The following is a 72089-nucleotide window of genomic DNA, read 5'->3' as shown; positions in this document are numbered from 1 at the left end:
TTGAATTGTTTGGGCACAGACCTGGATAGTATGACAGAACTCTGCAGGCTAACTCCGCCCCCTTTGGCAGTTCTTTCTTGTTGGAAAATGTTAAATAAAGGTTAAAAAAAAGGCAACTTGCCCCAAGCCCCACCAGAGAATGTGTAAGAGCTGAAGAGAGTTATGGTTAACTAGGGAAGTATATCCCCATCCTTTCCATAGTAGGTCAACCACTGCATGAGCTCCTGAGGTCAAAGACAGCTTGGACTTGGGATCACGCACAACAGGCATCCATCCAGCGCCTCAAAGAACTGATGTTCTGACGTTCTATGAAAGCAACAGAGCCACCGAAGTCTCGGCAGATGCAAGCATCTTTGGGCTTGGTGTTGTACTACTTCAGCTCCATTGAGAGGAGTGGAACCCAGTGCGTACTGCCACAAGCAGCTCACGGGGGCAGAAACCAGATACACGCAGATTGAAAAAGAGTGCTTGGTGAGTGCTTGGGCCTGTGTGAAGTTCGAGAAACGTCTGTACGGCCTGGATGACTTCAAGCTTGTGTCAGACCACATGCCCTTGGTCCCACTAATGAACAGCAAGAATTGGATAATGGACCTTTATGGTGCCAGAGACTACTCTTGCAGCTAATGAGGTTCCAACCCACAGCGGAGTACGTCAGGCAACATTTTGGCGGACACTGTAACGAAGTCTGTTGACACTCAGAGAAAGTAAAACAGACACACATACGGAAGTGGAGGGTTACGTCGTAGCCATAATCAACATACCTGCTACACAGACACACACACGGAGAGCGTCAGAGTTGCCACCGCAAGCAGATGATAGAGATCAAGTACATCAGGTCAGGCTGTCCTGAACATGTGAGTAAAACCCCAGACAGTCAGTTTTTCCCAATGAAAAGTGAACTGTCAGAGTACAATGGTATGGTCACAATGGTGAACCACATACTAGTACCACACACAGTAAACATTCTTGATAGAATACACGTTGGACATCAAGGTTGTGACTAAATGCAAAGAGAGGGCCAACGCCTCAGTAAGGGGGCCAGGGATCTCAGGGATAAAGAAAAAGCTCCTGTCTTGTTGTGAGCTTAGAAAGGCACGGCAAAAGGAGCCACTAATCTCAACGTCACTCCGTGACAGGTAAGGAAATTAATTGCTCTGGATCTATGTGAGCATAGCAAACAAAACTATCCGATAATCTCAGACTACTACGATACTACACACACCTACAACGACAGCACACAGGTCGCCCTGAAGCTGAAAGGAACCTTTGAAAGGTATGACATTGCAGAGGAGGTACTTTGTGATAATGGGCCCCAATTCTGTAGTTCTGAGTTCCAAGAAATGGCAAAGCAGCTTGACTTTAAGCACATTACTTCTAGCCCACACAACCCTCAGGGTGACGGTCACGCAGAAATGGCAGTGCAGACCGCAAATAGGATTCTCTTGCAGAAAGATCCACTGGTTCCTCATGTGCTACAGGTCAACCCCATGCACAACAACGGGAGCGAGCCCAGCATAGCTTCTCATCGGTAGGAAAATCAGAATGACACTCCCAACCTTGGAGAGAAACCTGCAACTTAAGTGGCCCCCCAAAAAAACACATCAGGCTAAGGGTGCAGCAGAAAAGAGGGAACAAGCCCTCTACTACAACCAGCGTCACAGGGCGAGACCATTACAGTTGCTACTGCCGGGAGAAACCACGCTTACTAAGCTCGATCATCAAAAAGAGTGGACTACACCTACAAAGGTAACAGGTGAAAGCACCAAACCCAGGTCTTACGTCGTCGAGATGCAGAAAGGAGGAACACTTACGTAACAATTGCCACCTCCAGGCAGTGCCTAGCCCAACTAAAGGCATTACACCTGCCTCTCCTGAAAGAACAGGTAATAGTGTACTTTCAGACAATGGTCAACAAGAGACCTTGAGTGACAGCAAAGACTAGTGGTCAAGAACAGTTACTTACCCGGTCTGGTAGGGTTAACAAACCAGTTGCCAGACTGTACCTGTAAAGAACAACTATAGACACCAAAGGACATTGAAAAGAGAAACTACAGGTCAATAGACTGTCGGGGGGTTGTAGTGGTGATAAAAAGAAAACGTACATGTGAAATATTGCGTTGCTTTAGTGTTCTTTCAAAACCTTTACTGTAACATTGTTTCTGTTTATCGCTATTCTGAAGTATGGTTGTTTTCATTATGGTTACACTAACTTGTAGAAGGTGCTGAAAGTAAAAAAAAGTGTGTTAAAGTTAAAGGGGGAATTGTCAGTATTGCGCAACAGTGTTTTGGGATTTCGTAGAGCAGCTTTGTTGAGGCATTCTGGTGAGGCGTGCATTAAAATAACTTAATTTCAAAAGTACTGACTGTACATTCACATTATATTACAGGCAACACAACACAGAACCACCCAAAACATTTACAAGACAAAGGCCAACAGATAATACAATCAAAACAGTCTATTTGTCCTGGTAGGCGGCATTGTAGTCGTGGCTCGGTACAGGTCCGTTTGGGCATTGCCACTGCTGCCCGACTGCCACACCAATGCTGAATTCGGCAGCCCGCCACTTCAATGGATACTAAACATACAGATGAGTGGAAGAGAGCAAGGGTAAGGAGTAGGCCATTCTCGCCTTATCATTCAGTCTCACTCATACGGGTAATCGTTAGTCCCCATCTGGAAGGTGACATACTTCGCAGCAGCAACTCCGCATAGTAGCACATTCTTCGGTCCAGCTCTGTGCTCTCCCTCTGGGTCCAGGCGGCCATAATGGTGGGAGAAGAACGCAGTGGCAGCAGCTGCAGCTCTGAGGCAGTTGTGTTTCCACAGTAGTAGCTCCTTTGGAACTGAGCTCTCTGCTCCCCTTTCAGCAGTCTATTGCTTGTTAAAGTGATTGCACACAGGTGCGCCAGGCCAGGGTTAAATCAGTCTCCAAGGAGACCAGACAAAAAGGAGAAGTAAATAAATAAATTAGGGAAACACAAAGAAAGAGAAAAGGAAACCAAAGCGATCACACAAAGCACAATAGTTACTGCAATTGAAACTAAGAATATCACACAAAAATGTTGATTAAAATTCACAAATTAAATCAAATCAAATTTATGTATATAGCCCTTCGTACATCAGCTGATATCTCAAAGTGCTGTACAGAAACGCAGCCTAAAACCTCAAACAGCAAGCACTGCAGGTGTAGAAGCACGGTGGCTAGGAAAAACTCCCTAGTAAGGCCAAAACCTAGGAAGAAACCTAGAAAGGAACCAGGCTATGTGGGGTGGCCAGTCCTCTTCTGGCTGTGCCGGGTGGAGATTGTAACAGAACATGGCCAACATGTTCAAATGTTCATAAATGACCAGCATGGTCAAATAATAATAATCACAGGCAGAACAGTTGAAACTGGAGCAGCAGCACGGCCAGGTGGACTGGGGACAGCAAGGAGTCATCATGTCAGGTAGTCCTGAGGCATGGTCCTAGGGCTCAGGTTCTCCGAGAGAGAGAAAGAAAGAGCTAAGTAAAAAAAAAAGTCACTGTAAACTCTCAAATACAAATTAAATACACACAGAAAGGGCTGGTATCCAATTTGGGGAAGATTTTAAGGGTGAGCAACATCTGACATATGCATGTGTGATAGAGAGAGACAGAGAGAGCATCTGTGTGTGTGTGTGTGTGTGTGTGTGTGTGTGTGTGTGTGTGTGTGTGTGTGTGTGTGTGTGTGTGTGTGTGTGTGTGTGTGTGTGTGTGTGTGTGTGTGTGAGCCACAGTATAGTCAGCCACTTACTGTAGAGCCCCACCCCAGAGCTGCAGCAGGCAAATGAGGCAGCAACCTGGCAGATTGGGAGATGACACCACTGAGCAGCAGTAGACAGATGGGGGCCACTGTTTGTGCTGCTACTACCTCTGCTGTTGGATCTTCTGAAGCTGCTTTTGTCTGTGGTGAGCACTGCTTCTGTGAAAAAGTGCGAGTTAATTTATGTTTTATTCACGCTGCTTTAGAGCCTCTCTATACGGCCAGATGGAGTGCGAAAGCGAGAGCCCTGCCGCCACATGTTAAATACTTTTATTGTTTGAGCTTTAATGAGCAGTGTTGTTCTTTTTATTATCACCAATGTACGCATCTATCAAATTACAATTGGACCTCTCGTAGCAACTCGTAGCTCCAGCTCTAAGATGGAAGAGACTGAAATCCTGTAGAAACAATTTCAGTTCACTGCAGTCTAGCAATTAGCTACTGTATGTTAGTGCCTCACTAGGTGTAGCTGGCTAAAGAACTGGAAAATATGTGGTGTTTCTGCAAACAATGTCTACCTAATATGTAGAAGAAGAGCTGTAGTTTCTGCAAGTGCTGATTTGTATATAATTCTATTCTAAAATGTAATGCAGTGCATTTGTCAGCTGCTGCTCATTACTTTATGATTAGAGAGATCCATGCTAAATGTATGCATAATTCCCTCCATTTGAAATGCCAAAGCAATTCTCCTGAGTTCCATTTGATCCAGAGGGGGAGGTTTAAAACAAAATGGGCTAGCTAGATACCTCTTCACTAATTCTTTATGCAGTGGGGATTTCAATGTGCCAGACTCACGTCAATCCCTCCCTTGAGTCATTCTCTGGCCACCGCTAATCCTATAATCAGTAATGAGCAATCATTCTCACCATCATCTCCTGAGCCTTACTAAAACACCACAAGGGGTGGTCTTTCCTCCTTTACTCTACCGGAAGCAAAGTCACGTGAGATTCTTTGTGGAGAGCAAAAACCACCTGCTAGGTTTTGCAGATTTCAAACACTGGGAGTTGAGTCTTATGAAAAACATGTCTGAGCTAATCCCATTTGACAATTATGTGGGGAACTCATGGTGGTCCCATAATGGTTTACTCTCACTGTAACCTGCTACACTACATGACCAAAAGTATGTGGATACCTGTTTTTCAAACATCTCATTCCAAAAACATGGCCATTAATATAGAGTTAGTCCCCCCCTTTGCTGCTATAACAGCCTCCACTCTTCTGGAAGGCTTTCCACTAGATGTTGGAACATTGCTGTGGGGACTTGCTTCCATTCAGCCACAAGAGCATTAGTGAGGTCGGGCACTGATGTTAAACAATTAGGCCTGGCTCGCAGTCTGCGTTACAATCCATCCCAAATGTGTTCGATGGGGTTGAGGTCAAGGCTCTGTCCACACCGATCTCGACAAACCATTTTTGTATGTACAGTACTTCACTTTGTGCATTGGGGCATTGTCATGCTGAAACAGAAAATGGCCTTCTCCAAACTGTTGCCACAAAGCTGTAAGCACAGAATCATCTAGAATGGCATTGTACGCTGTAGCGTTAAGATTTCCCTTCACTGGAACTAAGAGGCTTAGCCCGAACCACGAAAAACAGCCCCAGACCATTATTTCTTATCCACCAAACTTTACCGTTGGAACTATGCATTGGGGCAAGTAGCGTTCTCCTGCCATCAGCCAAACCCAGATTCGTCCATCGGACTGCCAGAAGGTAAAGCGGTATTCATCAATCCAGAGAACGAGTTTCCACTGCTCCACAGGCCAATGGCGGCGAGCTTTTATAGCAATCTAGCCGACGCTTGGCATTGTGCATGGTGATCTTAGACTTGTGTTTGTCTGCTCGGCTATGGAAATCTATTTCATGAAGCTCCTGACGAACAGTTCTTGCGCTGATGTTGCTTCCAGAGGCAGTTTGGAATTCGGTAGTGAGTGTTGCAAAAATCTATGGGATTTTTAGGTGCTTCAGCACCCGGTAGTCCCGTTCTGTGAGCATGTGTGGCCTACCACTTTACGGCTGAGCCGTTGCCGGTCCTAGACGCTTCCAATTCACAATAACAGCACTTACAGTTGACTGGGGCAGCTCTAGCAGGGCAGAAATTTGACAAACTGGCTTGTTGGAAAGGTGGCATCCTATGACGGTGTCATGTTGAAAGTCAGTGAGCTCTTCTGTGAGACCATTCTTCTGCCAAAGTTTGTCTATGGAGATTACATGGCTGTGGGCTCGATTTTATACACCTGGCAGCAACCAGTGTGGCTGAAATAGCCGAATCCACTCATTTGAAGGGGTGTCCACATGTAAACGTGAATAAAGCTGCACTGACAGCAGGCGTGGGCAAACTTTTTGGCTCGAGGGCCTCATTAGGATTATGAAATTCAACGGAGGGCTGGAACCGCCAAAACTTATCGCCACTCAATTCCATTGAGATGTGATGTATATGTTGTGGATTTGAGAAGTCTCAGCTAGCCTACTCCTGGACTTCCAGCAATGCAAGGGTCCAAGCTTGGTAGCATAGAAGTAGCACGTTGAGTTTATGTATGTGAGGTTTAAGCCTAGCTATCTGGTGTATCCCCCAGTAGCCTATTGTTGAGGGACATGCCCAAAGCTGTGTTAGCTAGTGACCTGATAGTGAAGTGTAAGGCCAGCCTTCTCAAAATACATAGATACTGTAGTGCAGTGACCAGTAATTGAATTTCTCTAGCATAAATCTAACTGTATTGTGCTGGTTTGGCATACTGTAAATTCCAGGGTAAGATTACGTTGCATGCTAAAAGCACCATTTTCACAGGTTTCAAGCTAAAAGCTCATTTAGCCGGCAAGCAAGCTTGCTAGAGCCAGGCTACAGCTTGGCTAAACTGTACAGCATGAGAAATTATGTCAAATAAGTTTTACCAACATGACTCCTAAACTTAGTGTAGTATGCACGGGTCTAAGCTACGGCCTCAGATGTTTTTCTCTCCAATTAGCGTTATAATTAGCAACGTGAAATACTTGTCAATTGTTAATTTGTTGAGTGGCCCTCAACTACCCAGAAAAATAGTTGTAACACCCTTAACTTGTATTTCATACAGGGACAATCAATTTACCTTGGAAACATTGGATATTTGATTTATACGCTGATAGCCTGGAAGCATGTTTAGCTATACCGTACAACACAGATGTGGGTGTTGTCATGGTATAAGTTATATATTTCCTTTGAAATGTACTATAGAGAGAAAACCTGCAGAGCAATATCCACTATATCTCACTGACTGTTATTTATAGCTACATGCATTTCTGCTGTCATTCTTAATAAATAAAACCATGTTGAGGGATGTAGCGACAGAGTGAATATCCTACGTGAACCTACTGCTTATAGCAATAATTTTCCATGGCTATAAACTCACAGAGCAAATGCTACCTTGATTTCAGAAGATCTATGATTGTGGATGTTGACGAACGTAAATAACCACATAAGAAGAGATCGTGGAGCAATTCAGGTGATACTGTGCCCATAATGAGCCCTTGAAACAACGCTGACTCTTGACGCATGAAGCCGCACACATAGAGAATTATTGATTGATATGTACATCAACCTAATGGTGTGCCAAGTTGAAATGAAAAGTTTTGTGTAGTTAATGATTAGAACATTAAAAGCTGTATCTACAAAATGTATGAATGCAGTATTTGCAATACACAGATACTGTGATTTCCGTGCTTGGTATAGTATAACCAAGTAACATGGAAATCAGTGGCTGTCGGTGCCATTTAAGACACGGGAGGATGATCATTTTTCTAATGAGCATGGCCTCATTTCTATTAAAGCATACTGGGAGACTATCATTTATATTCCATTCAACCAGCTCAATGCAACACAGATAGATTCAGGCTATTACATGACACTCTAATTTTCCCTATACCCATTATGAGGTTGCTACAACCTAACCTATGAATGAAGTTTACAACGTAGGTGCACAGGCCGAGAGGAAAAATGTGGGTAATCAAGGTGACAGACAGTGACACATTCAATACCGCCGTGCCCACTCTTGCCTGCATCTAGCTGATCTAAGGGTGTAATCATTAGTCCAACAGTTGCAAACAAATGTTTCTGTTGTACAAATTCAGGTATGTTTATCCCCGTTTCATTCCCGTTTGCTTCGGTTTAAGAAAAACGCTTTTCAACACAATCTACTCATAACCGTTCTTATCCGTAGGGTTTTCAGAGGTTCGGTTCGCCCATGTCTGGCTGCGTTGAATTACAAACTTGACGCTGTTTTTAGTTTAAAAACAGCAATAATCATCGCTTGCTAAACGGTTTTCGAAACATATGCTGATATACCTCTTATATTTCATATCAGTGAGAAATAATCTTCCAAATGAAAAAGGGACACTTACTATAAGTCCCCTGTTAGCTTACACACAGGTGTTTGGAGCACGTTACATAACTAATTATCTAAGGTGGCCACTTATTTATTCCTTCTGTCTTCTGTAAACAAGCAGTGTAACATGGAGATATGGCCATGTGGGAATACTAACCCTAACCCTATAAAAGGTGTGTAGTCATTTAACCTTTTGAAAATGATTTCTCACTGATATGAAAGATACGTTCATTATGTTTTCAAAAACATTCCGCAAGTGATGCGCTTTAACATTCCGAATGAGCGTCGGGACTCAACATAACTCCCCTGTCCAGAAGATACTATCGTCAATAGGTGCTAAAGGTCTAGTTAGTATTTTCAAAACACAATATCCAAATACTTGCTAAGCCATAAATCATCTCAAAGGATGGTCACACAGTTAACTTTGCTTCTCAATCTGTTTTTATTTATCTTTCACATCTCAGAGTTCATTTGGCTTGTTGCAATGCAGACAGAGAAACAAGGAAGACATGACAATAGCATCCTCAGACAAGCCTCTATGACACCTCACATGAAACATTTATCACTTGCAAATTGTTTATTGTTGGATGGCTGGTACTCTGCTGACAGGTGGACTGATTTATTTGGAAGGTTTTTGGAAATGCTTCAGAAAATAGCAAAGTTGAGTTACTGTTTTATATTACCTTTACTGTTTTGTATCATTATATCATCTTAGTATTAACAGACTGAAAGTAGTATTAGGTTTAAGCTCTTTGTGTATGGACTGTAGTGGACTAATAATGTTTATTTCAAATAACTCAGTGTCTCCTGACTGATAAGAAGTCCTGAGATATGAAAAGAGGAGCACGGGGAAATCCTGAGTGATGGAAAAGTACTGAAGTACATCTTTGTGGAAGGGAGGGGTGAGAGCTAAGGGTATAAGTGGACACTGTGCTGTATTGAAGGTATGCATTCAGCTGGTACATCTTCGCTGAGTAAACATTTGCAACTTCACTCTGAGTTTTGGCTCTTTTGAATGATAAATATGTTTTTTGCGTATTGAGGTATTGGTCTTATCAATCGGCGTCCCGAACCGGAATTCACACTTAAGGAACAGATTTTGGAGAATAATCGGTACTAGAAGAGGCTGGGCAAAAAAATAAAGGTAAGCTTGTTTGTTACCAATTCTGTTTCTTACCAATTCTTACCAACTGTATGCTCGGCCCTAATTTATGTGCTCTCTGTCACCTGGAGCTTCATGGCAAATGGTCCAGGAACACAAGGAAAGCACAAAAGACAATGCCCAAGGTCTAGTCTGCCCTTCCCCCTCTGAGGGGCCAAAATGTATCTCTTTTTTACAGTATTCAGAGGACTGACTATTGAGTGATAGAATAATGTTATAGTATCCATGTTTGGTATCTACCTGAATCTTGCTCAATGAGGATAACTCCGATGCTATCTATATGGATGTCTGATCTCTGACCTCTGTGTTAATGTGTATCTGTACACGTTGAACTCTAAATAACTCTACGCAAAGAGTTTTTATGGTCCTCTCAGAAATTCTGTCTAATTTACATTGGTCTCATCCCCACACAAGCTCTTAGATGCTGTGGCACCCTGTGGAGATTGGGCCTTGACGGTCAGATTATGGTGGTTGGTTTTGGGTTGAAAGGTTACACCCTCAGATGCTATAAATGGAATTAAATGCCATTGTTATTTCTCTTATCCTGTTTCCAGTCCATGGTGGATGGTTGTATGATCAATTCTCATCTCCTAGGTTTCTAGGCCTTTGGCCTAGTAGGCATTTCTTTGTTCATTCTTTGTCTTGTAAGTTAATATTGTACTGCAGTGGGCTAAATTAGGGTCACACAGAGTGTTTTTTTGGTGGTCTTAAACATATCTACTTTGAAACAAAATTATACACTTCACACACATTTTTATGGGCTTAAAAACATAAGATACCTGTACCATGTCAGAATTTATTGGAATGTATTACATTTTGAGTTTGCATCCCAATATTATACTTTATTTGTACTGAAGAAAAATATCAACGCAACATGCAATCATTTCTAAGATTTCACTGAGTTACAGTTCTTAAGGAAATCAGCCAATTGAAATGAATGAATTAGGCCATAATCTATGAATTTCATTTGCCTCATGCTGTGCAACATCTTGTCACGGGTCCCTACGGAACTTTCATTGCGCACACCTGGTCCCTATTCCCACTGATTGTGTTTGTATATATGTGCCCTTTGTTCACCATGGTCTTGTCGATTATTGTTACAATGTCCGTTGGTTCATGTGAGTACCTGTGCTGTGTGTTTTGGGCTTTCATGCCCTTGTGGATTGCGCAGATGATTAGGGGTCTTGTCCCGTGTGTTAATCATTGTGCCCGTGTGTATTTATTCGACGTACTCCTCATTCAACCTGTGTTTTGTAAACGTGTTTGTTTGGTGTTCGTCACCGTGCCTTTACATGGCACGCCGTAATTTGTGGCTTAATTAAAAAAACTATTAATAAGCATTATGTCTTCCGGAACTCTTCATGCCAACGTGACACATCTCCTCGCTTAGAGTTGATCAGGATGTTGATTGTGGAATATTGTCCGATCCTCTTCAATGGCTGTGGGAAGGTGCTGGATATCGGCGGGAACTGGAACACGCTGTCGTACGCTTTGATCCAGAGCATCCCAAACATGCTCAATGGGTGACATGTCTGGTGAGTATGCAGGCCATGCAGAGTATGCAGGTATGCAGAAGAACTGGGACATTTTCAACTTCCAGGAGTTGTGAACAGATTCTTGTTACATGGGGCCATGCATTATCATGTTGAAACATGAGGTGATGGCGGCAGATGAATGGCACGACAATGGGCCTCAGGATATCGTCATAGTATCTCTGTGCATTCAAATTGCCATCGATAAAATGCTATTGTTTTCATTGTTCATAGCTTATACCTGCCCATACCATAACCCCACTGCCACCATTGGGCACTCTGTTCACAACATTGACGTCAGCATGCCGCTCACCCACACGACACCATACGCGTGGTATGCAGTTGTGAAGTCGGTTGGATGTACTGCCAAAATCTACAAATCTGAAAATCAAACAAAATGTTCTTTCTCACATGCGCTGAATAGGTAGACCTTACTGTGACATGCTTACTTACAAGCCCTTAACAAACAATGCAGTTGTAAGTAAAATAGCACTAAAAAAGAGCAGCAGTAAAATAACAATGAGGCTATATACAGGGGGCACCAGTATAGAGTCAATGTGCGGGGGCACCGGTTAGTCGAGGTAGTTGAGGTAATATGTACATGTAGGTAGAGTTAGTGACTATGCATAGATAATAACAGAGAGTAGCAGCAGCGTAAAAGGGGGGGTGGGGGGTAATGCAAATAGTCTGGGTAGCCATTTGATTACATGTTCAGAAGTCTTATGGCTTGTGGGTAGAAGCTGTTTAGAAGCCTACTTGGACCAACTGTAGACTTGGCGCTCCGGTACCGCTTGCTGTGCGGTAGCAGAGAGAAAAGTCTATGACTAGCATAGCTGAATTTTTAGGGCCTTCTTCTGACACCGCCTGGTATAGAGGACCTTGAAGACAGGAAGCTTAGACCCAGTGATGTACTGAGCCTTACGCACTACCCTCTGTAGTGCCTTGCGGTCAAAGGCCGCAAGGCTCTCTCTGAGAATGGGGGCGTGCTCAGTCCTCCTTTTCCTGTAGTCCACAATCATCTCCTTTGTCTTGATCATGTTGAGGGAGAGGTTGTTGCCCTTCCTCCTATAGGCTGTCTCATCGTTGTCAGTGATCAGGCCTACCACTGTGTCATCTGCAAACTTAATGATGGTGTTGGTCATGCCTGGCCGTGCATTCATGAGTGAACAGGGAGTGCAGGAGGGGACTGAGCACACACCCCTGAGGGGCCCTCGTATTGAGGATCAGCGTGGCAGATGTGTTGTTGCATACCCTTACCACTCTTGGGCAGCCCATCCGGAAGTCCAGGATCCAGTTGCAGAGGGAGGTGTTTAGTACCAGGGTTCTTAGCTTAGTGATAAGCTTTAAGGGCACTATGGTGTTGAATGCTAAGCTGTAGTCAATGAAGCATTCTCACATAGGTGTTCCTTTTGTCCCGGTATAAAAAAAAAGGGCAGTGTGAAGTACAATAGAGATGCATCATCTGTGGATCTGTTGGGGCGGTATGCAAATTGGAGTTGGTTTAGGGTTTCTGGGATAATGGTGTTGATGTGACCCATGACCAGCCTTTCAAAGCACTTCATAGCTACAGACGTGAGTGCTACGGGTCGGTAGTCAGTTAGGCAGGTTATCTTAGTGTTCTTGGGCACAGGGACTATGGTGGTCTGCTTGAAACATGTTGGCATTACAGACTCAGACAGGGAGAGGTTGAAAATGTCCGTGAAGACACTTGCTAGTTGGTCAGCGAATGCTCGGGGTACACATCTTGGTAATCCGTCTGGCCCTGCGGCCTTGTGAATGTGGACCTGTTTAAAGGTCTTACGTTGGAGACAGGTTATTGTTGAGAAAGGAACACTAAATTCTCAGGCAACAGCTCTTGTGGACATTCCTGCAGTCAGCCTGCCAATTGCACACTACCTCAAAACTTGAGACATCTGTTGTAGCGTTGTGTGACAACTGCACATTTTAGTGGCCTTTTATTGTCCCCGGCACAAGGTGCACCTGTGTAATGATCATGCCGTTTAATTAGCTCCTTGATATGCCACACCTGTCAGGTGGATGGATTATATTGGCAAAAAAGAAATGATCACTAACAGGGATGTAAACAAATGTGTGCACAAAATTTGAGAGAAATACATTTTTATGCATATGGAACATATGTTATTTCAGCTTATGAAACATTGGACCAACACTTTATATGTTGCATTTATATTTTTGCTCAGTGTACATCACAGAAGATTTTCAGCGTTTTTGTTTTTTATAATGTTGATTAATTTGGAATTATGAAAAATATTTATATTATTCCACCCATGAGGCCACTAGGTCATTTGACTGCTGGGAAGGGTGACCCTGCTATATGCCGAGAATAATTATTTGTTAATGGCCTTGTAACTAACTAATACACTTGAATTCCGTTCTCATGACCATCCTTTAATCTTAGTCAGCTAAACACATAATACTTGAGGTACATGTGAGGTACATACACAATGTAATATGCACATATCAAATACAACTCCACTATAAACCCGTTGTGAGCCTTGAGACTGCTGAATCAAAGTATCTGCTCAGAGTTAAGTTTAAAATGTTTAAGCGAATTCCGTATGGCCATTTAGGAAAATCACAAGTGTGTGTGACCGGTGGAGGCATCATAAATATTCAGTCTTGCCCATTCTCCCTCTGAATGGCACACACCCAATCCATGTCTCAAGTGTCTCATGGCTTAAAAATCCTTCTTTAACCTGTCTCCTCCCCTTCATCTATACTGATTTGAAGTGGATTTAACAGGTGACATCAATAAGGGATCATAGCTTTTACCTAGAATCACCTGTTCAGTCTATGTCATGGAAAGAGAAAGTGTTCCTGGTATTTTGTTCACTCAGTGTAGATCCCTACATAAAAATGTAGGAGGTGGTTTTGGCATGTGCCGTTGTGGACAGGTGGGTGAAGTAGCCTGTTTGTTTAGTACTTAACAGCGTATGGTTCTGGAGTGGGAATTGTATCTAACCGGAGGAGAAAATATTGTGCATATACAAAATATTCCTAAATTAATTAATGAATCAAGAAACACCATTAGTGAGCGACAATCAAAGTATTATCAAAGGATACACTATAAAACCAGCACAATATAACCCACAATTTGAAATTAAAGTATAATAGTGTTAGAAAAAGGAGTAAAGAATGTGGGTTCCAATTTATGAATATGATGGGAATGAGAGACATAGTGTAGATGTGGTGACTATTCAGTTCATTGAACCTATGCATTAAACCTTTGAGAAGTAGATTTTTTAGATTTGTTGTTGTTAGACAACAGTCCTCAATTAAAATAACACACCACTTCACCCAAGAGTTAAAAGAGACTAAAACAAAATAGGAAACGATGCAGAAAGCTGCAAAGAGTAGGTCAATCGATACAATACATTTTAATTTGGTTAGCATTGGTATCTGGCTGATGTATTTTATAATTTGGGTACATAACATATTAATCTCAAAATAATAGACATTTATGAGTGAGACGCAAATGATGAATATCCAATGGAGATTGGTAATAAATATATACAGTAAACTTTAGGGTTGACTAAAATACAAATGATGCTTTCCATTAAGGAGAAAATAAAGGGGGGACAGTTGCCTCCCTGTGAATAGAAGTTATCATGTTTTGTCTGTAATTAAAACATCTTTGTTCACATAGTTAAACAAGTGTTAGAGTGGAAGAGAAATGTACTGGGTGATAGTGATTGAGAGATTGAGAGCTTTCATTTTGGGAAGAGTGGAAGAGTCCGAGTTGAAGGAACCAGACATGTAGACTAGTGAAAGTAACATGAAGAAAGTGTATTCTGAGTAGAAAGGATGGACATGGAAAGTAAAATGGAAAGATTCATGGTATTGTAATGAGTATTGCCAGTATAGTTCATAATAGTATGTAGCTTTCAGCCAGCACTCTAATGATACAATATTTTAGCAATTTGAAGCTAAGGTTCTCAATACAAGGTCACGTGATAAATACGAGTGTTGACATCATCTGCGTTATATTGTTTAATATGCTCCTCGGTGAACAGAGGGATTGAATTTAGGGACTGATATTAAATCCAAGCTCACCATTATTCCTCCACCCCGGCACATCTTGTGTTTGTGTTAAAGATAAAATGTGCCCTTTGTGTTGTGAACATAAACAGGCTTTTAAGAGACAGTAGATCATTTGGAACAGAGGCACGAATAATTGAATTCTAATTATTATTTCTCAAATTAGATAAGAGTTGGAGTAACACCAGTGATTTAAATAAGATGGTCATTTCATATAAAATAATATGTTCCTATTACATGAAACTTTATCCAAAATTGAAATGAAGAAGATCCAAATAAAAGGGCTGTGAAACAAAAAAGAGTGGGTTTAATAAAGGCTTCCTGCCAAGATGCAATAAGCTCGATTGGAAAATAGAGGAATGTACTGTACATAGGCCGAGTAGTACCTAATACTGCATTTGTAGGACTGATTTTACATTTTTAGGACTTATTTAAGATTTAGCATAGGGAAAACTAACAAAATGTTTTGTTTCTTTTCCAAGAGAGGATGGGGTGTCCCCTATCAAGAGTTTAACAATGATTCTGTATCTCTCCCTTTGAAATACTTCCTGAAGCCTGCTGCCTTGTGAGAGCAGTTATTGAAATTCTACAAGTGTAAAGGTAACCGAATCCGTCCGGGAGCTCCCAAATTAAGAAATGCCATTTGTTTGTTTTTTGCCCCTACGTTTTATCCCTCCCACCCACAACTGCATCCACACAACACACCAATCTACACATAGGAATATTTGTTAGTAGTGTTAATACCATGTCTGATTTATTGTGTGTGGTCTTTTTATTTGGTTTTAGTAGGTTATTTACGGGTGAGAAAGGATGCACCTTAAAGGACACACAAATACAATGTTCTAGTATATTGTGACTGAATTTTGGTTGCACATACGGTACCAAGTCAAAGGTTTGGACACACCTATACATTCCAGGGTTTTTCTTTATTTTTACTATTTTCTACATTGTAGAATAATAGTGAAGACATCAAAACTATGAAATAACACATGGAATATGTGGTAACCAAAAAAGTGTTACACAAATCAAAATAGATTTGATATTTTAGATTATTCAAAGTAGGCACCCTTTGCCATGATGACAGCTTTGCACACTCTTAGCATTCTCTCAACCAGCATAACCTGGAAAGCTTTTTCAACAGTCTTGAAGGAGTTCCCACATATGCTGAGCCATTTTTGACTGCTTTTCCTTCACTCTGCGGTCCAAATAATCCCAAATCATCTCAATTGGGTTGAGGTCGGTTGATTGTGGAGGCCAGGTCATCTGATGCAGCACCATCACTCTTCTTCTTGGTCAAATAGCCCTTACTCAACCTGGAGGTGTGTTGGGTCATTGTCCTGTTGAAAAACAAATGATGGTCCCACTAAGAGCAAACCAGGTGGGATGGCGTCTCGCTGCAGAATGCTGTGGTAACCATGCTGGTTAAGTGTGCCTTGAATTCTTAATAAATCCCTGACAGCGTCACCAGAAAAGCACCCCCCACCCCATCACACCACCTCCTCTGCTTCATGGTGGGAACCATACATGCAGAGATCATCCGTTCACCTACTTATCAGACCAAAGGACAGATTTCCACCGGTCTAATGTCCATTGCTCGTGTTTCTTGGCCCAAGCAAGTCTCTTGTTTGTGGTGGTTTCTTTGTAGCAATTCGACCATGAAGGCATGATTCACGCAGTCTCATCTGAACAGTTGATGTTGAGATGTGTCTGTTACTTGAACTCTGTGAAGAATTTATTTGGGTTGCAATTTCTGAGGCTGGTAACTGGAATGAACTTATCCTCTGCAGCAGAGGTAACTCTGGGTCTTCCTTTCCTGTGGCGGTCCTCATGAGAGCCAGTTTCAACAGAGCGCTGGATGTTTCTTTGCAACTGCACTTGAAGAAATGTTCAAAGATCTTGACATTTTCCGGATTGACTGAGCTTCATGGACTGTCATTTCTCTTCGCTTATTTGAGATGTTCTTGCCATAATGTGGACTTGATCTTTTACCAAATAGGGCTATCTTCTGTATACCACCCCTATCTCTTCACTAAAACAGTGATTGGCTCAAACGCATTAAGAAGGAAAGATATTCCACAACAACTTTAACAATGCACACCTGTTAATTGAAATGCATTCCAGGTGACTACTCCATGAAGCTGGTTGAGAGAATGCCAATAGTGTGCAAATGACAGTCATCAAGGCAAATATAAAATAGATTTTGATTTGTTTAACCTCTTACCTCTACCTGGGACGCTTGCGTCCCAACTAGAGCTCTGGAAATGCAAATGTGCTACGCTAAATGCTAATAGTATTAGTTAAAACTCAAAAGTTCATTAAAATACACATGCAGGGTATCAAATTAAAGCTACACTCGTTGTGAATCCAGGCAACAAGTCAGATTTTTAAAATGCTTTTCGGCGACAGCATGAGAAGCTATTATCTGATAGCATGCACCAATACACTACAACAGAAAAGCACAGCAGGGGACGTAAACAAAATAATTAGCATTTCGGCGTTACACAAACCGCACAATAAAATAGAAAACAGTCATTACCTTTCACCATCTTCTTTGTTGGCACTCCTAGATGTCCCATAAACACTATTGGGTCTTTATTTCGATTAAATCGGGCCATATAAAGCCAAGATATCGTTATATGTAGACTGTGTGATAAACGAAAAAAACAGCGATTTCACAACGTAACGTCATTTTTAAATTCAAAAAGTAGACGATAAACTTTCACAAAACACTTCGAAATACATTTGTAATGCTACTTTAGGTATTAGTAAACGTTAATAAGCGATAAAATTCATCCGTAGGCGATGTACATATCATTAGCTGTCGTCTTGGAAAAAATTTCAGGAGAGAGCTCTTCCGGAATGATCTGGGCGGAGACCGGAGGTACGTCGTGCCCCTCTTTCGGTTCAACCAAGAATCAAAGAGGATTAAATTCACAAGATACTCGACTACATGGGGATGCTGTGGGAGTTGAATGCTCGGTCTTATCTAATTCGGCTCACTGTTAACAATTGCTGGAAGTGGCGCAAGGATATTTATTTCCATTTTCTGTGATCAGGTTTTCCTGCGCTTTCCGATGTAACGCACGTTATGTAATAGCCACAGTCGTGATTTAACCAGTTTTAAAAACGTCCGAGGGTTTCCTATACACACATTCTAACCATATGAACGTACTATATTCCTGGCATGAGTAGCAGGGCGCTGAAATGTTGCGCGATTTTTAACAAAATGTTCAAAAAAGTAGAGGGTAGGAGCAACTAGTTAACACTTTTTTGGTTACTAGATGATTCCATATGTGTTCTTTCATAGTTTTGATGTCTTCACTATTATTCTACAATGTAGAAAATAATACCTGGTACAGAGTATGTTTGTAACAATGAGTCTGAAGTACAGGGAAAGAACAAACTCATTTAATGTTGTGGGCCTCTGTTCTGACATTCTGGGGAGTCCTGATCACACCTCACTAAAAAGATTATAAACACTGGGTGAAATTTAAATATAATATGTACATGCTGATAATTATGAAGAAGTATATTGCTGTTGTTTTGTTTGTTTTTTGTTTACTGTATTTGCTTCAATACAAAACTCACCAGATTGGGTCTGGGGTACTGTTGAGATTTCTCCCCAAGGGTGAGCCCTCTAAATCCCTGACCCTGTAACTCCCCGGTGAGATCGCCAAATATGAAGAAAGGGAAGTATAAGCCAACCTGCAAAATAGTTTCAAAAGTGTTTTAGTATTCTCTTTTGTATTAATAATGTTGGAAAATGTAATAATTAGTCATACAGTGAATAGCCTGTCATGAATTCTTGAATCAGAAATGCCCTTAACTGTTGTTCTGGTCTTTCTTCTCTCGGGGTTATGGCGATTGTGACTCTGGATGGTATCTTGATGCATGGAAGGGATAATTTGACTGAAATCAGTGTGAGCCCCACCCCTTATAACCAGCTGAAGTAATGGTGGCATTGGCGTCCACTGCAGCCCTGTCCCTCAGCACTTCTACCTGAGACCGAGCCAGCAACCTGTGTGCAGCATTCAGTCATATATCAACTGCCTTTTCTAGCAGGAGTGCGGCATGAGTCCTGAGACCGAGCACATGGAGAGAGATCACTTCTGAAATTCTCTCATGCTGCTGGGGCACTAATAAAAAAAATGGGCGAGACAGAATTGACATTAAAGGATGGTTGTGACGGCTAAGGTGAGCGATTCATCTGGTTGGAAAAATCTGACTATCCCCCAGATACTGGTTGGGACATCATCAAGGGCCACCCACTTCGACAGGCATGAGTTACATTGTGAGTATGAACTTTAAAGCTATCAGAAGAAGAAAAGTTAGAGATACTAGAAGAATGAGTGTTGGGGGAGGGGCTCAACCTTGCCCTTAATTGATTTGGGATTGCCAAAATAGTTTATCTGGGGTATTGGGTTGATTGTGGGGGTCCTCACACTGGAAAATGTATAGTAATCTAGACTTTAAAAAATGCATTGAGATACTGATACCACTCACAACAGTATAAGACAAGAACAAATGGGGACCATACTGAGAAAAAAGAATGCTAGAAATGTAAAATAAATAACGTTTATTTTAACGTTAGCAGGATAAATGCTTCCCTTTCTGTAAATGTATGTTCTGCCAGTGTCTGTTAGGGCTAAATCAAATGATAAACTCAATGTGAAGCACCCTTTCATGGGGTTCATCAATTTCGGCTGTGTGACAGTTAAATTAAGAACTGGGTCTACAGTATTTGGCTACATCCGTAGTTTCATTCAGTCATTCTCGTCAATGGCTACGAGGTTGAATGTTTTGACAGAAGGGGGGAAGCAGGGACGTGACCCAGTAGACTGGAGACCAGAGTGTCAATTTAAAACAAGCGCTGTGCGAAGCCCCCGCTCTGGGAACACCAGATGTATATAAGGAGATTGAGATGTTGTGCACGAGGATAAGGGACTGTCATTCTAAATTTGGGCTGGATAATTTAGCAATAGTTTTAATTCCTCTTTGGACAGGCAAGACGGAGAGACAGAGCGCTGCCCCTGAACGATTAAGAAATCGCAAAGGGAGGGGCGGGTGCATTACTCACAACAGCATGTGAGAGGTGTGAGAGAAACTTCTGTCTAGTCTATTTGATTATTCCTTGAATTCCTTTATGGATGAAAAATGATTTCCTTGTGAATTTATCAAGGGTTGTAATTCTAATTCGACATGGGTAATTAATTATATTTGTTCAGATTTTTTTCATAATTCAGAGGTAATATTAAGTTTTACTGCCAAGGGTGGTGTTATCATAGAATATGGGGTCATCTTGCAGGTTGTTTCTGAAATGAATTCAATCTTGGTAAGAATCCATTGAGTCTAAGTTAGGGAGGGATTCCTCCAAGGTCGAGAGAGAAGGACCTGTTGTATTCTCCAGCCTCTAACAAGCTAATTGTATCTGTGGTCTCATGTCAACAACACTGATGTAATGGTTAAGTTCGTCACCTGGAAGCTTAGCCAAGTATGGTCTACCGGTTTATTGAAACTCTACACTCAAGCTGTTGTCATATGTTGAATTTGATTACTGTAACCAATTATCTCCAAGTCTTTTTTTTTTTTTTGCACGTGACTCAGTTTTGTGCTCGACACTCAACGCCACTACTCTCTCCACCTTTTTTTGTGAACAGATAACATTTGACATACCTCCCGGAAGTCTGGGACCTTTGTGGAAGGGAGAGGGCGAGAGCTAAGGGTGAAAGTAGACACCTCACTGTATAGAATGGATGTATTCAGCTGGTACATCTTTGCTGAATAAACATTTGAAACAACACTCAGAGTTTCGGCTCTTTTGTATGACAAATATGTTTACTGTATATTGAGATATTGGTCTTGTCAAAAGGAAAGGAAAGCACTAAATGCTTTGCTGCAGTGGAGGCTGGTGGGAGGATTTATAGGAGGCTGTAATGGCTGTAATGGAATTAATGGAACGGTATCAAAAACATTAAACATATGAAACCACATGTTTGATTCCATTACATTTATTCCATTCCAGCCATTACAATGAGCCTGTCCTCCTATAGATCCTACCACCAGCCTCCACTGATTTGCTGAGTAGCAGATGGATAACACGTCTTCTCACATGCCATGACAATATCCTTTTTAAAAACAGTGATTGAAGGTTTTTTATTGTTTTCTCATAGAATATCCAAACAACGGAATTATTCAAAAGTGTTTCAAGTACAATATTGACAGAAACTGGAAGATAGCTATGCTTGTGTGAGGGTGTTTACCAAGTGACACACGTTCTGTAACAGTGTAATAGACTGTGAGAATCACATGATCAAAAGCAGCTTATCATTGTGATAGACTCTGACAAAGAACGCACAAAAGAATGTCCCCAAAATGCTATTCTGGCCTATGGAGATACAGTTATGGCTCTCCTGCTTTCATAAAACCATGTTAAATTGAATGTCTTTCAGTTGTGAGGTATGTCAGAGACGGCTTAGCCTTTTGAGCTCAGACTCCGCAATGTAGTTTTGAATACTCTGGTTTGCATCCGAAGCGGACGGAAATACTCAATTCATGCACCCAGCGGAAATTGCCTCTCAGAAATCAAGTCAAAATGACAGTTTTCATCAGGAAAGAACATTGTGCTTTTAAAAATGAGTCAACGTGTAATTTCAGAGTACCCGTTCCATCAAATTGCATCGGGGGATTTCACAGAAAGAAAAACATGACTCATTATCTGTGTGTCCTTAATGTTCTTTCTTCTTATCTTTCAAGGGGAAACAGCATGGCAACCTGCTCAGACAAGACCACTGGTGAAATCTTCTGAGGATCCTCTTAGCAAATTAACAACCGGCCTCTCCCCTCCGCCTCCATCCGACATGGAAACGGACCTTGGTTCTACTCCCTAATGGACAGACTGAAACAAACCATGGAATTTAAGAGAAACCTCTGGACTGGTCTTATCTACACCTAGTACTGTCTTACTATTGATATGTCTTTGTGGCCTCTGGGTACACTGTGTGCCTAAGGTACAGTGGAGGACATAGAGAAGCATACGTTCTCTACCATGAGAATTCCTGCTACCACAGCCTGCCTCTGCCCTTTGCTGATCTGCCTGTGCTTTATCCAGAAGAGCTATGGGACGTCCCAGCTCAGGCCCAACGTCAGAGCACAAAGTAACCAAACCAAACACCCAGACGGAGAGAGAGACGTGCACCACCGGCCCAAGAGGGGCTGGATATGGAACCAGTTCTTCGTTTTAGAGGAACATATTGGACCGGAAGCACAGCATGTTGGAAAGGTATGCTATTCATGTTCACTTTTAATGGCGTTCTTTTGATGTGAGGTATTTGCATGCTGAGAAGAAAACAGTAGGCCTACATATTGCAGTCTGTAGGTGTTTTTGCATGATACAAAGTTGATGATTGTCACTGCGCCTGGGAGTGCACAGTGACAGTCATTTGAGAGCAATTTTGTACCAGGTTATTAGAGCCGTACGTTTACGAAGGTTTAGAGCACTTTTCTTTCTGTTGGAAAAGTTTTTCAGCTTAGTTTCAGAAAAAAAATCATATTTCTACTTTATATGATAAATAACCCAAATTGGTAAACCTATTACACGACAATACAACCCGAAGAAGGTATCTAAAATTAATCATTTTATGTACGAATTTGAATGAAGAATACATTTTGGGGGGATACATTTGATCAATTGTTTGTATGGTCATGGTCAGGATAATTCATTCTTATTGAATATCTAAACATGGCAACATTATGAGCTGAAAGCAGTGTTAGCTAACTGCCTTATGATACAGCTTACCACAGGAACCAGATCTTTTGATATTGTGTAGCAGAGGCTTCTTGAAATGCACAAGTTGTAGTGGGTGAACTAATCCACTGTGAAACTGACATTGTATGACATTGACACTACAGTATGTACCAAAGGTGAGGGTTAAAATGGGGCTTGTGAGAGATGTGGGAAGTGAAAGGCTGGTAAGAGATGGCTCACACACACACACACACATCCCCTGAGGGAGGGAGGGGGGGGGGGGGGGGTTGAGTGCGTGATTCACTCTCCTCAAAGATGCTGTGATTGTTGAATTGTGTGTTCTTCTTCCACTAAGATGGCACCTCTCTTGGTATTGATTTGGCCATGAGGAAAACAGCAGGTAATAGAGTATCAAGTAGCCATTTTCAACAGCACATAAGCCTACATTTATGAGCTTGATTCTTGTCGGCACGCTAAGTATACAAAACATGAAGGACACCTGTCCTTTCCATGACATAGACTGACCAGGTGAATCCAGGTTAAAGCTATTATCCCTTATTGAGGCCACTTGTTAAATTCACTTCAATCAGTATAGATGAAGGGAAAGAGACAGGTTACCGAAGGATTTTTAAGCCTTGAGACAATTGACACATGGCCATTCAGAGGGTAAATATGCAAGACAAAAGATTGAAGTGCATTTTTCTTTTTTTTATTTCACCTTTATTTAACCAGGTAGGCCAGTTGAGAACAAGTTCTCATTTACAACTGCGACCTGGCCAAGATAAAGCAAAGCAGTGCGACAAAAACAACACAGTTACACATGGAATAAACAAACGTACAGTCAATAACACAATAGAAAAAATCTATATACAGTGTGTGCAAATGAGCTAATATTAGGGAGGTAAGGCAATAAATAGTCTGTAGTGGCGAAGTAATTACAATTTAGCAATTAAACACTGGAGTGATAGATGTGCAGAAAATGAATGTGCAAGTAGGTGCGAAGGACCAAAAAAAAAAACTATGGGGATGAGGTAGTTGTATGGGCAATTTACAGATGGGCAATGTACAGGTGTAATGATCTGTGAGCTGCTCTGACAGCTGATGCTTAAAGTTAGTGAGAGAGATATGAGTCTCCAGCTTCAATGATTTTTGCAATTCGTGCCAGTCATTGGCAGCAGAGAACTGGAAGGAAAGGCAGCCAAAGGAGGAATTGGCTTTGGGGCTGACCAGTGAAATATACCTGCTGTAGCGCGTGCTACCAGTGGATGCTGCTATCGTGACCAGTGAGCTGAGATAAGGCAGGGCTTTACCTAGCAAAGACTTATAGATGACCTGGAGCCAGTGGGTTTGGTGATGAATATGAAGTGAGGGCCAGCCAACGAGAGCATACAGGTCGCAGTGGTGGGGCTTTGGAGACAAAACGGATGGCACTGTGATAGACTGCATCCAATTTGCTGAGTAGAGTGTTGGAAGCTATTTTGTAAATGACATCGCCGAGGTCAAGGATCGTTAGGATAGTCAGTTTATGAGGGCATGTTTGGCAGCATGAGTGAAGGATGCTTTGTTGCGAAATAGGAAGCCGATTCTAGATTACATTTTTTATTGGAGATGCTTAATATGAGTCTGGAAGGAGAGTTTACAGTCTAACCAGACACCTAAGTATTTGTAGTTGTCCACATAAGTCAGAACCGTCCAGAGTAGTGATGCTGGACAGGCGGGCAGGTGCAGGCAGCGATCGGTTGAAGTGCATGCATTTAAGAGCAGTTGAAGGCCACGAAAGGAGAGTTGTATGGCATTGAAGTTAGTTAGTTAACACAGTGTCCAAAAAAGGGCACGAAGTATACAGAATGGTGTCGCCTGGGTAAAGGTGGATCAGATAATCAGCAGCAGCAAGAGCGACATCATTGATGTATACAGAGAAAAGAGTCGGCCAGAGAATTGAACCCTGTGGCACCCCCATAGAGACTGCCAGAGGTCCGGACAACAAGGCCTTCGGTTTGACACACTGAACTCCGTCTGAGAAGTAGTTGGTGTACCAGGCAAGGCAGTCATTTGAGAAACCAAGGCTGTTGAGTCTGCCAATAATAATGTGGTGATTGACAGAGTCGAAAGCCTTGGCCAGGTCGATGAATACGGCTGCACAGTATTGTCTTTTATCGATGGCTGTTATATCATTTAGGACCTTGAGCATGGCTGAGGTGCACCAATGACTAGCTTGGAAACCAGATTGCATAGTGGAGATGGTACGCTGGGATTCGAAATAGTCGGTGATCTGTTTATTAACTTGGCTTTTGAAGATTTTTTAAAGATTTTAGAAAGGCAGGGCAGGATGGATATACGTCTATAACAGTTTGGGTCTAAGGTGTCACTACAGCTTTCCAATCTTTGGGATCTCCGCCGATACGAAAGAGAGGTTGAACAGTCTAGTAATAGGGGTTGCAACAATTGCGGCGGATAATTGTCTAGCCCAGCTGATTTGTAGGGGTCCAGATTTTGCAACTCTTTCAGAACATCAGCTATCTGGATTTGGGTGAAGGAGAAATGGGGGAGGCATGGGCAAGTTGCTGTGGGGGGTGCATGGCTGTTGACCGGGGTAGCGGTAGCCAGGTGGAAAGCATGGCCAGCCGTAGAAAAATGCTTATTGAAATTCTCAATTATCGTGGATTTATCGGTGGTGATAGTGTTTCCTAGCCTCAGTGCAGTGAGCAGCTGGGAGGAGGTGCTCTTATTCTCCATGGACTTTACAGTGTCCCAGAACTTTTTGGAGTTTGTGCTACACGATGCAAAGCCTTTGCTTTCCTAACTGCCTGTGTATATTGGTTCCAATCTTCCCTGAAAAGTTGCATATCGCGGGGGCTATTCGATGCTAATGCAGAACGCCACAGGATGTTTTTGTGCTGGTAAAGGGCAGTCAGGTCTGAAGTGAACCAAGGGCTATATCTGTTTCTGGTTCTACACTTTTTGAACGGAGCATGCTTATTTAAGATGGTGAGGAAAGCAATTTTAAAGAATAACCAGGCATCCCCTACTGATTAAATGAGGTCAATATCCTTCCAGGATACCCGGGCCAGGTCGATTAGAAAGGCCTGCTTGCTGAAGTGTTTTAGGGAGCGTTTGACAGTGATGAAGGGTGGTCATTTGACCGCAGACCCATTACGGACGCAGGTAATGAGGCAGAGATCTCTGAGATCCTTGTTGAAGACAGCAGAGGTGTATTTAGAGGGCAGGTTGGTCAGGATGATATCTATGAGGATGCCCGTGTTTACGGATTTGGGGTTGTACCTGGTAGGTTCATTGATATTTTGTGTGAGATTGAGGGCATTAAGCTTAGATTGTAGGACGGCCGGGGTGTTAAGCATGTCCCAGTTTAGGTCACCTAAAAGTACGAGCTCTGAAGATAGATTGGGGGCAATCAATTCACATATGGTATCCAGGGCACAGCTGGGGGCAGAAGGTGATCTATAACAAGTGGCAATGGTGAGAGACCTGTTTTTGGAAAGGTGGATTTTTAGAATTAGAAGCTTGAATTGTTTGGGCACAGACCTGGATAGTATGACTCCGCCCCCTTTGGCAGTTCTATCTTGATGAAAAATGTTGTAGTTGGATATGGAAATCTCAGGATTTTTGGTGGCCTCCCTAAGCCATGATTCAGACATGGCTAGGACATTCGGGTTAGCAGGGTGTGCTATAGAACTTAGGGAGGAGGCTTCTGATGTTAACATGCATGAAACCAAGGCTTTTACAGTTACAGAAGTCAACACATGAGAGAGCCTGGAGAATGGGAGTGGAGCTAGGCACTGCAAGGCCTGGATTAGCCTCTACATCCCCAGAGGAGGAGGAGGATAAGGGTACGACTAAAGGCTATAAGAACTGGTCGTCTAGTGCATTCAGAACAGAGAGTAAAAGGAGCAGGTTTCTGGGCATGAAAGAATAGATTCAAGGCATATTGTACAGACAATGGTATGTTAGGATGTGAGTACAGTGGAGAAAAACCTAGGCATTGAGTGGTGATGAGAGAGGTTTAGTCTCTAGAGATCATTTAATCTAGGTGAGGTCACCACATGTCTGGGAGGTGGAACAAAAGGGCTAGCTAAGGCATATTAACCAGGGCTGGAGGCTCTACAGTGAAATAAGACAATCACAAACCAAAACAGCAATAGACAAGGCATATTGACATTAGGGAGAGGCATGCGTAGCCGAGTGATCATAGGGACCAGTGGGAAGCTAGGCGAGCTGGAGACACGGCGATTCAGACAGCTGGCGGGCCGGGGCTAGCAGAAGGGCCTTAGGGGGATTTCGCGACGGAAGAGTTTGTTGTAGCACCCTTGGACGATTACGTCAGCAGAGAAGTCGTGATGGATCGGCGGGGCTCCGTGTGGGCAGTCAAAGGGGTCCAGGCCAATTTGGTAATATAGGTTTTGTAGCCCAAGGAGTGGCTGATGGACCTCTTCAGCTAGCCGGGAGATGGGCCTAGCACGAGGCTAGTTCCAGGTTAACTGGTGCTTGCTTCGGGACAGAGACGTTAGCCAGGGGTAGCCACTCGGACAACAGCTATCAAGCTGCGATGGTTCAGGTGAAAGGGTTCAGAGCTTGCGGTAGGAATCCGGAGATGTGGAGAAAAAGCAGTCCGGTATGCTCTGGGTTGAATCACGCTGTGCAAACTGGCAGGAGTTGACCGGGTTATGGTTAGCTGATGACCGCTAGCACTTCTAGCAAGTAGTTCGTTAGCTGTCTAGCTTCTGTTGGGGGTTCTAAAGTATTGAAAATAGCAGATCCATATCACATTGGATGAGGCGGGTTGCAGGAGAGTATGTTGAAATTGAGGTTAAAAATCTAAAAAATATATCTGAAATATATACAAAGAAAAAAAATATATATACATGGGACACGACAAGACAAAGACATCTGAAGTGCTATGCCATCTTGGAAAATAATGACCGGGGTATGGTAGTAGGTGTCAGGCGCCCCGATTTGGGCCTGACCTAGAAAACTGTCAGCGTGATGAAAGGATGAAAAATGGCCACATGTATCTGAATTTTCTCAACTCTGCTCTGCTGTGACTAATTAGCTATACAACCTTCTCCTACATCACAGAGACTATATATACCTAGCTGTTCTCTGTATAGGCTAGACATGTACTGCACACTGAGTGTTGAAACTACACTTTCCTCTGATTTAGATAACAAGATTACAGCCCCAGTCCACATACATCCCAACCTCTTATCAATCAATGGGATTGACGTGTAGAGGTGGTGTTGGTGCAGCGGAGGCCAGAGATGGTTGATATAGTTGCACACCGTTAATACTACCAAGTCTCTCAGGCAGCAGTGCCATCACCTCTCACTACAATCTTAATAATAAATAGTTCCAAAAGGGTTCGTCGGCTGTCCCCATAGGCAAACACTTTTTGGTTCCAGGTAAAACCCTTAAAAGGGTTCGACCTGGAACCCAAAAGTGTTCTTCAAAGGGTTATCCTATGGGGACAGCCGAAGATCCCTTATTGGTTCTAGATTGCACCTTTTTTCTAAGAGTGTAGAGTTAGATAATATGATTAAATATCCCTTATCAGACCTCAGAGACAAATATTACATAAAATCTTTCACCCCGGCTCACTAATACCAAGACTGGGTATAAAACAATTATTGTCAGTGAGCTCTTGCTGCAGCATAAAAATTGACCTTTCCATCAGCATGCCTCATGTAATTTGTGGTTAGCAGAGGGAGTAGATTCCTGATTTAATCAGTCGGCGGGTTCTTGGAGCGTAGTCAGTTTATCAGCCTCTGTACAAGCCTATACCAGTGAACTTGGCTCCATGGGAATTTAGTGAGTGGATAGCTGCCAGTGTATGGGAAGACAGTTTTGTGTCATTATTTAAGAGCATTCTAAATGGCATCATTGTGTAATTCAATGAAATCCTACAAAAGAAATGTGTAGGCTATGCAAACTTTGCAAACTAGGCTATTGCCTCCCTGTGCATACACACTTCTTATTCCAAAGACTGCTTCTAAAACTGGAAGTATCTACAGTATGCCTGTGAAAGTCTATAACTGGATGTAGTAGTGGAGGGATTTTACAGTGAAATCTTGCAGTATAGCAACTGAGCCTATTTATCCTCCCTGTAGATATAAACTCAGCAAAACAAGAAACATCCTCTCAGCAAACCTTTTTTAATAAAAAAATATATATTTGTATGAACATAACAAGATTCAACAACTGAGCCATGAACTGAACAAGTTCCACAGACATGTGTTAACAGAAATGGAATAATGTGTCCCTGAACAAGGGGGGGGGGGGTCAAAATCAAAAGCAACTGTCAGTAACTGGTGTGGCCACCAGCTGCATTAAGTACTGCAGTGCATCTCCTCCTCATGGACTACACCGGATTTGCCCGTTTTTGCTGTGAGATGTTACCCCACTCTTCCACCAAGGCACCTGCAAGTTCACAGACATTTATGTGGGGAATGGCCCTAGACCTCACCCTCCAATCCAACAGGTCCCAGATGTGCTCAATGGGATTGAGATCCGGGCTTTTTGCTGGCCATGGCAGAACACTGACATTCCTGTCTTGCAGGAAATCACACACAGAACAAGCAGCATGGCTGGTGGCATTGTCATGCTGGAGGATCATGTCAGGATGAGCCTGCAGGAAGGTTACCACATGAGGGAGGAGGATGTCTTCCCTGTAAAGCACAGCATTCAGATTGCCTGAAATGACAACAAGCTCAGTCCGATGATGCTGTGACACACTGCCCCAGACCATGACAGATCCTCCACCTCCAAATCGATCCCGCTCCAGAGTACAGACCTCGGTGTGACGCTCATTCCTTCGACGATAAACACGAATCCAACCATCACCCCTGGTGAGACAAAACCGCGACTCGCCTGTGAAGAGCACTTTTTGCCAGTCCTGTCTGGTCCAGCGACGGTGGGGTTATGCCCATAGGCGACATTGTTGCTGGTGATGTCTGGTGAGAACCTGCCTTACAACAGGCCTACAAGCCCTCAGTCCAGCCTCTCTCGGCCTATTGGGGACAGTCTGAGCACTGATGGAGGTATTGTGCATTCCTGGTGTATCTCATTCAGTTGTTGTTGCCATCCTGTACCTGTCCAGCAGGTGTGATTTTCCGATGTACCGATCCTGTGCAGGTGTTGTTACACGTGGTCTGCCACAGCGAGGACAATCAGCTTTCCGTCCTGTCTCCCTGTAGCGCTGTCTAAGGCGTCTAACAGTACGGATATTACAATTTATTGCCCTGGCCACATCTGCAGTCCTCATGCCCCCTTGCAGCATGCCTAAGGCACATTCACGCAGATGAGCAGGGACCCTGGGCATCTTGATTTTGGTGTTTTTCAGAGTCAGTATAAAGGCCTCTTTAGTGTCCTAAGTTTTCATACCTGTGACCTTAATTGCCTACAGTCTGTAAGGTGTTAGTGTATTAATGACCGTTCCACAGGTGCATGTTCATTAATTGTTTATGGTTCATTGAACAAGCAAGGAAACAGTGTTAAAACCCTTTACAATGAAGATCTATGAGGTTATTTGTATTTTTACGAATTGTCTTTGGAAGACAGGGTCCTGAAAAAGGGACGTTTCTGTTTTTGCTGAGTTTAGCATTTTCCCTTATGTGAAATTCTATGAAGTAAAGGCGTGCCAAGCACAATAACTCATTCTTACACCAAGAGTGACAAAAAACTCACCATATGGAAAAAGTGGACAGCAGACACACAGGCTACTTGCACATCGTGAAATCAGATCATGCTCTGCATCCATTCTGCAACCAGGCCCCTGGTGATATATTACCAAAGTGGATAGTTCCATATATTTATTTATCTATTTATCTGTTTGGGGTTTTTCCCCCATGGCTCTTTTTATCCTTTCATCTCTTTGATAATGCAGGGCCTAGGGTAAGCATCAGTCATGAGCTGTACTCCCATTACCCTGCTAGTGAATAAAGGCACCATAGCGAAAGATAAATGAATGCTACTCTCTCACTGCAGGCAGCGTGTTCTGTGAGTGAGAGCAGTATTCTGAGCCAGTGTAAATGCTTGCGCCAGCCCAACCTTCCTGAGAAAGCCAAGGTTATCATCACAGTAGTTCCACCAACTTCCACTGAATGATATCGGCCTTGGATTCTTATGTACTGTATATTACACCTACTGCGTACTACGCAATAAAATTTATTCTTGTGTCGTAGCCTATTACACTGTGTTTTGGAGTGTCCTAAGAGGACAATAAAGTCCACTACTTAACTCACATGTTGTAAATTTGGTGCTTTATGAGTCTTGGACACCCTCTATATGATTCTGTAGCAAACAGGGTTGCTGCTTGTACCCTCTTCAGGCATGGGAGGCGGCGTGGAGGTGAACACTGTCTTTGCTAATTGCTCTCTGCTAAGGGATTACACTCACTGCCAAGAATTAAGAGCAGCGTGTGTGTGTGTGTGTGTGTGTTTAACTATACTTGTGGGGACCAGAGGGTTAGTTTTAGGGTTAGGGTTAGGAGCTTGGGTTAGGGTTAAGGTTAGATTTTCGGTTTACAGTAAGGGTACGGGTTAGAGTTAGCTTTAGGGTTAGGGGTTAGCTAAAATAGGATTTTGAACGTGACTGAATTGTGTGTCCACACAAGGTTCGGTGTGTGTGTGTGTGTGTGTGTGCACGTCTGAAGGGTTGAAGGTGGAGGCAATAAAAACCATACACTGAGGAATGTATAAAATACAGCTTTATGATTGTAACTGCCAACAGTTGCTGGCTTTATTCTTCATTCAGGACATTTCCCCTCAGTGTCTGTAGAGAAAATAGCATTCTGCCAAAGAGCAAACACTTGAATCCATAATAGGATAACTGACTTGGCTGGCCAGTTGTGGTGTTATACAGATGATGCAAGCCAGCTCCAACAGCGTTGGTGCTGTCAAGGGATTCACAGCTTTTCTTTAATGGTTTGTTATCCATCATTCACTTTCATCCTTACAGAACCACCCTCAGCATCAGCACCACAGCTGTCTGGAAACATGGAGGCTTAGGTGCATCCCAATAATCTCTCCTTCCTCCTGATGTGTTCACTACTCCCCCAAAATTTAAAAGCATTGGATTGATGAAGGCATGGGCTAGAGGTAGTTTCCATAGACCAGCATTTTTTTTTAATGCATGAGGGCAAGTGAATAACAAGCGATTATTGCGATTCAACCCATGTTCTTAAGAAGTGGTGTATTGATATGAATGGAGAAGTCATACTCTGGTTGCTATATTTATGAGATTCTATCAGATCCATTTTAAAGCTAATGGGGGGGGGGGGGGGGTTTTACACCTTTCTCAAACGACGCCACTTGACTTGTTTAAGACTTTGTAAAAAGCCATGTGCCAGGCACGCAGGCACAACCCCGAAATATTCAGACGACACGTCAACAAGGAACAACAGATTTAATTTGCAATGATGCAACTCGGTGTAGCACAACTAATCTGGATAGAGCTGGATTAACCCGTTTGTGTGTTCACACATTGCATTGGCTTTGTTCTGCTAGGCTACGAAGGGGGATACATCACTATCAAAATGTCAAGGCAGTTAGAAACACTGTTCTTCTTGTTCTCAACGTTTTACATCAGAGTTGACACAGCATTTTTATATAGATCAGTATCATATGATACCCCAATGATTTAGCCTAGCTAAAAGAATGTGGATTTTCTTTGCATCAAAAATGATGCATGATTTGTTTTTAGATAACGACGTACGCTGCGAGTCGGGAAGCAAGTTCAGAGAGTGAATACATTTAATAAAGAAAGAAACATGTAACACAAACAGCGCACTGACATGGAACAGGAACAGAAACAGAAACGACGACTACTTGGGAAGAAACCAAAAGGAGTGACACATAACGGGCAGGTAATCAAGGAGGTGATGGAGTCCAGGTGAATGTCATGATCTGCCTAACGCTGGTGACAGGTGTGCGCCGTAACGAGCAGCCTGGTGACCTAGAGGCCGGAGAGGGAGCACACATGACAGTACCCCCTCCCTGAAACCCGGCTCTGGGTGGAGGACACCGACCAAGATGACGATCCCGGGGGATCAGGAGCGGACTGGTCACCTCTGCTAAGGCGCGGGAACCTGTCGATCCGACTGAGGCACGAGAGTATGACGACCTAGAGCGCCGGAGAGAGAGCATACATGACAGTACCCCCTCCCCAGCGCGTTCAGCCCCAGCCGCAGGACACGAACCACAGGGACGATCCCGCGGATCCGGAGCGGACCGGTCGCCTCCGCTGAGGCACAGAAACCTGATGAACCAGCTGAGGAGAGAACCTGATGAGCCGGCTGAGACCTCCCCGTTTGCCTCGGCTGAGGCACGGGAACCTGCCTATCGAACTCCAAACCGGCTGAGGCCTCCCAGGTAGGTCCGGCTCCAACACCCGGACTCAACATCACCCCCGACACAAAAAATAAATACACTCCCCGATGCGTCTCTTTGTTGAGGCGTCATTCTGTAACGATGTACACTGCAAATTGGGAAGCAATTTCAGGCACTGAATACATTTAATAAATAATTGTAACACAAACAGCACACCGACATGGAACGAAAACAGAAACAATGACAACTGGGGAAGAAACCAAAGGGAGTGACACATTAAGGGCAGGTAATCAACGAAGTGATGGAGTCCAGGTGAATGTCATTATGCTCCTAATGCTGGTGACAGGTGTGCGCCCTAACGAGCTGCCTGGTGACCTAGAGGCAGGAGAGCTGAATCAGCTGTACAGCAGAGACTTTCCCATTCAGGATTTGTATGAATTAGTAATGTCTACACAACAAACAGATTATTTTTTTACCTCTGAACACTAAAATGGCATATAGTGATAGATTTATGCAGCTATGTGAGATTTTTTTTAAATACTTCTGCCAGTCTGCTTTTGATTTAAGTGAATGCAAAAACAGTCGGGTATGCAGGCTACTTGTACACTAAGGGTGGGTTGCACCAACATGGATTAACTCTTAAATTGGGTTAAATCAAGGTTTATCTATTAATCTTGTTGCACCAAATGTTAAACAACGTTTTAAATGAATCCTAGTTCAATTAAATCGTTCCTCTAATCTAAATTTAGTTTTCACTTCATTAATTTTAAGCCTGTTGCTCAAAGAATGTCTGTAACGGTTTTCTTGCCCGTGAAGGAGAGGCGGACCAAAATGCAGCGTGGTTTCTATTCATGGTTCTTTAATAAAGACTCTACACATGAACAAACTAACAAAACAAGAAACGTGAAAACCCAAAACAGCCCTATCTGGTGCAAACACAGACACAGGAACAATCACCCACCAAACCCAACACCAAACAGGCTACCTAAATACCAACACCTGCCTCTGATTGAGAACCATATCAGGCCAAACACAGAAACAGACAAACTAGACACACAACATAGAATGCCCACTCAGATCACAATGTGTGACAATGTAAAAAAAAAATATATATACATTTACATTGGAGATGAATTCTAAACTGCCACTTGAGGTGGTTTAACTGATCAAATGGCAGCATATCTTCTGTGGAGAGACCAAAACAACAGAGTTCTTCAGAGTTTATGATAATTAACTCATTATTAGTAGGCTATTTACGTGCCCATTTTGTACAACAATTGAATTGGGGCTTATGATATGTCCAGCCTTGGTATGAAAGATGATGTTATGCAACATGCTGTAACGAGCCTGATAATGGTAACATTGTAGTGTAGTATCAATCAAATGTATTTATAAAGCCCGTCTTACATCAGCTGATGTCACAAAGTGCTGTACATAAACCCAGCTTAAAACCACAAACAATGCAGGTGTAGAAGCACGGTGGCTAGGAAAAACTCCCTAGAAAGGCCAGAACCTAGGAAGAAACCTAGAGAGGAACCAGGCTATGAGGGTTGACCAGTCCTCTTCTGGCTGTGCCGGGTGGAGATCATAACAGAACATGGCCAAGATGTTCAAATGTTCATAGATGACCAGCAGGGTCAAATAGTAATAATCACAGTGGTTGTCGAGGGTGCAACAGGTCAGCACCTCAGGAGAGAGAGAGAGAGAGAGAGAGAGAGAGAGAGACTGGATAAGACAGGATAAATACTCCCGATATACCCTAGCCCCCTACACATAAACTACTGCAGCATAAATACTGGAGGCTGAGATAGGAGGGGTCGTACGACGATACCCCCGGACAGGGTCGTACGACGATACCCCCGGACAGGGCCGAACAGGCAGGATGTAACCCCACTCACTTTGCCAAAGCACAGCCCCCACACCACTAGAGGGATATCTTCAACCAAACACTTACCATCCTGAGACAAAGCCGAGTATAGCTGACTAAATATTGATGGGTCAAGTTGTCCATCATCATAGGGGTTATGGAGAGGGGCAAACTGCTGGGGAATCCTCTTCTCTTTAAACCGGTATTTTTATCCTCCAGTTCATTACTGAATTCCTCCATCAGCACCGACAAGAGTTTTTTTCATAAGCGGAGAAATGTGAACTTATTTGACGTGCCATGGTCATGTGGTTAGCGGACAAATAATAAAATGGCACAATAACGTTAAGTAATGACAATAATTAATAACATTGTATGCTAGCTAGCTTGGTTTATAAACTAGCTAGCTACAGTAGCTAACGTTAACTAACACATTTATTTTCTGTCTAGCACTGGCAAATAACAGATTTTATTTCAAATCAGCCATCACATTAGAACCTTTCAAGATGGAGATGCAGTAGTTCAATCATCACATTGTTATTATTTTATCAAGGAACAGCAACATTTGTGGCCTCATTTGTCAAGTAGGCTAGCTACTTCGTTTCAACTCACAAAATACTTCATATATTTTTTTCTTTTTTTCTTTTTTTCTCATTATTTAACCAGGTAGGCTAGTTGAGAACAAGTTCTCATTTACAACTGCGACCTGGCCAAGATAAAGCATAGCAGTGTGAACAGACAACACAGAGTTACACATGGAGTAAACAATTAACAAGTCAATAACACAGTAGAAAAAAAAGAAAGTCTATATACATTGTGTGCAAAAGGCATGAGGAGGTAGGCAAATAATTAAAATTTTGCAGATTAACACTGGAGTGATAAATGATCAGATGGTCATGTACAGGTAGAGATACTGGTGTGCAAAAGAGCAGAAAAGTAAATAAATATAAACAGTATGTGGATGAGGTAGGTAAATTGGGTGGGCTATTTACAGATGGACTATGTACAGCTGCAGCGATCGGTTAGCTGCTCAGATAGCAGATGTTTGAAGTTGGTGAGGGAGATAAAAGTCTCCAACTTCAGCGATTTTTGCAATTCGTTCCAGTCACAGGGAGCAGAGAACTGGAACGAAAGGCGGCCAAATGAGGTGTTGGCTTTAGGGATGATCAGTGAGATACACCTGCTGGAGCGCGTGCTACGGGTGGGTGTTGCCATCGTGACCAGTGAACTGAGATAAGGCGGAGCTTTACCTAGCATGGACTTGTAGATGACCTGGAGCCAGTGGGTCTGGCGACGAATATGTAGTGAGGGCCAGCCGATTAGATCATACAGGTCGCATTGGTGGGTGGTATAAGGTGCTTTAGTAACAAAATGGATGGCACTGTGATAAACTGCATCCAGTTTGCTGAGTAGAGTATTGGAAGCTATTTTGTAGATGACATCGCCGAAGTCGAGGATCGGTAGGATAGTCAGTTTTACTAGGGTAAGTTTGGCTGCGTGAGTGAAGGAGGCTTTGTTGCGGAATAGAAAGCAGACTCTAGATTTGATTTTAGATTGGAGATGTTTGATATGAAGGAGAGAAGGAGAGTTTAGGTGAGTCTGGAAGGAGAGAAGGAGAGTCTGGAAGGAGAGTTTACAGTCTAGCCAGACACCTAGGTACTTATAGATGTCCACATATTCTAGGTCGGAACCATTCAGGGTGCTGATGCTAGTCGGGCGTGCGGGTGCAGGCAGCGAACGGTTGAAAAACATGCATTTGGTTTTACTATCGTTTAAGAGCAGTTGGAGACCACGGAAGGAGTGTTGTATGGCATTGAAGCTCGTTTGGAGGTTAGATAGCACAGTGTCCAAGGAATGGCCGGAAGTATACAGAATGGTGTCGTCTGCGTAGAGGTGGATCAGGGAATCGCCCGCAGCAAGAGCAACATAATTGATATATACAGAGAAAAGAGTCGGCCCGAGAATTGAACCCTGTGGCACCCCATTAGAGACTGCCAGAGGACCGGACAACATGCCCTCCAATTTGACACATTGAACTCTGTCTGCTAAGTAGTTGGTGAACCAGGCAAGGCAGTCATTAGAAAAACCGAGGCTACTGAGTCTGCCGATAAGAATATGGTGATTGACAGAGTCGAAAGCCTTGGCCAGGTCGATGAAGACGGCTGCACAGTACTGTCTTTTATCGATGGCGGTTATGAGTACCTTGAGCGTGGCTGAGGTGCACCCGTGACCAGCCCGTGACCGGCCCGGAAACCAGATTGCATAGCGGAGAAGGTACGGTGGGATTCGAGATGGTCAGTGGCCTGTTTGTTGACTTGGCTTTCGAAGACCTGAGATAGATTTTGGTGTAACATGTCACTAATCATAGTTTAACAGATCCAGATTCAAAATTAAGAGGTGCAACACATCTCTGATTACTTATAAACCTAGATTTACAAATCCTAGATTAGCTCTAATCCTAGATTAATTTAAACCATGTTGGTGCAACCCACCCTAACATTCTGTAGATTTATACAGCAGGTACAGTACCCCTCTGGTAAACTTATTTTTAAGTTATGGTTAAGTTACTACCATTAGAAATGCTCATGGAAAATAAGGGGCCATTTTTGTTCCTCTCCTGAAGTGACTGAACTAGATTTGACCTCAACCCCAGGGGTTGCAACCAACATTATTTTCCAATCGTTTCATTCGGAACAGAACCACTATATATTTTTTCCCTTTACACTGTTCCGACCAGCAGAATAAAGTGCTGAGCCAGAACGAACCCCCCAAAAGTATTTATTATATCGTTCCTATCTGTTCCTTTTTAACCTGTAAAATCAAGTTTTTTACCTTTAGCTTATTAAGTTACTTCACCAATCAGTGCAGTCAGAGCAGCTAATCTAGTTGATTACGTGCATGATGGACTATGGCGCAAGATGCGACTGCAATTTTGCGGGTGGGGAGAGCGCAAGAGAGGGTTGAGCACTGGGCATCTTGTTATGACATGCATTATCTGAATTAGGTCCACAGAATTATACCTAGGAGTAGTGGCTTCTATGGAGGAAATTTGAATGTCCTTTGAGCTAGCTAGCTAACATGCTTGTGTGTGCAGAGCGGAACCAGAATTAATGAGGTCACAGGGGACACGTCTTACCTTTTTGTCGTTAATACATCCAACGAATTGCGATAACTATGCCTATAGCATCCTTAACTAACATTGAAAAAGTTAATCCATTCTTCTGTAGCTAATAAATAATCTCTATCTTCTGAACCAAGCTTCTAAGATAGGTACGGTAGCCTATGCTTCGGAGGGGGAGGGGCAGGTAGCCTAACACACAGGCAAAGATTTTCTGCTTGCAGCAGGCAGACACTGGAATACATTTTTGAGTGACAGAGTGAGGGCTTCGCATTAGAGCTTTGTTCTGTTTTGTTGTGGGACTAGAAAAAATATATATAATGTAAAATAACGCTATTAACCGGTTCCCATGCTTTTAACATAATGGTTCTGTTCCGGAACAGTATGGATCATTTTCCTTCAAGGTTCCGTTTCTGTTCATTGAAAAATGTCCTTATTTTCCGGGTATTTGGTTCTGTTCCCTGAACCGGTTCCAACACATGGTCAATGGTGGTGAAATCCATGGGTATAGTTTTCTATGTTCAAATGAGTATTGTTATATCTGTGTGTAAAATTTCTGTAATTTCCTTCCCAGCTGCACTCCAACTCAGACAAAGGAGACGGCTCTGTCAGATACTTGCTGACGGGAGAGGGCGCTGGCACTATATTTGTCATCAATGAGGTCACAGGGGACATCCATGCCAGCAAGAGCCTGGACCGGGAGAAGAAGGGCCATTATGTCTTACATGCCCAGGCCATCGATCGTTACACCAATAGATCTCTAGAGCCTGAGTCCGAATTCATTATCAAGGTCCAGGATGTCAACGACAATGCACCCAAGTTTCCAGATGGCCCATTTGCTGCTGCTGTTCCCGAGATGGCCGATGTTGGTAAGGCAGAATACTGTCAACATATTTTTGAAATGCTGGGTGCACCTGGCTGTAGGGAGTTGGCTTTGTACCCTGACTGTGAGAGCAGTCACATCATTAGCTGGGTCATCAGTATTGCTACAGATCCCTACTGCATCCAGAGGCAGTCAGGCATTAATGCACAACTCTGTAAATGGATTTTGACAGTCCTGATAAATGGGTTTGGATTAATTGGGAGATAACAGATTTCGGCCTCACTTTATGCGATACAGAAACACTCTGTGGTATTTTTAGATTTGCATGTAGTTTTACTATAAGAAAACCATGACAATATAGTGAGTTGTGCTACAGTATGCCATTGTAGTTTTTACAGTGATCATGGCACGTTGTAATGGTACTGTCTGTGAGTTCGTGTGGTTGTAGTTAAATGGGTTTTGTTTGGAAATACACTACCGATATAACCTTTCCTTCCATGCAGGCACATCAGTGTTTCAGCTCACAGCCACAGACGCAGACGACCCCACCTATGGGAACAGTGCCAAGATTGTGTATAGCATACTACAGGGACAGCCTTACTTCTCTGTAGATCCTAAAACCGGTGAGACGCCTGCCTTCTACTTAACATTCACTGCAATATAACGCTGCATGTGTGAATTGCTTCTGCCAAGTGAAAATAGCTTTGTTCTACAGTATATGTTTTATTAGATGTTGATTGTTGTAATCAGGCTGTTAAACTGTGAAAAGGGCCAAAGTGCCTCATGATGATGTTTAATGATACAGCTGATTACAGAGGCAATAAGCTCGAATTGGGTCTAGTTTTAGAGAAGGCTGCAGTACTATATGTGTTCAATAAATTACATAGTAGAGGGAAAAAGACAGCAATAGTGTTCCTCGGTCTTAAAAAGAGATACCTGCCAACTGTTCTGTATTCTAGCATTCTTAATCCCCCTCCCGCTCATTGTATAAAGGCTCTCAGACATTTTGTTCTTTGCTTTGAAGACATAAGAGAAATAAAAAACCCTTGAATAACTTTGACAAAACATCCACCCTTGACAAATACACAACATTACCAAAAGTATATGGACACCTGCTCGTCGAACATGTTATTCCAAAATCATGGGCATTAAATGGAGTTGGTCCCACCTTTGCTTCTATAACATCATCTAGGCTTTCCACTAGATGTTGTAACGTTGCTGCGGGGACTTGCTTCCATTCAGCCACGAGAGGATTAGTGAGGTTGGGCGCTGATGTTGGGCAATTAGGCCTGACTTGCAGTTGGCATTCCAATTCACCCCAAAGGTGTTCGATAGGGTTGAAGTCAGGGCTCTGTGCAGGCCAGTCAAGTTCTTCCACACTGATCTCAAAAAACTATTTCTGTATGGACCTCGCTTTGTGAAACATGCTGAAACAGGAAAGGGCCTTCCCCAAACTGTTGCCAAAACGTTGGACGCACAGAATTGTCTTCAATGTCAGTGTATGCTTCAGTAAGGCCATTCTACTGCCAATGTTTGTCTATGGAGATTGCATGGTTGTGTTTGCGATTGTATACCCCTGTCAGCAATGGGTGTGGCTGAAATAGCCAAATCCACTAATTTGAAGGAGTGTCCACATAGTTTTGTACATCACATATTCTGTGAGGATGCTTTTCAAAGGATTCCAGTCAATGTAATATTAAAACGTTTTATTTCACCTTTATTTTATCAGGTAGACATACTGAGATCAATGTTTATTTTACAGATGAGCCCTGAATTACAGATAATACAGAAATACACACATCTAAATACAAATACGAAATGCAGGCAAAAATACAAACAAACACATTCGTCACTAATACGGTCCTCATTCAGCTTTCTGAATTGCCCTAGAAGCACCAAAACATCAAATTGAAGAACATTTTGAAGATTGTTCCACAAATATGGTGTAAAAAAAACTAAAAGCTGATGTACCTAACTTAGTAGAGACCAAAGGAATTGAATACCTAAGACTGTGTAATAACAATAGTTAGATTAGAAATAGCTAAATGTTTATGTGTCTGTGGTGTGTGTCTGTATGCAGTACATCCTGATCCTGGGTCCCATGTGGCTCAGTTGGTAGTGCATTGCGCTTGCAACGAAAGGATTGTGGGTTTGATTCACGTGTGGGGCTAGTATGAAACATTGATGCACTTACTACTTTAAGATGCTCCGGATAAGTGTGTGTTACAGTGATATGCACACCTAAAGAGAACAAGGAATAAATATAGACATAAGTTATTTTCTTTGCTTCAACAGTCAATGTGTGTTGAGAAGGCAGAGTGAATCTGGCAGTGAGACTGTATTATATGCCATCTGTCAATACTCAAGATGATAGTCCTAGCCATGTTCCCGTCACATATGCTCAAGTGCTATTGACACCCATCAACCCCATGTGCCATGAATGTAACCAAGCACTGGTATAACCACTATGATGGGTCCAGTTTTGTCATCTTAAAAGTATGTTTTATCGATGTCCATGTTGCACTGCTTAGCTACTTGAGTGAGTGGTTCTGATTTGGTTTGAGGCATAGATGTGAAGTAGCCTGGCTGGATTGTGGCCATGCCAGCTTCAGTGCAAACTGGGCCATAGCCATGGCAATGCCAGCTGTTCCTGCCTCTCTCCAGCAGCTTATTGGGGCCCCATCAGCAGGAGACCCGGTCACTCAGCCCACAATCAGAGCAGAATCAGAGCTGCCTCTACACTACAATCATCTGTCTGTGATCAGGGAGTGAGGTGTTCAGCTCCTGACCAGTGATCATCACTGACATGCAGAAAAGCACACATGCACACACACACACACACACACACACACACACACACACACACACACACACACACACACACACACACACACATTTACAAAAATGCTTCCTCTTCAGACATAGCTAATCATAACCATTACAAAAAGCAATATTTGGACGTAGTGAGCATGCAAATGAAACATGAAGCCTTTCTTATGTATAATCGACCCATATACAGCTGTAAAAAGCTAGATTGTTAGCATAGTCAATCTGACATGGATTAGGAGGTTGAATAAAAGGCCTGAGAGGATATGATACTAAAACAGCATGAACAGTTTACCTGTATCTTCCAATAGACAACAAAAGTCTGGCAGGTAATATTGACTGGTGTAAATAAAGGACCCAGAGGAATATTTCACAATAAGACCTGCATTTAATGGCATTGATTACCCATCCCTGATCTGACTAACATAATTACAGTAAACTACCGGTGTTTCCTCCATTATACTCCTGTTATATAGTTACATAGACAGCAGTGGTGGAAAAAGTATCCAATGGTCATACTTGAGTAAAAATATAGATACCTTAATAGAAAGTTACTCAAGTAAAAGTAAAAGTCACACAGTAAAATAATACTTGAGTAAAAGTATTTGGTTCTAAATATACTTAAGCATCAAAACTAAGTGGAATTGCTAAAATATACTTAAGTATCAAAAGTTAAAGAAGTATAAATAATTTCAAATTCCTTCTATTAAGTAAAGCAGGCCACACCATTTTATTGTTTTGAAGATGTATGGATTGCCAGGGGCACACTCTAACACTCAGACATCATTTACAAAATATGTTTTTGTGTTTAGTCAGTCTCCTACCAGATCAGAGGCAGAAGGGATGACCATGTGTTGTCTTGATAAGTGCGTGAATTGGACCATTTTTCTGTCCTGGTAAGCATTCAAAATGTAATGAGTACTTTTGGGTGTCAGGTAAAATGTATGGAGTAAAAAGTACATTATTTTATTTAAGAATGTGGTGAAGTAAAAATAAATGTCAAAAATATAAATAGTCAAATAAATTACAGATACCCCCAAAAATGACTTTAGTAGTACTTTACACCACTGGTAGACAGTAAGGAGGACAGCAACTTTCCCGTTTGCCTTTTAAGTAGGAAAGGTTTTTTGTTTGTTTTTACGCAGTCAGGGGATACCGTCCATTCCACGTACTGATAGGCTGATACGTGTATACATTTTAAAGTGAGCAGGGATTATACAACTTTTAACATTTGATCAATTGAAGGAATTGCCAGCTGTTCTTTTGGATTTGATTGATATTTACATTTTCACTGTCAGTCTTCTCTAATAATATGTAGTTCATTCACCACCCACCCCCTCCAATGAAGCTAGCCATCTGGCAAAGCATTATAGCCAACATACTGAGCTATATTGATCTTTAAATAAAAAATCTCCAGAAGATGCTGTAAGGAACAATGGGCAAATGCCTGACAGTTTGTATGTAATATTATGTTATTTTATCAGATTGCACTAGAATACTTATTAGCAAATGTCAGCTTTGCATCAATCATTGGTATTGTTCTTACTGTATATCAAACAACATGCCTGAACTCTGATTTGCCTTGGCTAAATAAGCAGAGTAGGCATTGTCTACTCTTCAGAGGATCCAGAATAGAAGAGACTTGTAGTACAGTAGTTTGGCTGTGCCTCAGAGAGGCAAAGGGACTACAGTATTGGCTGTGCCTCAGAGAGGCAAAGGGACTACAGTATTGGCTGTCCCTTTGAGAGTCCCTGGGTCAAGAGCAAAGTCAAAGACATCACATCACCCACTCTGGCTGGTCCTGAGAGCTAAGGGAAAATGACTGGGGAATCCCAAGGTCAATTGGAAAGCAAACAGCACAACAACGTGGCCCTAACAGCCTTTAATCCCTTGTCACAGTGGCACTACATTATTCCTAGTGATGGGTGGGGGGGGAATAAGCACATTTACATATCGTAATAATATTTTTTATGATATATCGTTTTGACAATATCGCAATATTATTTTTGCGCAAGTACCTGCACAAAAACGTATTTTTCCTTCATAGCTTGTTCTCCAACTTATTTTTAAAAGGGAGCCAGGACTCCCGGTGGCACAGTGGTCTAGGGCACTGCATCGCAGTGCTAGCTGTGCCACCAGAGACTCTGGGTTCGCGCCGAGGCTTTGTTGCAGCCGGTCGTGACCAGGAGGTCTGTGGGGCGATGCACAATTGGCCTAGCGTCGTCCGGGTTAGGGAGGGTTTGGCCGGTAGGGATATCCTTGTCTCATTGCGCACTAGAGACTCCTGTGGCGGGCCGGGCACAGTGCACGCTAACCAGGTCGCCAGGTGCACAGTGTTTCCTCCAACACATTGGTGCAGCTGGCTTCCGGGTTGGATGCGCGCTGTGTTAAGAAGCAGTGCGGCTTGGTTGGGTTGTGTTTCGGAGGACGCATGGCATTCGACCTTCGTCTCTCCCGAGCACGTACAGGAGTTTTAGCGATGAGACAAAATAATAACTACTAACAATTGGATACCACGAAAAGGGGGTAAAATTCAACAACAAAAAATAGGGAGCCAGTTTGTTTTCAGCACTTTTATTTCCATGACTGATCAAAATGAATTTTCTCATGGCTCTCTCTTGTCTCTCTACAGCATATAAACATATAAACTCACAGTATTGTATTACAATACAATATCTCAAATTCTGAGAATCACAATACATATTGTATTGGCACCGAATCGTTGATCATATCATATCATATCATGAGGTCCCTGGCAATTCCCAGCACTAATTGTTCCCATATAATGAGAATGGAAGCTGAACAAATTGGTTCTATGGTAATGCCTTAACCTGGACAGAATGAGAATGGAGAGAGACTGGAGTATAATCCATTTGCTGAATTCTGTTATTTGGTCGGGCTAAATTCAGTGTATTCATGTTCAGACAATTTTTGTTCTTCTTCCACTGGCTGAATACTGAGAGGCTTTTAAGCATTATTGTGGTTTTGGTGTGTTGACAGCTGAACTTACTTGTCCAGGCAGGTGGTTTGTGGCCACAATGTGTTTGGTGCAATCTCTATGACATTCTCTGGGGCGGAACACTTCTCTGTATTCATTTGTTCTGGCAGGTTGAGCTATCTGTTAGCGTGTTTTTCTTTCTCTCATTTTCTCACCATTCATTCATTCATTCATTTGTTCATTCATTCATTCATTAAAGTACAGCAAGTCATTTGTTGAGAATTCAGCGACAGAGTGTTTTAGTTTCTGAAAGGAAAACAACCCTGTGAATTGTTGCCCATAAGATACACCATAGCATTGGCAAACTTTTCTAAAAAGCGTTTTTATTTGTTTTGTTACAATATACAGTAATTTAACTGTAGCCTTGGGAGGCTGTATTTCAGTGCCTTCATGGTTGTATAAGTATACTGATTAAAAGCATGAGCTGGCGCACACCCCAAAAACGCTGGTCGAGGTGCTGACTAACGGCGAGTAAACTGTATGCTATAGAAATAAATTATAGTGTGCGACTCTCTTTTACAAGCTCCCAGTAATTTATTGGGTAAACCACCAACATGGGCTCCTGAGTGGCGCACCGGTCTAAGGCTCTTCCATCTCAGTGCTAGAGGCATCACTACAGACCCTGGTTTGTTTCCAGACTGTATCACAACCAGCCGTGATTGGTAGTCCAATAGGGCTGCGCACAATGCATGGTTAGGGTTTGGCTGAGGCAGGCCGTCATTGTAAATAAGAATTTGTTCTTAACTGACTTGCCTAGTTAAATAAAAAAAAAAAGACCAAGGTTAGCCTACAAGTACATACTTATAGACAAGCTCCCAGTCATTTATTGGGTAATCCACCAACGTTTCAGCATCACTGTGGCTTCTCCAGGGTAATGTCATGAATGCTTGAACCAGGTTATGTAGACAAACAGTGCAATTAGTGCACCCAGTGACAATAATGAGGGGTGTGTCATTGTTACATTTTTTTTTCATTCTCATCACCATAGTAAGACAATAGTTTACAGCTTGTTGAATATATTAGGCTATTGTTATCATACTGCTACATTGTTTCCATTTCATTTCATCTTTGTAACATGTGATCTTTTGATTGAAGCGTAATGCATAATAAGCATCAACAACAATTATCATGCATTACGGTTGAACCAAAAGATTACATGTAACAAAGATGAAATGGAAACAATGAAATATGTAATATGTATATTAAATAAAATAATCGGTATGTAAATAATAATGTAAGTTGATCGAATTACTATGTACAATATCTAATTATGTTGCAATTTGATAACAATAACCTAATATATTCAACATTCTGTAAATGTTGTCTTTTATCAGTTACGTTGTTTTCATTCACATTACCCTAATGACTATGACACACCCCTCACTATTGTCTACATAACCTGGTTCAAGCGTTCATGACATTACCCCTGAAGAAGGCACAGTGATGCTGAAACGTTGGTGGTTCACCCAATAAATGACTGGGAGCTTGTCGATAAGTATGTACTTGTAGGCTAACCTTGGTCTTTTGAAGTGTGGATACATAGGGTAAAAAGCAGACTGATGTAACCGCTACAAAATGTGAAGGACAATCAAATAAGTTATAAGGACTCATTCATACATTGGAGTGAAGCCATTTCACTCAGGTGCTCTAAAATGTTATCTCCTTTCTGTTCTGAGTAAACGTATCCTGCTCTTTATCTGTCCATTGAATGTCACTGTACTCGTTGACAAGACATACTGTACTAATTATCCTGATAAACATACAGGGCACAGAACCAATATGTCCTGACTGGTTAATCCGCACATTCATTGATTCAATGTGTGGGGGATGGGTTGACTCGTATTTTCAATTAAGGTTATCACATCTCAAAAAGCTTGGGAAATAACCTTCTTTGAGACGAGTCGTCTTACTGTAATCCATGTGATCCCAATAACTGACAAATGCCTGAGTGTTCCAGAATAACTAGTTAACCCCCACAGTGTGACACCACCCGCAGTTAACTATGGCATGTCAGACCCTGTGTTCTTCCGTTTAGTGGTGGTTGTTCCAGACAATGTTCCACCGAGGACACCTTGCTTTCAGTACTGAGTGAGCTATGTCCTGGCTGTTGTCCCCTTGGCCTTCCTCTTGTACAGGTGCACAATGTACAGTATGGTCAATCTGTTCTCTTTTCCTTCTAGCCCTTGTTCAGTCTTCAGGGTGAGATTAGGGCAGATGGGATTCTCCTTGGTAACGCTGTGAAGCGAATAATGCGGCATAGCAGTGCCTCTGGCCAGAGCATGGTGTTTAGGTGCGGGTCTAGCTGAAGGGAGAGGAGGTAGGAGAGGAGGGGGTGGCAAGCTGATAGTTCAGAGAGGGGTAAGCCAAGCTTGCTTATGTGTTAGCATATCAAATGGGGTAATGAACCAGCACAGGGATGAAGCATGGGGATGGAGACATTAGGGTGTTTTTGACGAACATTGTATTAAAGCTGGTTGTAATTATGGCTGAATTTAGAAACCCTTTATGAATGATTTATTAATGTGAAGTGATACTCAATTTGAAGAAATCAATGTTCCTTCTCCTGTACAACAAGTCAGACTTTCTTTTTCCTGCCTTCAACCTGAATGAAAGTGACCGGCATCTTATCCATCCAAGATTGGAATTGGAATAATGCTGTTGAGGAAGAAAATCTCTGATTGTCCACAGCTGCTAGACCCTGGCTGTGACCCCACTATCCGAGAGGTGTCTCAGGGAGAGATGGGATATGCAAAAAACGAATTTACAATTCATACATGCGTATTCATACACGTGTGAAACAGGACAAATACAATAAGCACCCACCAAATTATTATTATTATTGTTATTATCATCAATACATACAGTATCTACTCTAACAGACAATGTTTATTTATGGTTATTTGTGTGATATAATGAGCATTCTTGTCTTACCCAGGAGTCATCAGGACAGCCCTATCCAACATGGACAGAGAGGCCAGGGAACGGTACTCTGTGGTGGTCCAAGCCAAAGACATGGCCGGCTCGGTGGGTGGGTTATCAGGCTCCACCACCATCAATGTCACACTGACAGACGTCAATGACAATCCTCCTAAATTCCCCCAGAGTATGTAGACAGACGTCTTACTGTTTGTTTTTCTACCTCACTGTTTGTCCTTACAGATGGATTCTCTGCTGTAATAAAACACAATATTTATATAGCGCTATATCGAACGCTATATAGGTGTTTAAAACACAAAGATGCTTGTACCGTGAGTAATGTACGATTTATAAGTAGAATCATATAATCAGGGATTCTGTTGATGTGTAATGCACAGCCAAATGTTACTTCTAAAGTTGTAGCCTATAATAGATGTTTTGCCAATGTGGGTGTGGCTATAAGTGATACAAACATGATGTAGTGTGTAGATGATCTTTGAATTGCAAGCAGGCAGAAAATGTGATTCATTAACCAATGTATTCACATTTACAGCTAGCTGGTATGCATAAACAGTAGGCTAATTATTCCTCCATCTACTCATAAATGCTTTATCATACATGCTAAGATAATAACCTCTTGCTTATTCATGTGCTCCTCCCATTAAAGAAAACTACCAGCTGTACGTTCCAGAGTCTGCTCAGATTGGAAAAGCTGTGGGTAAAATTAAAGCCAACGATGAAGATTTGGGCGTTAATGCAGAGATGAGGTACAGCATAACCAATGCAGAGGGGAAGGCCATGTTCTCCATCACTACAGACACTGACCAGAAGGAAGGCATCATATCACTAAGACTGGTACAGTACAGTGCTCCCCTTCATTCCATCACAACAACAACACCTGTGCTTATGGTTCATGTAATAGTCCCCTTTTTTAAAGATGGATATCAAATCAGTGAAAAAATATATTTGTCACATGCGCTGAATACAACGGGTATAGACCTTACTGTGAAATGCTTTTACTTGCAGCCCTTAACCAACAATGCAGTTAAGAAAATAGAGCTAAGAAAATATTTACTAAATTAAAAGAAAAAAAAAGAAGAAAAAAAAGTAACACAATAAAATAACAATAACGAGGCTATATACAGGGAGTACCGGTACCGAGTCAATGTGCAGGGGTACAGGTTAGTTAAGGATATCCTGGGAAATCAGATAATATGGTAATTACATAATTGCCTAATAGATATGCCAGGAGGTAACCAAATGTTAAATACTATTAGTAAGTACCCATTGTTACCACGTACCTTCTCAAATACTAGCAGAAACGGGACAAAAAAAAGCACTACTTTGAAAAGAGGATTGCTTTCCGGTTTCCTCCGCAGCCTTTGAACTATGAGAAGAGGAAAGTCCACACGCTTCACATAGAAGGAGTGAACACACACCGGGACCCACGCTTCTCCCACCTGGGCGCCTTCAAAGACACCACCACCCTCCGGATCATCATTGGAGACGTGGATGAGCCGCCTGTCTTTTCCATAGACTATTACATCATGGATGTATACGAGAACTCCCCCGTGGGAACAGAGGTCGGCACTGTGACGGCTCAGGACCCTGACAGTACCAAAAGCCCTGTAAGGTAAATTACATGCATGTGGCTGACATTTTGTGGGCATTTAAAACACCATCACAAGAATCCAAGTGTAATGAACACGAGGGGAGACAGAGAGCTGGTTTCAAACGCAGGGCGCAGCAGGTGTTAATTGCAAAGGACCACAGGAGGAGGCAGAAGGTCATACACAGAGGGTCCAAAAGGGCAACAGTACAGGCAGGGAAAAGGCTAGTAACATAGTCTGGGAGATCAGGCAATATGTAGATAACAGGAAATCCAATAAGGAAAAGGCGTCGTTTGTAAGGAAGGCAAAAACTATCATACACGGGAAAAACAGCACCCCGAAAGATGTGTGTCACAAAACAAATAATACCTCACAGTGATGGGGTGCAAAGAACTGAACTAAATAGTGCGTGATAATGACATACAGGTGTGTGAACTAGTGATTGGGATCTGGAGAGAGAGCTGCGTTCAGGGGATCTAGGTGGATGAGGGTGTGAGTTGGAAGCAGACGTTACACAAAGCTTCTACCTATGCATGTTGAAAGTCAGATATGTTTTGAACGAGAGATACAACAGCATCATCTGATTTTTAATTCAAATAACTTAATTCATTCTATTTTAATTGTTCCCTCTGCTACATGTAGGTATTTTATAGACCACAGTGAAGAGGAGCAGGTGTATTTCACCATTGGTTTGAATAACGGGGTGATCAAAACCACCCGAAGTCTGGACAGAGAGGATGTGGCCTGGCACAACATCACTGTGATGGCATCAGAGGTTGGTAAGTACCATAATACACAGAGGATCATCTTCCCTGATTTCTCTTTCAAATAACATTACTTTATCATGGCTTTCAAAATGGAGGATAAATATGCTCATGACCCTGCTTGAATGCATTAACGATGTCACTTTAATAATATGTATCAGTATTAAACACATGGCTCACCAAAATGAACAGCCAGCAGTGGCTTCTGGGATTGATGCCGGGGCTGCGTGTAACATCATAGTGTGATGCTGAAGGTGGTCGGGTCAATCATTTTTTTCTTTTCCCTCTCTTTTTCCACTGATGCTTATCTAAGCAATTACCCTTTCCTTTACCCTTTTCCGCACAATACTGTTCAGCTAATGGACTGAACTAGCCACTGATAAATGTCAGCTGACACTGTGCTGATGATGTTAAGTCACCATAATTAATGGGAAAACCAGTCCGCACCTTTCTGGAGACTGGTGTATGTTAATGAGGGATTCATGACTTACATAAACACTATACATATAGTGCATAGTGTACAGTGCCCTCAAAAAAATATTCATACCTATTGACCCTTAATCCACATTTTGTTGTGTTACAGCCTGAATTCAAACTGGATTAAATAGATTTTCTCTCACCCATCTATACACAATACCTCTAATGATTAAGTGAAAACATGGTTATAGAAATGTTTGCAAATGTATTAAAAATGAAGTACAGAAATATCAAATTTACTTTCTGGGTAAGTCTATAAGAGCTTTGCACACCTGGATTGTACAAAAAAAATATTCAATCTCTGTCAAGTTGGTTGTTGATCATTGCTAGACAGGGATTTTCAAGTCTTGCCATAGATTTTCAAGCCGATATAAGTCAAAACCTTGTGTTTTAGGTTATATTACTCCTGGTGGCGGGCAGGCGCATGCACGCTGACCCGTGTCGCCAGTTGTATGGCATTTCCTTCGACACATTGGTGTGGCTGGCTTCCAGGTTGTGTTTCGCCTCTCCCGAGTCCGTACGAGAGCAGCGATGGGACAACTACCAATTGGATATCACGAAATTGGGGAGAAGGGGGGTGGTGAGTACACAAAAATAATTTGAAAAAAATTGTTCTACAGCTGCACCATTGAGAGCATCTTGACCAGTTGCATCACCACCTGGCATGGCAAGTGCTCGGCATCCGACCGTAAGGTGCTATAGAGGGGAGTGCGTATGGCCAACTTTCCTGCTATCCAGGACCTATGTACTAGGCGGTGTCAGAGGAAGGCCCAAGAAATTGTCAAAGACTCCAGTCACCCATGTCATAGACTGTTTTCTCTGCTACTGCATGGCAAGCGGTACCAGAGTGCCAAATCTAGGTCCAAGAGGCTCCTTAAAACCTCTTTGGGCTAGACCTGCCGCTAGCGACCCACTTCGAGAACATCCGGTGAAATTGCAGAGTGAGAAATTCAAAATACAAAATCTGTACTATTGAACAGTCATGAATATTCAAGTGTCATACATCATTTAAAAGCATTTAAAAGCTTAACTTCTTGTTAATCCAGCCGCTTTGTCGCTTTACGGCGAAAGTATACCATGTGATTATCTGAGGACAGTGCACGCGTACAAAAGCATTAAAAATATTTTCCAAACCAGCAGAGGCGTCACAAAAGTCAGAAATAGCGATAAAATAAATCACTTACCTTTGAAGATCTTCATCTATTTGCAATCCCAAGGGTCCAAGCTATAAAACAAATGGTAGTTTTGTTCGATAAAGTCCTTTATATCCCAAAAAAAGTCATTTAGTTGGTGTGCTTGATTCAGTAATCCACCTGTTCCACTCGTTCAAAATGCATACAAAGGAATCCCAAAAGTTACCAATAAACTTCATCCAAATAAGTCAAACAACATTTCTAATCAATCCTCAGGTACCATAATATGTAAATAAATGATACAATTTAAGACGGAGAATAGTGTGTTCAATATCGGAGATAAATAAGGAAGTGCGAGCCCTCATGCACGCGTGCCACAAGACTACAGTCAAAATGAGAGCCACCTTGAGAAACTTGTCTCAACACTACAACTCCCATATGGGCTTGGGAGAGACAAAGGTCGAAAGCCATGCGTCCTCCGAAACACAACCCAACCAAGCCGCATTGCTTCTTAACACAGCGTGCATCTAACCTGGAAGCCAGCCGCACCAATGTGTCAGAGGAAACACCGTGCACCTGGCGATCTGGTTAGCGCACCAGATGGCCCGCCACAGGAGTCACTAGTGCGCAATGGGTCAAGGATATCCCTACCAGCCAAACCCTCCCTAACCTGGACGACGCTAGGCCAATTGTGCGCCTAGTTCTGGGCTCGAACCCAGAGTCTCTGGTGGCACAGCTAGCACTGCAATGCAGTGCCCTAGACCACTGCCCCACCCGGGAGGCTCGTGAAACCCTTTCTAAAGACCGTTGAGTGGAAGCCATAGGAACTGCAATCTGGCAGGATTTCCTTTGATAGACAGGCATTTCAATGGGTGGTCACCTCAACAACAACAAAAATTCTGGATGGATTCTCCTCAGGTTTTTGCCTGCCATATCAGTTCTGTTATACTCACAGACATTATTTTAACAGTTTTAGAATTAGTGTTTTCTATCCAATACTTCCAATTATGCATATCCTAACTTCTGGGCCTGAGTAACAGGCAGTTTACTTTGGGCATGTCAGTCATCCGAACTTCCGAATACTGCCCCCTATCCCTGACAGCTTCTACCCCCAAGCCATAAGACTGCTGAACAATTAATCAAATGGCCACACAGACTATTTGCATTGAACCCCCACCCCCTTTGTTTTTACACTGCTGTTACTCGCTGTTTATTGTCAATGCGTAGTCACTTTTACCCCTATCAAACATGTACAAATTACCTCGACTAACCTGTACCCCGCACATTGACTCAGTACCGGTACCCCCTGTATATAGCCTCATTATTGTTATGTTATTGTGTTCCTTTATTTATTTTAACTTTAGTTGATTTAGTACATATTTTCTTAACTATATTTTCTTAAAACGGCATTGTTGGTTAAGGCTTGTAAGTAAGCATTTCACTATAACGTCTACACCTTTTGTATTCGGCACAAATAACATTTGATTTGATCCTCAAGGAACCCTTAAGTCTGTGTGGTAGTGGATCAGATGTGTATATGTAATCACCAAGTGACAGAATGTGAAGTGGCAGCTGCCGGTTCTTATCCAATGATGAAAGGGAGTATAGTATATTTAAGTGACCGGGTCACCTTTCAAGTGTCGCCAGGTAACATGGCGAACCTCAGGACACAGACAAACACGAGATATACCAATGGATGGAGGCTCAGTGGGAATGGAACCTTAATTGATGGAGAGATACTCTGACAAAAGAGGGATGAACATCACATGTGCTAAAAGTGCCTGACATGAACACTGGACAGAAATATATACAGTTGAAGTCGGAAGTTTACATACACTTCAGTTGGAGTCATTAAAACTCATTTTTCAACCACTCCACAAATGTCTTGTTAACAAACCATAGTTTTGGCAAGTCGGTAAGGACATCTACTTTGTGCATGACACAAGTAATTTTTCCAACAATTATTTACAGACAGATTATTTCACTTATAATTCACTGTATCACAATTCCAGTGGGTCAGAAGTCTCCATACGCTAAGTTGACTGTGCCTTTAAACAGCTTAGAAAATGCCAGAAAATGATGTCATGGCTTTAGAAGCTTCTGATAGGCTAATTGACATATTTTGAGTCAATTGGAGGTGTACCTGTGGATATATTTCAAGGCCTACCTTCAACCTCAGTGCTTATTTGCATGACATCATGGGAAAAATCTAAAGAAATCAGCCAAGACCTCAGAAAAAGTCTGGTTCGTCATTTGGAGCAATTTCCAAACGCCTGAAGGTACCACATTCATCTGTACAAACAATAGTACGAAAGTATAAACACCATGGGACCACACAGCTGTCACACCGCTCAGGAAGGAGACGCGTTCCGTCTCCTAGAGATGAACGAGTTTTGGTGTGAAAAGTGCAAATCAATCCCAGAACACCAGCATAGGACCTTGTGAAGATGCTTGAGTAAACCGGTAAAAAATATCTATATCCACAGTAAAACAAGTCCTATATTGACATAACCTGAAAGGCCGCTCAGCAAGGAAGAAGCCACTGCTCCAAAACCGCCATTAAAAAGCCAGACTACGGTTTGCAAATGCAAGTAGCTTGTGGACAAAGATTGTACTTTTTGGAGAAATTTCCTCTGGTCTGATGAAACAAAAATAGAACTGTTTGGCCATAATGACCATCGTTATGTTTGGAGGAAAAAGGGGGAGGCTTGCAAGCCGAAGAACACCATCCCAACAGTGAAGCACGGGGGTGGCAGCATCATGTTGTGAGGGTGCTTTGCTGCAGGAGGGACTGGTGCACTTCACAAAATCATAAGGTAGGAAAATTATGTGGATATATTGAAGCAACATCTCAAGACATCAGTTAAAGCTTGCTCACAAATGGGTCTTCCAAATGGACAATGACCCAAGCATATTTCCAAAGTTGTGGCAAAATGGCTTAAGTACAACAAAGTCAAGGTATTGGAGTGGCCATCACAAAGCTATGACCTCAATCCTATAGAAAATGTGTGGGCAGAACACATTTTGTGTGAGAGCAAGGAGGCCTACAAACCTGACTCAGTTACACCAACTTGTGGAAGGCTACCCAAAACGTTTGAACCAAGTCAACCAATTTAATAGGCAATGCTACTAATTTCTAATTGAGTGTATGTAAACTTCTGACTCACTAGAATGCGATGAAAGAAATAAAAGCTGAAATGAATCATTCTCTCTACTATTATTCTGACATTTCACATTCTTAAAATAAAGTGGTGATCCTAACTGACCTAAGACATGGAATTTTTCCTAGGATTAAATGTCAGGAATTGTGAAAAACTGGGTATAAATGTATTTGGCTAAGGCGTATGTAAACTTCCGACTTCAACTGTATATACAGTCCATTCGCAAAGTATTCAGACCTCTTCACTTTTTCCACATTTTGTTGCGTTACAGCCTTATTCTAAAATGGATGAAATATGATTATTTTCTCATCATTCTACTCACACTACCCCATAATGACAAAATGAAAACAGGTTTTTAGAAATGTTTGCAAATGTACAAACAAAAAGAAACTGAAATACATGACCTAAATCAGTATTCAGACCCTTTGCTATGAGAATCGAAGTTCAGATCAAGTACATCCTCTTTCCATTGATCATCCTTGAGATGTTTCTACAACTAGATTGGAGTCCACCTGTGGTAAATTCAATTGATTGGACATTATTTGGAAAGGCATACACGTGTCTATATAAGGTCCCACAGATGACATGAGGTCAAAGGAATTGTCGGTAGCGCTCCGAGACAAGATTGTGTAGAGGCACAGATCTGGCGAAAGGTACCAAAAAATGGTCTCCATCATTCTTAAATGGAAGAAGTTTGGAACCACCAAGACTCCTCCTAGTGCTGGCCACCCAACCAAACTGAGCAATCAGGGGAGAAGGGCCTTGGTCAAGGAAGGGACCCAGGTGGTCACTCTGACAAACACCAGGGTTATTCTGTGGAGATGGGAGAACCTTCTAGAAGGACAACTGTCACTACAGCATTCCATCAATCAGGCCTTTATGGTAGTGGCCAGATGGAAGCTACTCCTCAGGAAAAGGAAAATGACAGCTTGCTTGGAATTTGCACCTGAAAGACTCTCAGACCATGAGAAACAAGATTCTCTGGTCTGATGAAACCAAGATTGAAGTATTTGAATGCCAAGTGTCACGTCTGGAGGAAACCAGGCTCTGCTCATCACCTGGCCAATACCATTCCTACGGTGAAGCATGGTGGTGGCAGAATCATGCTGTGGGGATGTTTTTTTAGCGGCAGGGCCTGGGAGACTAGTCAGGATCAAGGGAAAGATGAATGAAGCAAAGTACAGAGAGATCCTTGATGAAAATCTTCTCCTGAGCGCTCAGGATCTCAGACTGGGGTGACGTTTCACCTTCAGGACAGGACAACGACCCTAAACACATAGACAAGACAACGCAGGAGTGGCTTTCAGACAAGTCTCAATGTCCCTCAGTGGCCCAGCCAAAGCCTGGACTTGAACCCAATCTAACCTCTCTGAAGAGACCTGAAAATAGCTGTGCAGCGACGCTCCCCATCCGACATGACAGAGCTTGAGAGGATCTGTAGAGATTGTGAGAAACTTCCCAAATACAGGTGTGCCCAGTATGTAGCGTCATACCCAAGAAGACTCGAGGCTGTAATCACTGCCAAAGATGAGTAAATGGTCTGAATACTTATGTAAACGTAATATACATTTTTTATTTTGAAAACATTTGCAACAAATGCAAAACATTTTTTTGCTTTGTCATTATGAGGTGTTGTGTGTAGATTGAGGGAAAACAACTATTTAATCCATTTTAGAATAAGGCTGTAACGTAACTATGGCTTGTGATGTTCTTTTTAGATTTGTTTTACATATGTGTTTAGTGTTTTATACAGACAGTAGCTATGCAATATAAGTGTTCTATTTAATTCAGTTTTTTTGTTTGTTATTTTCAGACAATCCGAGTCTCGTCAGCCATGTTCCTATAACAATCCAGGTGTTGGATGTAAATGACAATGCTCCCTACATAGCAAGAGATGATGAGATCATTGTGTGTGAAACCTCCAGGGCAGGACAGGTGAGTATCTTTCATTAAACACACCTCCCTCCATCTTTTCAGCTATTTTCCACTTTACTCCCCCTCTCTCTCCCACCTTCTCTCCCGTGAGATCATATTCTCCCTTCTTCAACTGTTGTCTTTTAAAACCTCTTATCACGAACTCACATGCATGCAGTCACACACATTCTCCCACAGACATACACGCACAGACACACACAGTACACACACATACCCTCTCTGCCTTTGTTGTGTGTTTGACACCATCAGGAATGGATTTATCTGTGGTGCTGCAGACTTTTGCAGCCTCTTGAACCCATAAATTATTCAGCATGTACCAATTTCTCCACAAGCAGATAGGAGCTGCATTAAGCGCGACAGAGCCAGATTGCAGAAAATGTTTATCATCTCGCATTCAAATTTGGCCCGTGTCCAGCAAACCACGACTGCTCAGATTCACATCGCAATAGCATTCTCTCTTCATATTTTTCCCCTTGAATGAAGATTACTAAACAGGCTGCAGCATATAATCAGTTAGCTGCCTGAAGGCGACAGATGATGCATGCTAAGATGCCGAGGCTCTTTTTCCAAAACTGCAACAAATTACATTAAATTAAAGTAACTTTCAGGAAATGTGGCTTGATGGATGGTAAAATATGCTGTTATGTTCATCGAAAGGAAGTAAATTATTATTTAGTTGAGAACTAATTGTACTTTTTTTAGGGCCACACACAATCATTGCCTCGACAGCTAATTCTGTATTTCCAAAGCTTAGTGTATTACTGTATCCGGGGCAGCAGGGTAACCTAGTGGTTAGAGTGTTGGACTAACCTGGTCCAACTTTGGACTAGTAACCGAAAGTTCCCCAAGTTCAAATCCTCGAGCTGACAAGGTACAAATCTGTCGTTCTGCCCCTGAACAAGCAGTTAACGCACTGTTCCTAGGCTGTCATTGAAAATAAGAATTTGTTCTTAACTGACTTGCCTAGTTAAATAAAGGTAAAATACATTTTTTTAAATCCTACCAAAAGTTTAGGAATGCTTCTTATAGACTGACAATGCTATAGTGGAGTGTAGGTACAGTAGCCAGGTGATTAACCACCAGGCAGTGGTGTAAAGTACTGAAGTAAAAATACGTTAAAGTACTACTTGAGTAGTTTTTGGGGGTATCTGTACTTACAACTGATTTTTTGACAACTTTTACTTTTACTTCACTACATTCCTAAAAACAATCATGTATTTTTTACTCGTTTCATGTTGAATGCTTAAGAGGACAGGAAAATGATCAATTTCACACACTTGTTAAGAGATCATCCCTGGTCATCCATACTGCCTCTGATCTGGCGGATTAACCAAAAACAAATGCTTCATTTGTAAATTATGTCTGAGTGTTGGAATGTGCCCCTGGCTATACGTAAAATAAAAAATGAATTTGAAATTATTTATACTTTTGATACTTATGTATACTTTGAAATTACATTTATTTTTGATACTTGAAAAGTATCAAGTATGGCAGTTGGGTACTTTTTCCACCACTGCCACCAGGGCCGTGCAGAGACCATTCAGAGGGCAGGTGCTGACCCATTGAAAAACTCTGACCCATTGCTGACAGGTGTATAAAATCAAGCACACAGCCATACCATCTCCATAGACAAACATTAGCAGTATAATGGACTTAATGAAGAGCTTAATGACTTTCAACGTGGCACCGTCATAGGATTCCACCTTTCAACAAGTCAGTTAGTCAAATTTTGGCCCTGCTAGAGCTGCCTCGGGTCAACTGTAAGTGGTAGTTCACACAAGCTCACAGCACGGGACCGCCGAGTGTTGAAATGCGTAAAAATGGTTTGTCCTTGGTTGCAACATTCACTACCAAGTTCCAAACTGCCTCTGGAAGCAACTTCAGCACAATAACTGCTCATCAGGAGTTTCATTAAATTAGTTTCCATAGACGAGCAGCCACACACAAGCCTAAGATCACAATGCGCAATGCAAGCGTCGGCTGGAGTGGTGTAAAGCTCACTGCCATTGGACTCTGGAGCAGTGACCTGCACAGAGCCTTGACCTCAACCCCATCGAACACCTTTGGGATGAATTGGAACGGCGACTACGAGCCAGGCCTAGTCACCCAAATTTAGTGCCTGACCTCACTAATGCTCTTGTGCCTGAATGGAAGCAAGTCCCTGCAGCAATATTCCAACATCTAATGGGAAGCCTTCCCAGAAGACTGAAGGCTGTTATAGCAGCAAAGTGGGTACCAACTGAGATGTTCGACGAGCAGGTGTCCACATATATGTATATACCACCACCCAAAAGGGCACTTGGCGAGTGGGAGGGCAAATGTGTAACCGATGTGAAATGGCTAGCTATTTAGTGGTGGTGCGTGCTACTAGTGTTTCAATCGGCGACGTCAACTGCTCTGAGACCTTGTAGTAGTTGTTCCCCTTGCTCTGCAAGGGCCGTGGCTTTTGTGGAGCAATGGGTAATGATGCTTTGAGGGTGACTGTTGTCGTTGTGTGCAGAGGGTCCCTGGTTCGAGCCCAGGTTAGGGCGAGGAGAGGGACGGAAGCAATACTGTTACATCGGCACAGGTAGACTCCTATCTGTGCATGTACCTGGTAACCACTACAATTCGTGAATTGTCCATATGAGAGTTTTTCACTCAGGTCACCTGCTGACGGAAGCCAGTCTTTTTTATGAACTGACAATACATCAGGGACAATGCTGTTAGAGACAGGTCATATGCCCTAGCTCAGATCTATACTCCTGTCTGGAAAAAGGCTGCATGTGGAACAATGGCACGTCCTAATGGAATAGCTAACAGAAAGGGAGGGAGGGTTAAAGACGTGTTCAGTCAGATAGTCTTTACTATGATATGAAAGTATATTGTGAGTTGACTTACTTAACTTATTCCTATTATATTTAGCTGCTTGTGGAGCAGTACATAATGTACTATTTGTGTATATATATATATTTCATAGTTTTGATGTCTTCACTATTATTCTACAATGTAGAAAATAATTAAAAATAAAGAAAAACCCTGGAATGAGTAGGTGTGTCCAAACTTTTGACTGGTACTGTATATTATGTATATTATATTATGTATATTGATTTTTCTTTTGACTGGTACTGTATATTATGTATATTATATATATATATATATATATATATATATATATATATATATATATATATATACAGTACCAGTCAAAAGTTTGGACACACCTACTCATTCCAGGGTTTTTCTTTATTTTTACTATTTTCTACATTGTGGAATAATAATGAAGACATCAAAACTATGAAATAACACATATGGAATCATGCAGTAACCAAAAGTGTTAAACAAATCCAAATAGATTCTACAAAGTAGCCACCCTTTGCACAGCTTTGCACACTCTTGGCATTCTCTCAACCAGCTTCACCTGGAATGCTTTTCAAACAGTCTTGAAGGAGTTTCCACATATGCTGAGCACTTGTTGTCTGTTTTTCCTTCACTCTGCGGTCCAACTCATCCCAAACCATCTCAATTGGGTTGAGGTCGGGTGATTGTGGAGGTCAGGTCATGTGATGCAGCACTCTATCACTCTTATTTTGGGCAAATAGCCCTTACACAGCCTGGAGGTGTGTTGGGTCATTGTCCTGTTAAGAAACGAATGATAGTCCCGCTAAGCACAAACCAGATGGGATGGCATATCACTGCAGAATGCTGTTGCAGCCATGCTGGTTAAGTGTGCCTTGAATTCTAAATAAATCACAGACAGTGTCACCAGCAAAGCACCCACACACAATCACACCACCTTCTCCATGCTTCACGGTGGGAACCACACATGCAGAGATCATCCGTCTACCTTTGCTGCATCTCACAAAAATGTCACATTTGGACTCATCAGAACAAAGGACAGATTTACACTGGTCTAATGTCCATTGCTCATGTTTCTTGACCCAAGCAAGTCTCTTCTTCTTATTGGTGTCCATTAGTAGTGCTTTCTTTGCAGTAATTCGACCATGAAGGCCTGATTCACGCAGTCTCCTCTGAACAGTTGATGTTGAGATGTGTCTGTTACTTGAACTCTGTGAAGCAGTTATTTGGGATGCAATTTCTGAGGCTGGTAACTCTAATGAACTTATCCTCTGCAGCAGTGGTAACTCTGGGTTTTCCTTTCGTTTGGCGGTCCTCATGAGAGCCAGTTTCATCATAGCTTTTGATGGTGTTTGCGACTGCACTTGAAGAAACTTTCAAAGTTCTTGAAATGTTCCACATTGGCTGAATGTCATGTCTTAAAGTAATGATGGACTGTCATTTCTCATTGCTTATTTGAAATTGTCTTGCCATAATATGGTCTTTTACCAAATAGGGTTATCTTCTGTATACCATCCCTACCCTGTCACAACACATCTGACTGGCTCAAATGCATTACGAAGGAAAGAAATTCCACAAATTAACTTTGAACAAAGCACACCTGTTAATTGAAATGCATTCCAGGTGACTACCTCATGAAGCTGGTTGAGAAAATGCCAAGAATGTGCAAAGATGTAATCAAGGCAAAGGGAGGCTATTTTGAAGAATCTCAAATATAAAATATATTTTGATTTAACACTTTTTTTGGTTACAACATTATTCCATGTGTGTTATTTCATAGCTTTGATGTCTTTACTATACAATGTAGAAAACACTAAATATAAAGAAAAACCCTTGAATGTGTGTGTCAACTTTTGACTGGTACTACATATATATATATAATATATACATACTGTACATACATATAGACACACACCCATTTCCCTCTCCCTCTCTTCCCCAAACTCCTCTCCCTCTTCTCTGACAGGTGATCCAGACAGTGAGGCCATCAGACAAGGACAACTTTGCAAATGGGCGATTCTCGTTTGCCCTGCCAATTGACCTTCCAGTCAATCCTAATTTCACCCTGAAGGATAACGAAGGTAGGCTTTGTGTGGCAATTAAAAAAATGTGCACAACATTTTGTTCAACCACCAGGGATTCTGGGTGTGGACAGATATTTGTGTCAGATACTCTGGAGTGGCATTACACAAATATATCTAGTGGCGTTTGTTGTCTAACAGCCCCGTTTACACTTTCTCCTCCCTCAAGACATATTTTAATATAAAAGCGAAGGACCTGCAGGGGTGTTTCCTTGGTAACAGACAATCATTTTCTTCGTCCTTATTTTAGCTTAAAGCTACTTGGCTGAATTCAGAGAGAACACTGTTTTATTTTTTTTATTTCCTTGTCTGAAAGCTCAATAGCTCCATTGGCAGATCAGGGAAAATCTCGAGATTAAGGTAGACTTCCAAGACGGATGACAAAAACCTGAAAGATGCCAGACAGAGGCAGTGAGCTTCCACTGAGTTTTGTATCAGCGCTCTGTGCTCTCGGTGGTGGTGTAGCCTAACACTTAGCTTTTATCCCTTCCCCAACTGGCCCTGTTTTCCCTCAGGCGCTTGTTCAGTGAAACCACATTTCCACTGATGTGCATTATGCCTATGTTTACACAGGAGCACCAGGTAGTACTCCTCAGCTAGAGCTAAAAGGAACACTGCTGCATCAGTGCACTGATTGGGTGGTAGTAGGATACTCTAGCTCCCTCAGGCTGTGGAATCTAGTAGATGTGGTTGTTATGTTTTGCTTTTGAAAGGTTTTGATTTCCAAAATTATTTAATATATAATCAGTGCCCTGGGGTTAGTCTGGATGATTTCCTGACGTTCACCAACTGATAGTCATGATTGATATTGCCAGAAATGCCTTGTGAATGAGGTAGAATTTTACAGACCTACAGCAGCTTACTCTCCAGGATGTGTTAGAGAGAAAGATAATAATCTATGATTTCCTCTGCTGTAATCATAATCATTTGGAGGAAGAAAGAAGCTGGGAGGTGGCTTTATATTCTATTGTCTCCCAAGTGGAGGATGAAGGAGAGATATATTTGGTCTTTTTTGTTTACCTGTTTCCTCTCAGTGGGCGAGGAGGTACAGTAATGAATTTTGACTTGAAGCTTGTGGGCCAGCGCCCCTGCATGCCAATAGGAATCCTATGTAAATGAACGCTTCCTCCTATGCACCTTCCCATGGGCTCGCTCTGTTGGAATACATTTGTTGATATCCAGAAGGTTGGCCCCTCCTCCTCCCCCCACCCCTCTTTCCCTGTCTCTTACCATCCCAAGTGACATGCTTTATCATGGCTCTGTGCGCCTGGGGGAAAATGAATCTGTATTGTGAAGAGGAGGGCCGTGATTGTGCATACAAAAGTGTGGCTCTGGGCCGTGAAAATGAAAATCTGCTGGAGCCTCTCCAGAATGAGAAAAGCTATGGCAACAGCCGTGCTGGGCTGGATAGAATACTGTTGGCCGGTTTTAATAAAGCCTGAAGAGGCAGTCGCTATCTGTCCCCAGTCTTTTCTAATAGATAGCAGTGGGAATGAATGGGGAACTATGGGCATCCTCTGCAATGTTGGAGAAAACTCCCCATATCTCAGGGCAAGTTATTTGTTGTACTGGTCTTCTGTTCTCCGTGGTTGCATATGTTATTTCAGGGGGAAAACAGGTCAGGGCAATGTTCCTTTAGATGGTATATTTTGGAAAAGTAGATAAAATGATGAAAATACACTACATTTTGTAGTAATGTTTGTATCAATACTTATAGGGACTTTTTGTCAATACAATTATACATCCAGTGTATTTTAAATTTTGTCATTCTGCTCCAGACAACACTGCCAGCATCATGGCGCAGAGGCGTCAGTTCAGCCAATCGGAGCAGGATCTCTACCAACTTCCTGTGGTTGTGAAGGATGGAGGAGAGCCTGTCCTGAGCAGCACCTCCACCTTGAACCTCCGGGTGTGTGTCTGCCAGAGAGGAGGAGGTGGCAGCAGCAGGGTGAAGGCCTGCCGAGTCCCGGCCTTCCTCTCCACAGCAGGCCTGAGCACCGGGGCCTTCATCGCCATTTGCTCTGCATCATCATCCTGCTGGGTAAGAGACAAGAGAGCGGGGGGATATGGCATGGTAGGGAAGAGAAGATGGGAGAGAAGGGGGGGGGGGAAAGAGGAAGGGAGAAAGAGGGAGGGCTAGAGATGGAAAAGGAGAGATATTCTTGCCTGTGTATGTGTTTAGTCAGCCGCTTAGAGCCACACTCCAGAGCTGGGGGAGGGGGAGAGAGAGAGACCTTCTTGCCTTGAGGTAGAGATAATGAAAGGCTTCACACCAGCTGGAGGAGTAACTCTGGCTGATTTGTTTCCAGCAGCTAAGGCCACAATTCCACTCTCAAATCGATGCATTGGAGAATAGGGTGTGCATTTTGAGCCTGTAATGACATATTGTAAGTCGCTGTGGTCTTGTCCCATCTCCTCTGTCCTGTACTGTAGCCATCGTGGTGCTATTTGTCATCCTGCGGAGCAAAAAGGGCAAGAAGGAGCCGTTAATCATCTCTGAGGAGGACGTCCGGGAGAACGTGGTCACATACGATGACGAGGGCGGGGGCGAGGAGGACACAGAGGCGTTTGACATCGCAGCACTGCGGAACCCCGCCAGGGCGGAACGGAGGAGGCTGCGGCGGGAGGTAAGGCCGGGGACGGAGGGTTGGCTGGTGGCCTGTGGGCCCCAGAGCCCATCCCTGGTTCTGCTGGATACAGAGGATATGCACCATGTCATTAGACAGAAAGTGGTGGAAGCTGACAGGGACACCAGCGGGCCGCCCTATGACTCCCTCCAGACTTACTCGTACGAGGGCCGTGGCTCTCCCACGGGGTCGGTCAGCTCTCTGGGGCTGGCCCAGGTCGTGCCCCCTGAACTCAGCTACAGTGACCTGGAGGACTGGGAGCCGGAGGGTCACACACTGTCCAGACTGTTCGAGACAGAACTCTCTGAGACAGAACAGAGCATAGCCCTGTAAAACATCTCTCCTCTTCAATCCCGTTAAAGGTTAACCTAACAATACAGAGCTAATTGGAGTTATACAACTTGTTTTGTTGTGGAATTGACTGTAATTTTACACTGGGCTCTGACAAGTGAAGTGGGGGAAATTATTAACATTTTTTGATTAAAACAAACCCCCAAAATCCTGAAGTTGTTTAAAAAAGGAAACTATTTTCCCTAGTGTATATTTTTATTGATAAATAAAGGTCAATGATTCTGGATAAGTGAATTAATATGCAAGTTGTGTGTCATGATGTATAATGTGTCCGGTTCCTTAGTACCATTGCGGTAAGTCTCTGGGTCAGTATTCATAAAGTATCTCAGAGTACGAGTACTGATATATAATCAGTTAGGTCCCCTCAGTCCATATTATCATGATCATTATGATCTAACAGGCCAAACTGATCTTAAATCAGCACTCCTACTCTGAGACGCTTTCTGAATATGGGCACTACAACAGTAACCAACAGTCTTTCAACTCTTTCTTTAGTTAACCAATCTAAATTTGTGTACAGCTCCCCAAAACTACATCAGAGGACCAGAGCAACTTTTAATTGGGAAACAACACCATTCTATGAATGATAATTGGATCCAAATGCTTTGGTGTGCAGCTTTTTATCACTTCCCGGGGATTTATAAATCAGCTGTGAAAAGGTCTTGTTTCCCGCTCAGTCTTGATCAATTCCCAGGAGAGCCCAGCTCCATAAAAAAAGTCAAGAAATCGTTCCTTAATGTCTTTAATAATAACAGGCGATGAGGGGACTCCTATTTGAATTACTGGGCTATTTTTACAATACAATATTAATCATGGTTTCATGTTCTTATAAAACAGGAATAAGGATAATCAAGTAAGATCTTATCCATTAACTCACACTATGTCGTATATATCCTATTGAAATGATAATGTGTCATGACACTACTTCCATTTCATTGAATATGACAATAAGGCTTATCAGCCCATAATACTATTCCACACCCACCAACAATAATACACAATATGCTGCATTGCAAACATTCCTACTGTGCTGCTTATTCACAGCAAGATAATTAAGGAAGATGTGTGTGTACTTACTCCTTTGAAAACAACTGTGACCCCCCCCAAGAAAAGAATAATTCTGTTGCCATAATGGTTGTTAGATTATGAATAATGCATTACTATATAATTGCATTCTATCTGAGAAGGATGTTTAAAGGTTATGGAGGGTAAATAGCATCTCTGCGGCCTCCACAAATGTGATTACTTGTCCAGTTTCTTTTACCCATAAAGGAAACCCACCAGATGAACTGTTATGACAATTTTGCTTAAACTTGTCGGATCGTCAAAGAGCTGATGATAAAAGGAGAATCCTGGTCAATCCCAGGCAATACATTCTAATACAGTATAGATTCCTGTATCTTAGCGTTAGATGATGCTACATACTGTACTTCCTCATGAATTAAAGGGTCTATCATCAGTTGCTACATCAGTTTTTGGACTTATAAAGTAATGTACCCAATGATTCTTGAAGAATATACACTACATGAACAAAGTATGTGGACGCTTGCTCGTCAAACATCTCATTCCAAAACCAAAATCATGGGCATTAATATGGAGTTGGTCCCCCCCTTTGCTGCGATAACAGCTTCCACTCTTCTGGGAAAGCTTTCCACTAGATGTTGGAACATTGCTCCGGGGACTTGCTTCCATTCAGCCACGAGCATTAGTGAGGTCGGGCACTGATGTTGGGCGATTAGGCCTGGCTCGCAGTCGGCATTCTAATTCATCCCAAAGGTGTCCCTGCCATACTACAGCTTTGGTGGCTGTATGCATAAGATCCAATGAGTAGAATAGTTGCCTTTTTGTAATAGGTCTACTGTTAAAGGGATAGTTTGCCCAAATGACAAAATATCATATTGGTTTCCTAACCCTGTAAGCAGACTATGGACAAGGTATGACAGCAATCCATGCTTTGGTTTAGTTTCCCTGTCACTGTTTCTGCATGCTAATGTTTTAGTCATGGTACTGATAATAGCATTTTTCGCACATCATGTTTAAATCAACTATAAGTGACTATGTTGAGCTACAAAGTCAATTTTCTGATTATGTGGACATAATGCGCAGGATTTGTGCCACATATGCTAAAACGTTAGCATGTGGAAACAGTGCCAGGGAAACTAAACCAAAGCATGGATTGCTGTCATACCTTATCCATAGACTGCTTCCAGGGTAAAATCTTAAATCAAAACAAATGTTTAGCTTGATGAAGGCAAGGTGTTATAAATCATATTAAAAAAAATAATTCTGCATGGAACACAACTTGCCATTGTTGCCACAAGCTTAAAATAGTCCAGGTTTCTGAGTTTGTTTACCTGGGGGATTTTATAAATATCTACTACTTTACAGCCCTTGTCACTTTACCTCCATCTCTATCATAAGACTAGCTGCTGTAGCGCCTGAATCCTGTCTTTCTTTCAGACAGCACTGTATACTGTAGCTACACACTCTCCTATTGTGCAAATTGATTAGACACACGTTTAACTACAAAAGTAGACCATGGACGAATGCAGGATGTCACATGCATGTATTTCATTTGATCCACCTCTGCATAAGTAGTTAGGGGAAATCAAACAGTGATGAGCTGTTCTACTACATAGACCAAGGCTGGAGTGCTGTAATTCCCCATGCTGACTGACAGCTACAGCGGTACTGGAGCTACGGCAAAGACATTCTCCATGCTTCTGTTAGACATGACTGCTGGTATTAGAAATAGTAACCTACATAATTGTCTGTCACTATTGGCATTTGGATGAGAGGCAAATACTATCCTTCTCTGTAAATAGAGGGTCATTACTTACAGGGATGGTTACAGCCTCTGGGGGGATTTTGTTTTTTCCATAATTCTGTTGAACAACTACCAGAACCACCTACTGAAAAGATACTTGTATGGTATATCTGATTATTATTCATGAACATTTACATTTAAAAGGACCATGGGTCTCCACAATCTACTAAGACACACTTACTTGGAATGGTGGTGTTCCTAACCAAATACAGTGGTGGAAACAAATAATTTACAAAAATTGAATAATTGGATCTGGCCCACCATTCCAGAAACAATATGTTGCTGTTGCATGTTGACTCTGCCATGCCATCAGTCATCAGCGAGGTAATTCATCTGAGGATGGTTTGTAATTCCAACCTTCATACTCAATCTGTGAACTCCATTCATCAACACCCACTTTCCTCTCCCCATCATATGGAACACCCTGAGGTGGGCTGTTTGAAGCACAAACGGACCTCATATGGTCTTAACAAGTTTGACACCATAGTAAACCTTTGCATAACTCCTCACACGCTGTGCGGAGGAAAACATCTATTGATACCAAAACACCATCTGGGTGGGAAGTATGTTTCTGCATACTGCACATTACACATTGTTTCAATGATCAAACTAGAAGGTACAGAAGTCTAGAAAATATTACGAGCCACTAAGATGTACTGTACAGGATGTATGCAATTATATCTTACATGATTAAATCTCCATATTTCTGCAGCAAAGTGTGCAGTCAGGTAAAATATTAGTGCTTTTGCTCCATTGAAATCTAGGCGAGGCAAATAGTTCAAATGATCTGCACCAGTGGAGGCTGCTCAGAAGAGGAAGAGGGGGACCATCCCCCTCAGTGAATTTCTGAAAAATAAAAATAGTGAAACATTAAAGAAAGTTCCTTTCCAGATAAAACTATACTAAACATATTCACATCACCAAATAATTGATTAAAACACACTGTTTTGAAATGAAGGTCTACAGTAGCCTAAACAGCACTCTGTAGGGTAGAGCCATGTTGTGGATACCTTCTGTCCTCCTCTGGGTACATTGACTTCAATACAAAACCTAGGAGGCTCTCTGTTCTCACCCACTTCCATAGACTTATACAGTAATTATAACTTCCGGAGGACGTCCTCCAACCTATCAGAGCTCTTGTAGCATGAACAGACATTTTGTCCACCCAATCAAAGGATTAGAGAAGGATTCTAGTACGGAAAGCATAAGCTAAAGCTGGCTAGCACTGCAGAGCTTAAAATGTGGTGGGTAGTTGACTCGGAGAGAAAGACAATAGTTTGAACAGTTTTTGACAAATTAATTTCTTCAAAAATTAAGATAAAGCATGAGAGAGAGCGAGCTAGCTATATTTTGTTGTATTCTTTTTCCACTTTCACTTACATAGCTAGCAAATGCAGATAGCTAGTTTAGCCTACTCAAACACCTGGCTCAAACAGAGAGGGATGCTATGTTACCTAGCTAGCTATGGCTATCCAGCATTGGAATTCTTCCAAGTCAAGGTAAGCTTTTGGTTTTATTAATTTATTGCCACCGGACCCACCTGTGTAACTGCTTGCTGACTGTACACTGTACTGCATGATTGTAGTGGGTTTACTAATGCATTAGTTATAGTAGTTATGTTGACTATGACGTTAGCTAGTATGGTGACAAAGAAAAAGTCTGTGTGTAGTGGTTAGCAGTTATGATATGAAGGTTTGGCTTGGATTTTTTTCTGCCTGGTCACATAGAGCTGATGTCCACAAGTGAATTGAAACGGTGAGAGGAGGAGAGTGCTTAGATGTGATTTATACAATGATCAAAGGGATCATGCTGTTTTTATGTGGCTGCTATGAAAGTGAACTGTGTTTGCATGTGATCAGTAACATAGTCATTCCATCGATTCTGTAGAAAAACGTTTCTTAAACGGAAGCAAACGGAACAAAACGGGGATAAACATAACTGAATTTGTCAAATAGAAACTCTAGTTTGCAACTTTTGGACAAATGATTACACCCGAGATCAGCTAAATGCAGACAAGCGTGTGCAAGGCGGTATTTAATGTCTGTCTTGATTACTCAAATTTCTCTCGACCTGTGCACCTACGTTGTAAACTTTTATTCATAGGCTAGGTTGTAGCAACCTCATGATGAGTATTGGGAAAAAATGTTGTATCATGTTACATTTAGCTGGTTGAATGAATGAATGACAGTCATCCAATATGCTGCTATAGAAATAAGGCCATCATCGTCCTCCCTCGTCTTAAACGGCAGCGACAGCCACTGATCTGCACATTGTTGATGTGCATGGGGCTCAGGGACCAGACCAAGACAGAGGGCGTAGGTAGGAGTAGCCATCTCTGGGGGGGCTTTGGCTCTTCGATATGGAAGCGTGTGCAGGGTATCCTGCTGCTTGGCCTTGAAGACAGACAGACACAATTGCATCGTGGCTGTCTGGGGGAGGAATTAGGAGTACTCTCTGGCATGTCTCCACAGCAGGGGACAGGGGACAGGGAGGGAAGAATGGCAGGCACAGAAGCAAGTCAGGTGGTTCAGACAGGATGGAGATGGAGTCTCTGATGAAGACTGACGCTAGGACAGGAAGACCGCACCAGACCAGCTCCAATGCATGGGGATACCTCACAGTAGCAATAGCATCCAGGTACAAGGTGGTCGGATGGTCAAAGGCCAACCATATGGAAAATGTATGCATGCACTTTAAGTTCCTTTGGATAAAAGCATCTGCTAAATGGCATATATTATTATAAATGATGATATTATATAGAGTATGTCATCCTCATGGATATCAGGACTATTCTGTGAGTTCTAGCTTTACATAGTGTACATGGCTCTAGTCTAAAGAACGTATAAACAAAAAATAAGTATGTAAGTCTATTGTATATCTAACACAAAAGAAGATGGGAGAAAAAGATAAGATTTGTGCAAAAATGATCATCTTAGTTTTTTGAAACATCAAAAAGTGATTCAAGGATTCCATTTCATGACCTGTTTTTTTTTTTTTTTTATTGTACAGGGAAGTCAAGGACAAATAACAGAATGGCACTGATAACTGAGTGGCAACAACTTCAAAGAAAATGTCAAAGGAATCGATTGGGAACGGAAGGATGAGACGCAATGAAGCAACGTAATCAATTTCATTATCATGGAAGCGTGTAGTTTACACTTTCTTGAAGCACAACTTTCAGTCGCTCTCTCTCTTCACCACTGTAACTTCCTGAAAGTTGATGAAAGCAACCTAGACTTTACCAAACCAATTTTGGCAGGTGGTATGAAATAAGATATTTTCTCTTCATTTTTTATGCTATATGTTAGAAACTTTGCTATTCTTTAAACATTTTATATTTTTCTCTGTCTTATGTCTGTTGAGTACCGATGGGTCTCCTGAGGGAGCAAGAAGGGTCTGAATCAACCAAATTATGAACTAAACTAACTGCATTAAGAACCATTTTGACAAGTTCTTAATTATGGATGGCAATGGAAAGTATTGCCGTGACATTTCAAAGAGTGGACCACTTTTGTACATGATTAACATTTCCTCTAGGAAAAAAAGAAAAGAAAAAGCTTTTCCATTAGTAGGAACAATTTCCTCCTTGACCAACTTATGCACGTCAGGGTGGCTTTCAAGCGCCAGTTGTTCCATTCGAGCCTGCCATGACCACCTTCAATGTCTCTGCATGAAATCTGGAGACACTGAAAAAACACTATATGGAGCAATTTTCACATTAAAGTCTCAAATGCTTAACTGTTGTAGCCTATGTACTTTCATGTTCCACTTATGAGAAAACGTCTAAGTGTGTGCACTTATAGGCTCTGAAGCAGTCCAAAGATTGTATAATGGCAATTTTGATTTGACCTAATTTTAACCTTCTGTTATAAACATCACATGTTTAATAACTTCATAAAAATACACGTTTCCCCATTTCAGGTTAAAGGGATACTTCAGGATTTTGGCAATGATGCCCTTTAACTACTTCCCCAGAGTCAGATGAATTGGTTGATACCATTTGTGTGTCTCTGTGTCCAGGATGAAGTTAGAGGTAGTTTCACGAGCCAATGCAACTAGCAGATAGCCATAGACTTCCAGTCATTTCGTTAATGCTAGTTAGCTAAATGTATTCATGAGTTCATCTAACTCTGTGGAAGTAGATAAAGGGCCTCATTGCCAAAATCCCAAAGCATCCTTTTAAATAAAAGTGCACATTAAGTGCCAAATAAAGTAATAGGGTTGACTGTAACAGGGTTGACAATTTTTATCTTGAATCAGCCATGAATCTCCTTCTGACAAGGGGAATGGAAGGTTGATATATGCAACAGGGAGTGGCAGTTAGTTTCACCATATTAAAATGAGAGTTCAGCTCACTTAACAGGGTAACAGGGTTGACCTTAAAATGAGGGATAGACGTAAATGAATCACATGAAATAAATTATAATCTTCAGAAATGACTTTGTCAAATCAACAAAATAACTAGAGCTTTGTTAACTTCCGGGTTGGAGCGAGCGGTCGCATCCGCACTTCGGTCCGCAGGTAGTATAACTTTTCATTACATTTCATTACATTTCATTATAGTACAACGGTTTGATTTGTCTAATCTTAGCAATTTCTTCTTAGCTAGCTACATAGCCGTCATTGTATCAAAGATAATAGCGTAATTATCGTATTTCGTCGTCCTAACGTAGTCTACACTGCTATCTGCCCAGCAGCTAGCTAGCTAGCCAGCTAGCAAACGTCCACCGTCTACCGAATAGCAGCACCGTAGAAACTATTACACT

The 72089-nt window shown here is 42.1% G+C and overlaps 1 pseudogene; it reads left to right on the top strand.

Annotated features, from left to right (window-relative positions):
* Window positions 1-21652: 21652 nt before the first annotated feature.
* Window positions 21653-64725, top strand: LOC115103066 (cadherin-18-like; annotated as a pseudogene).
* Window positions 64726-72089: the final 7364 nt, after the last annotated feature.

The sequence above is a fragment of the Oncorhynchus nerka genome, linkage group LG20 (genome assembly GCF_034236695.1).
Source record: "Oncorhynchus nerka isolate Pitt River linkage group LG20, Oner_Uvic_2.0, whole genome shotgun sequence".
Classification (NCBI taxonomy): domain Eukaryota; kingdom Metazoa; phylum Chordata; class Actinopteri; order Salmoniformes; family Salmonidae; genus Oncorhynchus; species Oncorhynchus nerka.
The sequence above is the reverse complement of the archived record's forward strand: the minus strand, read 5'-3'. Positions and strand labels throughout refer to the sequence as shown.